This window comes from Corapipo altera, unplaced genomic scaffold (assembly GCF_003945725.1).
Source record: "Corapipo altera isolate COAL_440 unplaced genomic scaffold, ASM394572v1 180, whole genome shotgun sequence".
Lineage (NCBI taxonomy): Eukaryota > Metazoa > Chordata > Aves > Passeriformes > Pipridae > Corapipo > Corapipo altera.
The window spans coordinates 4,510,118-4,568,600 of NW_020884915.1; the positions used below are offsets into that span (position 1 = coordinate 4,510,118).

The following is a 58,483-nucleotide window of genomic DNA, read 5'->3' on the forward strand; positions in this document are numbered from 1 at the left end:
GGAGCTGCAGGGCCCAGCCATCCCAGCCCATCCCAGCCCATCCCTGCCTTGCCCCAGGGCTCGGGCATTTGCAGCCAAGGCCCCGCAGTGGGCACGAAGCCGCCCCTGAGCCCACAGCCAGCCCCCCCTGCCCAGGACTCACTCCACATCCGAAAAGCGGAGCTCCACTCTGCGGGCCGGGTCCCACAGCCGAATGCGCCACACGCAGCGGACGTTGTTGGGGTAGGAGTTGGGGTAGCCCGGGCTCTCGATGGAGCCCCACAGACCCTGCAGTAAGCCACCACAGGAGCCTGTCCCTGTGGAGAGGAGCACAGACCTCTTGGCATCCCATCACCTGGAGCCCTCAGAGAAAGGCCCCACCAAGGAGGCTCTGCCACAGCCCCACACAGACCCTCCCTCCTGGGCACGTGCCACCAACCCAAAGCATCATCCTGGTGTCCCCCCAACCAGAGCATGGCTTGTGCTCGGTCTGTGCAGTAACCCCAATCTCTGGGGTTGGCCATCCAACAGGACACCTGGGGCAGGAGATAAGCAGACCCCTTAACACCTCTGGACTTAAATGTTGTCAATGACACTGGGGGAGATGGAGCTGGAACTATGGGGTGCTGCAGGGAGAACTCAGCAGGTGAGTGAGCAGCATTTTGCCTAAGAGTAAAACCCTGCTGGCAGTCAGCCTTGTCGGAAAGCCAGGCTCCTTCCAGTGCTGCCCAGAGAGGGGACAAGAGCTCATGGCACAAAGTGAAGCACAGGAGGCTCCATCTGAATATAAGGAAACACTTTTTCACTGGGAGGGTGACTGAGCACAGGCACAGGTTGCCCACAGAGGTGGTGGACTCTCCATGTTGGATACAGTCAAAAGACTCCTGGACACACTCATAGGCAGCAAGCTTGGGGGGACCTGGCTTTAGCCAGGTGGACTGGATCAGATGACCTCTGAAAATTCTTTCCAACATTAATCCTCCTGTGATTTATGTGATCCATAACCCCAGGGGTCTGACTACTCCGGCCCCCAGTCCTCTGAACCTACCTGAGGTCCATGTCCCTGTGGTCACCCATCTGGGATTACCTTGTTCTGCAGGGAGAGAGCAGCAGGTGAACACAGCATTTTGCCTAAAAGGAACAGTTCGTCTGGGAGTGACCCCACCCCACTTTTTCACTGGGAGGGTGACTAAACACAGGCACAGGTTGCCCACAGAGGTGGTGGACTCTCCATTCTAGGAGATAGCCAAAAGCCATCTGATCATGGCCTTGAGCAATCAGCTCCAGGCAACCCTGCTTTAGCCAGGGCTTAGGACCGCATTACTCCAGAAATCCCTTCCAACCTCAACCATCCTGTAATTCTGTGATCCATAACTGAAGGCAGAATCTAGTCAGACCCCATAACCCCTCTGGACATACCTGTGGTCCATAGCATGGGGAGCATCTCGCTGGAGATAGCTCTCACTGCAGGGAGAGAGCAGCAAGTGAGAGTGTAGTGCTTTGCCTAAGAGGATCACCCCTCTGGGAGACCCCCCTATCCAAGGGGAACCTTGGGAGAAGGAAACCCGAAAGCCACAGTGGGCACTGTAATGAGGCAGGACTGAGCAGATGCAGTGTCATCTGCCCCAGCACTTGCTCAAGGGCATCCCCACTGTGGCACCATTAAGACTAGTGCAAAATCTCTCCCCCTGAAGAAGTGGCTGCTCAGTCACAAAGGATCCCAAGCAATCCCACGTCATCCTGAGCATCAGGGATGTTACCCTGGGTCTGTAAGTGCAGCCCACATTTGGGTCTTCAGCTCTGATGAATACAGAGCGTCCCAGAGGCAGAACACCCCACAGAAAAGTAGTACATAAATAGAAATCTCTAGTTACCTGCTGGTGGAGGCACTGTTAGTCCTGAGTCTGCAAAGAGAGAAAACCAGAGGGTGTGAAGCACTCAGATTCCTCATCTCCTCTCAGAGTACATACTATAATCTCATGGAGAGCTATGAAGGGATCCATGCGGAGGATGGCCTGGCTAAAAACCATCACCCTCCTCAGTCTGCACAGGAGCAGTCTGCAAAATCCCAGACATCATGAGCACAATCTGCAAGTGCAGAAGAGTACTCCCTCTGAAACATGGGCCCCTGCATTAGGGATGTGGACCTATGACCCTCTGCTGCCCTGCAGAGCACAGAGCAAGGGTTGGACAGGCTTCATCTAGCCTCACATAAACACCACGTAGGTTTTCTTCAGGAAACTGCCCCCAAAACACAAAAACCCACCTGAGCATATCACAGAAGCATCTCCATGATGACAGACATAGTACTGGTAGCTGTAGGGGCACTGCAACAAATTGTCTTCATACCCGGCACAATTCACCTCCGTGATCAAGTACGGGTATGAGTCGCTCGAAGGGAAATTGTGCATCACTCCAAGGGGTGATCCACAGTCGAGCTGCCTGCACACAACCTCAGCATCTTCCATGTTCCAAAGGTAGCCACACACCTTCTCCCAGCTTCCAAGGAACTGGATTTCCACGTTGCCTGCGCAGCGGTTTGGCCCACCGCTCAGCCTCAGCCTCGGCCATGGTTCTTGGAGAGACACAAACCCCTGTGTCAGGCCAGCAGTGCTCTGGGCTCAGGCAGTGGTATTGGACAGGAGAGCACAGGCTCCCACGTCCTCTCTAGGCACCCATCTGCACCCACAGCACAGCTCAGGGCTGGCAGCCCCTGCTTGTCTCCCATGCTGAGGGACAGACAGGCTGGGCCAGCAGCAGGTCCCACCCCTGTGCCCAGGGCCACCAGAAGGGCCTTGGCAGACACACTCACCATAAGCTATGACTGGAGCCATGGAGAAGAATAAGCAGGGAAAAAAACAAAAAGAGAGCAAATGAATTAGGACAAATTTTCTGGAAGTTGTCAGCACTCTCTACCCTTTCCCCAGTGAGTCAAGTCCCCATAGAAGGGCACAAGTGACAGATCTTTTTATTTCTAGCAAGGAGGCTGGTTGCTGGAGGGCAGAGCCATCCCTGAGTTCCTGGCTCCCGGATAATTTACTTCTTGCATACATCCCTGGCCCCACCCTAGGGCAAGCATGAACTTTTTCATCATAATAATTTGTTCCCAAGAATAAATACTATGATAAAAACATAAAGCTATCACTATCATGTGAAGTAATAATCTGGTAAATTCTACTTACAGCTCATGGGGTCAAGTGTTGTCGGGGGATGTAGTGCTTCTTCTAGAGAAGGAAAAAACATAGATGATACCATATGTGAAGGCCAAAAAGACAAATATGATACTAAACTTCCTCAAACCCTGTTTCAGTCTCCAGGAATTAGTGGCCAACAAATTTTAGATCTAGGAGATTTCTTTTTATTTTAGTAAATCACAGAAGTTTTTCCTTCCATTAACCATCAAATCTCTTTGAGAACTCACCAAAAACCTGCAACTGGCCCAGAAAGTGCCAAATGCCCTTGAAGTCAGAGCAGTTTTCTCAGGGTACCCAGCCCCCTGAGTTGGAAGACAGGGATAGGGAACAGAATGAAGCCCCCAAAATCCAAGAGGAAATTGTCAGGGACACCCACAAATCTTTGGGTCGGATGGGATCCACCCAAGGGAGATGGAGGGGCTCAGCTTAGAGAAGAGAAGGCTCAGGAGGGGGACCTTATTTCTCTCTATAACTTCCTGGAAGGAGATAGCCAGGTGGAGGTCAGTCCCTTCTCTGAAGTAACAAGTGATAGGACAAGAGGAAATAGCCTAAAGTTGAGCCAGGGGAGGTTTAGATTGGAGATCAGGGAAAATGTAATCATGGAAAAGGTTGTCAAGCTCTGGAACAGGCTGCCCAGGGCAGCAGTGGGGTCACTGTCCCTGAAGGGATTTAAAAGACATGTAAAAGATGTATAGGTGTAAATGTGTGGGCCATGGCTTAGTGGTGGGCTTGGCAGTGCTGGGTTAATGGCTGGACTCTGATCCAAGAGGTGTTTTCAAACTTAAACAATTCTCTGATTCTCTCTGCTGGTTTCACCTGATCTGATCAGAAGCTGATGGCTCTGCTACTGGCATGAGAATAGGCTGTGAACAACTGCCTCTCCCTCCCTTTCTCCAAACCAAAGAAGGACAAAAATCCTAACAGAAATGAAGGTGACACAAAATATCCGGGGAGATGGTCAGAGCGAGGCCAGTGACAAGGGAGGCTGCACATCCAAAAGCTCCCTGTCACGGGTTCTGCTCACGTTCCCACTACATCTAAACTTCTCTCATTCCCTTCCGCTTCCAACACCACTGATTTCATCAATACCGTGCTCCTGACTGCCGCTGGAGTCAGTAACTAGGTCAAAGAAGGGTTTTCCCTGCTAAGGCTCCTGTACAGCTGATGGAAAGCCTCCAGGTGGCACTAGGAGATCGAGGGTGTCCCGTAGGGCAGGGCTCTGGCACCCGGGGAAAGGTGATCTCCTTCCTAGTGCTTCTGTGATCAGATGACAGCACCAAACATATCAAAATTTATAAACATAATCCAAATTAATAAGGGCATTTCATGTGAGTCCTGTTTTGTCTCTGTAAAGGTCATTGGAAAATGGTCTACAAACCTGCCTTCAGTCAAAATTTGTCTGTGCAAACTGTGGATAACTTTGCTGTGGGCTTTCAAATACTCAGAAACTGCTGCATTTATATAGACTCTGTTTTTAACATGGCATTGTGATCCCAAGGTTTTAGCCCAAGGACTGACTTAATGAAGCTTTTCATTGCATTGATGGCTCTCATTCTTTCTCTGAGAAGAGGGACACACATTCACTTATATGCTGCATTTTAAGTGCATGTGTGTACTACCATATAGATTCTGTATGGATGCATTCAGACATGGGAGCCCAGCCTGAAGGATACTGAGACCCTGACTAAGCTGATGGGTTGGCTACATTGGCTACAACTAAACTAGAAGAGTTCTCAGATGCAAGCATCAGCCTGGAGAAAATATTTAGCAATGCCAATTCTATAAAAAATGTGTATTTTTATATAATTTTAAAATTACCTGTTGTTAGAGGCCTTTCTGGTTCAGCATCTCCTGTTGTCCATGCTGCAGACAGTGTCAACACAAGCAACAACAAAAAATTGAAGAACATTACATGAATTAAATAATAAGGATGGGAAGTTTGCACGCACAGGATCCCCTGGTGGCATTGGTAAAGGGATGAGAGATGTTTTTCAAGGGAGTGGGTTAGTGGTGATAAAAATCCCTCTCTAGGGACAACCTGATACATGGGAATATGACCTCACTAATATCATATATCATAAAACTTATTGTCTCTCAAACTCGCAGTTTATTTATTTAAAGTGATTTCTGGATGCAGAAGATCCTAATAGGGACATGTGTAATGTTTTCAGTTATTAGGGTACTTTGCAATGCATCCCACCGCACTGCTCCTCATGCATGCAAGGCTTTAAACCTGAATTAATTAGATGGTAATGAAAGGATTAAACAGTAACTCAGTATTTTCCAGCTGAACATCAACATCCCAGCTTAGTTTTCAGCATTACTAATTGCACCTCAAATATTTTTGGAGGGAGTAAATAACAAGGGCATTAAAAACCTGAGGAAATAGCCCTGAATGGTTATTTCTTTCCACCATATATGTGGGAGCACAAAAAGGGAAAGCAGATTTTTGCTTTTGGTTCATTAGCCCAAGCCAAGTTCATTCCAGAATTTTACACCTGGAAGAGGAAGGGATGGAAAGACAGTAGCTGTGCCAACACCTTTGATCTTTTTCCATCCTACCCTCCTGCATAAAGAATGCAACAGCAGCTACTAAAAAGAAACGCCTTGTCTCTCCCAACACCATGCTGGCACTCTGCTCAGCCGGGGAAGCCTCACCTGAAAAATGGGAAAATGTTTTTTGAACACAGAAGGACTATTTTACCCTGTTGGAAACATCCTCCCTACCATCAGACCCCCCAATGCCTCTGCAAGCAAATCAAATTACACTTGTAGGAGGAGTTAGCCTGTGGGAAATTAGAATAAAAAAAATAATTACAGTAATTCCTATTGTAGTCTAGTAACTACAATAATGATATCATAGGGACATGTACCATACTTTTTTTATCTGGGGCTCTCTGTTGTTAAACACCAATGTGTTGGTCATACCAATGTATCTAATCAAATACAAATTCCATGGTTCAAAGTGTACCTCTTTAAAATAAACATATCTTTAGTCCAGAAAATACTTATTAGTCTTTAAATCCATTACCCCAGTATAAAGAATTGGAAATTTATGTCATTGGCTTTACCGTATATTCATTTAATTTTATTTTACTGGGCTCTTTACAAAAATGGTGAGAAAAAAATTAAAGTCATTAAGCAGTTTCAGTAAAATTTATTTGCTCAGCTCATAGCTTTGACCTGCTCACGGTTTTCAAAAGAACTAATCTGTGCTGGTAAATCCTCTTTTACCCTTAAATCTCAGCATTATCCTGAGGTGAAACATAGCCACAGAGGTGATCAGAATTGAGACTTGTTACCTGCATCCAGCTGAATTTGAAGACTTATCATCACCATCCAAGACAAGATCATGGTGGCAGCCATCTCCTTGGAGCTCCTGGTACAGGAGGGCACCAGAATTTATAGGCAGGGACTACACTAAAGGGTGTAGCTCAGCAGCCCAATCTCTCGCTTCAGTAGGTCAACACCACATTCTCCACTGCTCTCACTTCCTTAACTTCCATGTTTGATTTGTTAATCAGGATTTATAGCTTCCTGGTTCTGCAAGAAGACACCACCTGACATCTGATTCAGGGGCAGCAGAGATCAAAAGTGGTTACAGTAGCTGGTGTTTTTCCCTCCCATCCCTCTTTGGCTGTGAAGTTCAGTTGTGGTCAGTTATGTAACACGTCCCTTTCTTGCTCTTAGGTTTGAGCTCAATCTGAGCCAAAGCTGCTTTTTAAGATGGTGTAGAAGAGCTTTCCTTTTTGGGACTGCACATGTGGAAGGGTAAGACTGTGGTGGGAAATAATCGAGGGGCTTATGGAGACCCTTCGTACTGGCCTGGGCTCTGGTACAGCCACCCTCTGCTTCAAGGGCATCAGACAGAGACAACCATCATGTTTCCAGTCCCTTAACGTTGTTGTGAAGGTGCAGTTTCAGGGACTGAGTCAAATCATTAAGGTTGGACGAAGCCTCCAAGATCACTGAGTCCAACTGTCAACACCTATACCATATCACTCAAGTGCCGTGCCAACCTGACTTTTGAACACTTCCAGGGATGGTGATTCCACCAGTTCTCTGGGCATCCTCTTCCAATGCTTGACAACTCTTTTGTGAAGGAAGTTTTCCTAGTATCCAACCTGAACCTCCCCTGGTGCAATCTCAGACCGTTCCCTCTCGTCCTTTTATCACACCTAACTTGCCATCATGAATTTCTCAAATATTAGTTACTTACCAACTTTCTAGGGGTAGAAGAATTTGGAACTAGAATGCTGAGTTGTCTTGAATTCCCCCAGACTTCATTTATGTATATTTCTGTCCTAACAGATGTCACAAAAACATGCAGTAAAAGTGAGTATCCTCATCTTTTTCTGACCTCCTCCTGTTCATCCTTCAGTGTGCTCTGAAGGATCATCACCAGGGCAGCAAGACTCAGTATGTTTAAGCTCTACAAGCTGTCTACAGCAAATCTGAAACTCCCAAAGTAGCATTTTGACTTTTGTTTCAAATTCAAGCCAAAATTCAGTGGTTATACACTGATCATTGTTAAATGGTACAACCTTTCCCAGAGAACAAGGAGTGTAAGTCCGGGGATAAAGGCAAGCATAGCAAATAAAGGAAAAATCATCCCAAATTCTCTCTTTCTGAAGCCCTTAATAGCATTGACACAGACATCCCACTGGGATTTACCAAATATTTAAGGTAACAGTTAAATAATGGCATCCAAAGGAACTCTACAGTGGATTTTTGCAAAGAGAAATTATCATGGTTGGGTTTTAGTGGATCCAAGTGCCCATCAAAGAACCTACATTTGCACAGAACTGCTAAATTTGGCAGTGCTTTAACAATATAGAAAACCACAGAATCACAGAAATATTTAGCCTGGAAGGGACCTCCAGAGGCTGTCTGGTCCAACCCCTGGTTCAAAGTAGGATTATCTTCAATCAGTCAATCAATCAACCTTCAAAGTGTCTCAGGGCCTTAGTTATTTCTGTCATGCAGAATTCTGCATTTTCTTTTATAGAAAAAGTGTGCAAAAACTTCTAGACAATAAAAATTTGACATGATGGATGTTCCTATTCTTATTTTTGGATGGGTTTGGATTTATTACTGATTGGCAAACATAATACTTTTCAGAAACCCAGAAACAGGATTCTTGTGCTTCATGAAACATGGAACACAACTGTCTTGGACAGCCAGCACCCAAACTCAAGCTCACACAGCAGAGGAGACCCAAAAGAAGATCAAAAGGAGAAAGGAAGCATGAACTCCATTGTGAGAAGGGAGAAAAAAAACAAAAGGGTTAGTTTGTTAGACATGCAAGCAGTTCATTGACTTTGTAAACATGGGTAGACTTTTCTCATGGTTTTGCAAGGCAGGTGGAGGAAGTGGTCACTCAGAGGGACTGAAGGAAGTAAGGGATGTGGCTTGGTAAACAAATTGGGGCAGCTGTTGCAATCCTCGAGAGATGAAAGAAAAGCAAAACCAGATTAAAACCACTGAAAACTCAACAAAACCTGTTAATATTTGAATGTAAAAAGAGAAGACGTGAGGCAACTCCAAACAGAAAGGCTGAGGCAAGCTCAGGATGGTTGGTCCACACATACCCCAATGGCAAGGATCACTGCATGGCCATCCTGCTCCAGGACTGGCATTCTCTGCATGGAGCCCAGCATTCCAGTTCCTCTGACCCTGGATAAAAAGAAAGTGTGGTGGATTAACCTTGGCTGGCTGCAAGACACCCACCTGGACCCTCTCTCATTCCTCCTCCTCAACAGGGCACAGGAGGAGAAAATAAGGTGAAAAAATGGGTTGAGATAAGGACAGGGAAATCACTGTCACACAGAAAACAGAATCAACTGACAGAAATATAATTTCATTGCCAATTAAAATAGAATTTGATAGTAAGAAGCTCTGACAACTTAAATAACACCTCCCCCACTGTTTACCCAGGCTCAGCTGCACTTCTTCATTCCACTCCTGTACCTCCCCACTCCCTGAGTGGCACAGGGGGACTAAGAGGAATGGGGCACTGTGGTCAGACCACAGCAGTTTGTCACTGATGCTCTGTCCTCCTCACTCTTTTCCTTTGGTCCATTATGGGTCCTTCCCACAGGCTGCAGTCCTTCAGGATAATCCAAAATGAGCTCTCGATGGCCACAGTTCCTTTAGAAAGTGTCCTCTTGCTCCACCACAGATCCCTCCATGGACTGTGGGGCCACCTCTGGTCTGGCACATGGAACACCTCCTCCTCCTCCATCATCTCTAACCTTGTGTTCGCAGGGCTGTTCCTCACATCTTTTCACCCCTGAATCTTCCTTCCCCGAGTGGCATTTTGTACATTCTTCAAATATATTTTCCCAGAGGCACCACCCTGAGGTGGGACTGTTGCAGGGCTGGCTGGAACACACCAAAGCACCAGAGATGCTGGGTCAGTGATCAAGACACCAGTTGGCACACGTTGAAATGACCCCTTCCATTTAATGCACTGCTCCATTTACAGTGGGCACTTCATGGTCCCTGATACTGCAGGAGAAAACTGAAGAGCCAATGGCAAAATAATACAGTGCTATTGACCTGTTTTTTGCACAAAAAGATGTTTCTTCCCACCAGGGAGGATGGCTGATGGAGTGAGGGATTTTGTTGACTCTTGGCTCGTTTCACCAAAGCTGGAACTGGATGAAGACGTGTGCAAACGTCTTTTAGTTTGGCTCCATCACTGCTTTAAAAGTCAACTGTGCAATGAAATGCTTGTCCTTTGGGTGGGAGAAAGGATGCAAGGTGTTCACATTTTTTTACTAATTAACATCCAGTTCCCACTAATGCCTTTAAATTTAACTGATACCATAATTTCTAGCACAGCATCAATGATGTTTCCCTGTCATAGGACACATCAAGGGCCAGAAAGCAGGTACCAATCACTCACCCCAAGCTGAGACAGCCTCCATGGTACACCCCTTCACTGGTCCCCAACCTCTCTCCCCATTTTTCAGTTTCCTTGCACCTCTGTCCAAAGCTTTGTTTGCACAAGTGTTACCAAAGCAAATTGTAAGGTAGGAATGGTTTCATTGCTTAAGGAAATCAAGATTTATGATTAAACTATGTTTGCTTGGATCAGTGAAGATTAAATGATTTAGTTAGGCACTGGAAACAGCCATGCTACCTGTCCAGGGGAATACCAGCTTCCCTCCTCATACAAGTCTCCTGTCATCCCTCTGCTGCACTTTCTTCCAGTAATGGCCATTTGTCTCTGGCCATTAAGTTACAAATGTGTTCCTCAAGCACAGTGGTGCACCTGACAGCATGTGAACAAGAGAAAACAGTGTCAAACTGACCTTTCCTGTAGAAGACTTGCTGGCACTCCTCAGTCCCTGGCCTCTCTGACTGCTCTGCCCTTCCTCGAAAGATTCCTCCACATTCTTGACAGATTCCCTCAGCACCACTGCAAGCTCTTCTTCAGTCCACCCACTGTCTCCCTTGTTCTGCAGCTGTGGCTGTGTTCACTATGGATACCTGAGAGCCCATGCACTGCCGGAACAGAACCAAAGATGTTACTTGATTACAATGTCCCAACAACAGAGAAGCTGTGGGCAACCACATAGGCACTGCAGTCCCCACCACATGGCTACAGGGGTGTCTTCTCTTTTTATTCCTCTTATACACCCTCTTTCTCTTGACTTGCAGTTTCTTTCCCAGTCCTCTCCTATCTGTTCTATTGCTGGCTCCCTCTTCTCCAGCAGGCATGACATTCAGATCCACACTGGCAGGTCTCCATGCAGGAGAGCAGAGAGTGTTTGTCCAAGGCCTGTGCCTGGTGTGTTACGGGTGAGAGCATCCAGGTAAGCAGGTGGGGGCAGCTCTTCGTGAGAGCCAAGAGCTCTACAAGGAAATAGTCTCATTGATCTTATGATACTTAGGATCTATGACATTCCTGAACAGTAACCATACTCCAGCCAGAAAAATGGGGAGAATAAAGGCTCAACACAAATTCAGGTTGAATTCAGCAAACAGTTTCATTTGAGCAAAATGCTAAACTGCGAAAAATGTTTGTGCTGTACGTGTCATAACAAAATGTTTCAAATATAGTTGTTGGACATTCTTTAAAGCTTGAAGAACCTGAGAACCTAACAAGACAGTTCCTTTGGGGTAAGATTGCAGCTGAAAAATTAGTTATTCACCACCTCTGCTATTATTGAAAGGCTTTTGCGTGCCTGGAAGAGACATCGTACTGTTGAGGAAAAGAGGGAACTTGGATTATCTAGGAAAGGTGCTAGGCAGATGGTGATGAAAGACTTGGAACTTGTGCCTAGTCTCATTTTGTACTGCTCCTCATCTGCTTGGTTGCACCTCCTCTGCTTCCAGCTCCTCTCCTTCTCCCAGACCACCACTGACTCCAACCCACCCCAACTAATGAACACCAACCTCTTTGAATGCAACAAGATTTGCTTACCAAATGTCAGTAAGAGGTAACAGAAATCAAGCACTTTTACCTTACAGTGAGGGGACGTTGTACAGAACAGGAACTGTTTGATTTCCATTTACTTTTTGATAGCAAACACTGCAATACTTTACACAGCATATCAGAGCACAAGATCTGCCTTTATATGAACATACACTCATCACTCCTTAAATCAACACACTTTATCAACCTGCAGTTGGTAAAGACAGACAAAACAGATGAAGGGTCAATGGCAAAACCTCAATGGCAAAGGAAAGACAAATGAAAATTATAATCTCCAAGAATGAACTTGTCATTATGAAGTCTCAATACTCAATTTACATAAACAGTTACTGAAACAGAGATAATAATGAAACCTAGAGCAAGGACTAGGATTGAGGCTTCCACACTTTTAAACAACTTTTAGTCACCGCTAAAAAGCTGTTCCTTACCCTGCAATCCTTTGTGCCTGGCACCATGCAGGTAGAAGCACAGAGAATGCTCCTACCCTGGCCAACTGGTAATCAAGTGTTTAAGTTGGTTTTCTGGGATCACAGATTAATTTGACTGCTTCTCACCTTGGGTATTTCTTTGCTGAACAGACTATCTCTTAAGCCACCTTAAGATGGGAACCACTCATGCTCAGAAAGAAAATAGCTTCAGGTTTCCTATCTGTAAATGCCCTCCTCCAGGCAGTCACTGATATCACTCACCGTTTCAGGCAATCTTTAGGCAACTAAATGTCTGAGTCACAAAAAAAGTATAAATACCTCCCAGGTACTGATCCTCCAAGGCAACTGATGTCAGCAAGAGATGGGGAAGGGCAGTTCAGCTTCCATCCATCCCACATCTCCCTTGAATCTTGCCTTGTGTTTGTTGAACAAACCTGATCTGTTACCCTCCAAGTCAGGGAGGCCCTGCAGAGAGACCTTGCCAGACTGAGGACTGGGCCATCACCAACCACATGAAGTCCAATAAGGGCAAGTGCTGGATTCTGCCCCTGGGATGGGGCAACCCAAGATGTACAGACAGACTGGGAATGAGAGGCTGGAAAGCAGTGCCAGGAAAGGGCCCTGGGGGTGCTGGTGGGTGGCCAGTTGGCCCTGAGTCAGCAGTGCCCTGGCAGCCAGGAGGGACATCCCTGTCCTGGGGGCATCAGGGACAGGATCGCTGGCCGGGCCAGGGAGGGGATTGTCCTGCTCTGCTCTGCCCTGGGGCAGCCTCACCTCAATATTGGGGCAGTTTGGGGTGTCACAATGTCAGGAAGGTATTGAGCCATTAGAGAGTGTCCAAAGGAGGGTAATGAAGATGGGGAAGGTCCTTGATTTGAAGCCGTGTGGGGACACTGAAAGCACTTGGTCTGTTCAGCTGGAGAAGACTGAGGGGAGACCTCTTTACAGTTACAACTTCCTTGGGAGGGGCAGAGGGACAGACACTGATCTCTGCTCTGGGGGGACCAAGGACAGCATCCAGGGAATAGCTGGAGGTGTGCCAGGGGCAGGGTTAGGTTGGATCTCAGGAAAAGGTTCTTCCTCCAGAGGGTGGTTGGGCACTGACCAGACTCCCCAGGGCAGTGGGCACAGCACCAAGGCTGCCAGAGCTCCAGGAGTGTTTGGATGATCCTCTGGGGCACAGGGTGTTACTCTTGGGGATGGTCCTGTGCAGGGCTGAGGGTTGGACTTGATGATCCTTGTGGGTGCCTTCCAACTCTCAGCATATTCTGTGATTCTGTGAAACAGCAGAAGTTGAAAAAGGCAAGCAATGGCTTGCAGAAAGAGAGTGGGTCCAAAACATTTTATTTTTTTGCTGAAGCCAGAAAGGAAAACAATTAGCAGAATGATCTATTAAACCACAACCCATAACATTTCATTGAAAAGTAAAAATGCTGCCATAAACTTCAGGATAACCAGAAGTATTTGATTGATATCACAGCTTGAAAATTTACATTTTCTTGTTACTAAGGTATCTAGACCCAAAGTTGGTGCTAATGTTCACAACCTGTCATGAATGGCTTCACCCCCAAAAATGACAGAACATATTGTCTTGTCATTACATAAATTTCAACACTGCTATCAAACAAATATTGACAATCTTCCCACGTAGTTTCTCTCCCATCATATAAAGAAACAGTTCTATGTATTATTAACACATACTTTTGCCTATGCAGTTTGGCCAACTTCCTAAACAATCCATCCCACCTAGTTTTGAATTTAAGACAACAGTTTCATTAATTCAGCTGGGCTGATCACTGCTAGTTATAAATTTAGCAGTTGTGCCTCCTTTTCCCAATATGACCTGCAATCACAAACACTTCTGCCATCCTGACAAAATAAATAAGATCACAACCAGACAAAAAAAAAGTCTTAAGCCAAGGGCATTTGTATTAAAATGGAGAGAGTGTATCCATAAAGTCATTTAAAAGACAAAAAGGAAAACACAAAAATGTCCTTCACGAGGGGAGCAGCTGTTTGACCAGCATGGACACATGACTTGGTTCTGCAGTTGTATTTGGAGGCAAAACTGTCTTCCAGCACCAAATGCCAGAAATTCAGGCAATTAAGGCTGTGCCCTTGAAGTCTCCCACTCACAAGTGTTTGAGGCTTACCAAAGTGCTTACTGAAGCCATGACTGACCTGAGTGCATGTCCCTGCTCTGAGGGACCAGGACCAGCCCCAGCCCCAGCCCCAGCCCTCCTCACTCCTGCACTGGCCTCCTGCTGGAGGTTTGGGATCAGATCAAGGCACTGTTCTCTGCCTTAGGTTTCTGTGCCACTTCCCATTCCTTGCTCTTCAGAGTCACTGCCCAGTGCCTGGAGATAATTTTCTATGGCCATTGTTTTAAATAAAACAATTATATTTCTTTGCTGAAGCAGACTCTCCTGGAAGCAAAATTTCCCTGCTGTGGCTGAGGGTTGGCAAGGGTCTGATTCAGAAACAGAAAATGCCCTAAAGCAGATCCCAACCAGAGTGCAAGACTGTGAGAATTGCAACCCCCATTTTATGAAAAACTTACAGGCAGCTAATCACAATAATGAGGTGCCAGGCAAAACTTAGAGGCAAAATCCTCTCAGAAAACCGTGTTTCTTACCAACACTCAGCCCTGCCTGACACCTTGAACAGGACTTTGAGTCCCAGGGGAGATGAAGGGTGGTGCCACCCCCCTCACTTCACCAGCCATCTGCAACTGCTCCACCTTCAATGACAGCTGAAATCACACAGCACCTCCTCCAAGTTCCTGTTCAAAATCTCTCACAGAATGGCTCAAACAACAAACAAACAAACAAAACCCCATTTAGCTGAGGATAAATAAAATAAAAGCAAATAAATTGCAAGAAAGTAATAAGCCGTGTGTCATAGCTTCAGTATATCATTATCCTTTACGTAGCTGTGTATGTGTAAATGTCACACTTACACAGTTGTAAACGTTTCTCTGTTAATATCTGTAAAATATTCATCTCCTGCTAACCACACTGGTGAAATGCAGCATTCTTCTGCCAACTCCTCTTCAAAAGGAAGGTTTCATTTCAGGATCCCAAACTCCAAGTCAAATGTTGATTGAGATGTGAGGAATGGTACTCATTCTCCCATTAATTACAGGTGTGTTTTATTACAGGTTTGTTTTGCAGCAGAGAATGACAGCTAGAGCTCCTTTTATGTTGTATTTGCCTGTTTCTGGTTGATTTACAGGTTAATGGGTTGTGGGTTTTTTTCCTTCAACTGCAAAGTTTCACAGGACTTTAAGCCAGTCACAGAATCCTGAAACTTTCTAGTTTTCCAAATCAGACAGTCAACTCTCCTTCCTTGCCAGACACATGAACTTACCCAAGATACAGACAAAATCTTCTTTCCTTGCCAGATCTGCCCAGTTCTTGGAAGACTGGAATAAACTTTTATGAGAGCAGCTTTCAGCTCTTCTTTCTGAGCAGGCACTGAGTACAGACTTCCAGGGACGTCCACTTTTCCCCCTGCAGCCCCCTCCTCCTGCGAGGGGTCACCCCCTGAGCACTCCGGGCACAGCACCAGCAGAAGGTGCTCCATGGCCACAGTGCAAAGTCCAGACACAGCTTTCACGAAGGATGCTGCCGAGTTTTTAGCTTCATTCGCCCTCTCGTGGACTTACCTGACCACAAGTTCCTAGAAACAGGTTACCCAGAGTAGTTGTGGATGCTCCATCCCTGGGAGTGTTCAAGGTGAGGCTGGATGGGGCTTGGAGCAACCTGGGCTAGTGGAAGGTCCTGCCCACGGCAGGGAATGGAACTAGGTGGTCTGTAAAATCCCTTCCAACCCAAACAATTCTGATTCTATTCTAAAACACCTGTTTTTCTTGAGGAATTGCAGCTATGGGATCAGCCATCCTCCCTCAGCTGTCAGGGGCTTTGGGAAAGGGGAGTGAGCAGGCAGACACAGCAAACCCCACAGCTACTGCATGGGCACAGCCCAAATCACAGCTTTCTCAATCAATAACACCCCACAAATGTATTTTCCTCTGCAGAGTGGTGATGTACACCATTAGCTCCATTTCAGAGGGGAAAGGAAAATTACACTGCTGTAACACAGTCCATCTCCTTCAGATATTCATGTGGCAAACTTTCTAAAAATCACTGTGGTCTGTGCAGAAACACCAAACAGAGAAGAAATGAACAGGAAAAATATTTACTTTTCCTCTCCAGCATGTTATGCAGTGTTTCCAAGCTGCTAAAGTTAATTCTTTACCACATTTATTAAATTTGACTCCCATGCTTTAGCTCTGACTCATTTTCACTCTAATCAGTTCCTAATTATTACCCACTTCCTCAGAAAGATTATGGGGACAGATGCTGCAGTACCATGACTACTAAACAAAACCCTGTAAACTGGAGGAAATATTTCCAGCAGATGTAGGCAGATTAATCTGATGAGCTGCTCTGGTAGTTTCTTTCCTCACTTTCTCCGTCCAGTTAATCAATTTACATATGCACTGGTTTTAACAGTGACTTTGTGCAATAAACAACCTTTAAAAAAACAAGTTAGTGCTTATTTACAGGGTAACAGTGCAAACAGGCTAAACTGGCTGAAATCCTGGGACAAGAGTGTCCAGGATTGACTTCCCAGCCAGCATCTTGCACAAGAGAATGGGGCTTGGGGTTGAGGGGAACAAAATAGATGGAGTGTGTGTCAGACATCACAGCACAGCTGGACACACGGTGCAGGACGCACAGACACACAACACACATATTCCCACAGCATAAAATCAGCAAAGCTTTCTGCTACACATCTTCAGTAACAGCCTTCACATTATGAGTGGTGCTACCAATGCCTTCACCCCCAGATAACTTCATCAGGTGCTGATCCAGTTTTGGGGTTGGGATGGGAGGCTGCCGAGCCGAGGTTTGCATCCTAAAGCTGAGGGCACAGCAGGATGAGGCAGCCCTTTACTCATCACTTCTCTGCCTGGTTCCCTCCTGTCTCGTGGGGACATTTTGCTGTCTCGTTTCTGCCTCTTGGTGTGGAGGAAGCCTGAAAACTCACTGACATTTAACTTGAAAGTCTGATTTAAAGTCAGCCTGGGGTGTGATTTTGGTTTCCTTTTGCTGACACTCACCAGCAGCACTCATGGAGAGGGAGCTAAAGCAGAGGGAGAGGGAAACTGAGTAAAGGATGCCAAGTCACATCCATGTTTTCTGGGTGGAAGAAGAAACAGTGGGAAACAATACAGGCATTTAGGAACAGTGGGAATAATCTCAAATATAATTCAGTCAAGGAGAACCCCAGAAGCTCAAATGAACATTTCTTTTCTCTCACTCTGAGGATGAAGAGGACTCTCACAGTGACCCACCACCGCATGCAATGAATACTCAGTGGGCTCATCATTCACTGCCCTGGATTGGTGACTTCTTGATCAACTCTGTTTCTCTGGGATATTTGCAGCTGCAGTTTTAATCTCTTCTGCACTACTTTTCTGATATACAGTAAAAACCTGTATATAATTTAATCATGCCCTATCAGATGTCTCTTTCACCATAATTTGGAAAGACGAAGTTTAAAAAACATCCTCAGCTTCCTAAACACGAACACAAAATAGTTATGGGGAAGGGGGGGGGGGGGGGGGAAAAAAAAAAAAAAAAAAAATCCCCTGGTATTGAAATTACAGGATCTTACTGCTTGGCATCTAAGCCACAGGAACCAGACAATTGTTAGTCATGACCGTTTCTTTCACAGCTCAAGACATTTCCCTTATGGAATAAGTGAACCAGTGTTTCAAAACTACCTCCGAGCGCAGCCACACGTAGCCATCTATCAGCATCACACACACAGCAACTCCAGTTTCCATTTCAGACATTCCAAAATGCTGAAAATCAAGTCAGAATGTCCAATTTCCCTGATTTAGCGGCCAACACTTGCTAAGATTTCCAGGAAACTGGTATTTATACAAACTGTGCCAAAGCTATTCTGTACAAAGTAATTTCAATTGGAATTTGAAAAGAACTCTGTCCTGAAGCAACAAAAGAATAAAATCCATTCCAGATCTACAACCCAATAACACATCAAAAATATATGGTAATTAACTCTATTAAAGGAAAACTTTGCTTCTATGACTCTGCTAATCAGTAATTTTACTTTAAATACTTAAAAATCACTTAGAGAATATTTGGATTGTAAGAAACCATCTGAGTAGCTCCATGGTTGGATACTAGAAAGTAAATCCTAAACATTTTTCAGGATATTCATGTGGTTATGGATATCCGCTGCACAGAAATTAAATAATTAATAATAAATAAACAAATAAAGAAAGAAGTAAATCAGAAAACCACTTTCAAATATGTGATAGAAAATGACTGGCTGCAATAAGAGACCATCTCACATCCCACTAGGTGGAGCTCCGGGCTAGAAATCTGGTAAATAATTTCACTAATCCCTGTCACCCAGGAAAACGATTTACAGAAGTTCATTTGCCTCTTTCCTAATGCCCACACACACAAAAAAATTAATGGCTTTGCATACTAAGAGACCACAACTACAAGCAATCCGATCAAAGAGAATCAATCAGCTCTGTAAATTGTGCAACCACTTGTTTTGAAATTAAAAGGCAGATGAAAAATAACTTCTGTTTTAAACACAATTTCCTGGCTTTGAGCCTTTAGCTTGATTGTTGCTAGCTGGGTTACGTGGAGCACTAGAGAAGGTAGGTGATTTTCAAACTCTTTTTAGCTGATGGCTGTATGTCACCACACTGTGTGCTACACAGGGCGTGGATAGACTACAAAACATAATATCACTTCAGCAGGAAGCTGAAACATTAATCAGCATCTGAAACATTAATCAGCATCAGCAAGGTGAAGTTGCAGCTCAAATATACTACCAAGCACTTCTTCAAGGTCATTCTACTGTGCACCTTTCAGGACAGAAAGGATTGCAGACTGTCAGGCACCATCATGTCTTGGCAGATTTTCAGACACGTGTGATTTACCACAGTGATGGCACAAGTAGATTGGTAATGAGGTGCTCCATCATGCCAAGTGTCAATACTGTACTGAGAGGTACACTGTAATTAATTAATGCTATATACTGTGTGAATTTATCCTGATCTAGGGGAGTAAGGGCAGGCACTGGCAGCTGGGGATATAGAAGCTCCTCAAATTGGGATAAACTGAAACAGAATTGAATTACAGCTGGAAGGAGAAGGAGCACTGTCAGGGATCCAGGTCTAGAGGATTTATTGCTGTGATTGGATGGAATACAGCTCTTTCTTTAAAAAACATAAACTGCCAGCTACCCAATTAAACAGTTTTACTAAGAAGCAGTTTCCAAAAGAAGAACTTGTTTAGGAATGACAGTCACCAAAACTAGTCTATAGCCCTTGGGTTTATTCTCTGAGATACATATTTCAACAGGGGAAAGAAAAGGCTTCTTAGCCTATTGTTTACCCAGTGAGTACTTACAGTGTAATTAAATGAGGTTGGTTGTTCTCCTTCACAGTAAGACAATCCCATTCACCACCCCAAGGCTCAAGGGCATTCCTAAACTTTTGTCTAAAGATTAGTGTCTGTATAAGGGGAATGCCCAGTATCTCAGAGTCAAAACCAGGTCCTATCGTGCACACACCAGCACTCCAGACTGTGAATAAAACAGCTTGTTTCAAAGAGCTTGAGCTCAGATCTACACTGGTTACAGACATCCTCATATCTGAACTACAGTGGTGTGGGATCTGTGATCCACAATATGGCAATTTCTACAGTGGGCAAGCAGATTCCAGGCGCTGCTGAAGCTGTAATTGAAACAATAAGGAAAATGCATTAACATCTGGAAGACACAGGCAATATGACAAATTTAACCCAGCCTTGCTTAGAAGAGCAGATGCACAAAGGCACAAATACAAGCACATACCAAAAAATAAGTCATTTGGTTTATGATGATTAAAAGGAGACCACCAGGACATCCTTCCAGGCAGATGTACCATTCAAAGAAAAACACTCCACAAGGGGAAGCAAAATGAGTCACTCACAAGAAGTACTGTTGAATTCTTTTAATAACACTAGGAAAATATCATAGTATTAAAGTCCTGCACGGGATCCTCGAAAGGTTATTTTGGTTGGGATTTCTTTGTGTTTATAAACCAAACTTTGTTTCCCAATTGTGTTTCCTTTTAAGCTGACTACTCCTTTACAATGGCATTTCCAGTTAAAACACAGCTAACCTATAAATACCTGAATGCCACAACACACATTGTGTGCGTGGGTTTTGTTTAAGTCTTAGCGGAAATAACAGTAAATCTACTCAACACAGGGAAGCAAACGTCGATTTGTTAAGCAGGGAATGTAATAGCCAGTAAAGAATACATTGCATACATAATACAGAAGGAAAAAAATTATCATCTGGAGTATGTGAAATTACACTGATTTTGCACCTTAAACCTATTAGAAGTTACTCTGTTGGCCAATACTAATCCACTGAACAAGCAGAATGTTGGTCAGAAGTCTAACGTGTCCTGTACCAGCACAGAGGGAATACAAGCAGTCCATTGCTGTTAAAAGAAAACATGAAATCCAGCTCATGTTTCTGGTTAGGGGTCGATTTCTTCGGGAACTACTGTTAACATAACATCTTCGTTGCCCCTGCGTACGACCATGTGCAACGTACTGTCCTTTTTAATAATGTCACTGACATCACTGGCTGAGCTTATCGACTGTCCATTGATGCTTATAATCACATCATTGTCCTTCAGGCCACCACTGAAAACACAAAGCAGCAATGTGTTATTACAATTGCCTTTATAATTGTCTTTACGATATTGTTTAAAAAAAAAAATTAAAAAAAAAATTGCTGGGTTTTTTCCCATTTCCCACCCAACAGCAGGCATGTGAAAAGCAATCAGAATTTATGAAGCAGTGAAGATTACAACACAATTCAGAAACCTCAGAATCTGATGGATGTACAAGTTTGATGAATCCCATATTTCACTGTCTTCAAAGGAATTCCCTATTGTAAAAAAGCAGTAATTCTGCAACAAGGATCTTAGAAGCTGATTTGGTGGAAAAGATAGAGGCACACTTTCCTTCTAAAACAATTGCAACAAGGCACCTCCTTTTAGAGGGGAAATTTCCCAAGCTTTTACTCCTGAATACACAGCAAAACAACCTGAGTAGCACCATGTGTTAACACAAGAGGAATTTCAGTCCCAGATCCACGCTGTCCTCCACACAGAGCTTACTGGCAGCCACTACACCTCATCTTAGTGTTTGAAACCTGAGCAGAATAACACACACAGCTCAGTCACCAAAACGTGTCCTTCCTTTCACCTGCCTGCCCGTAGTCCCCAGAGTCCCTTCTGCTGACCTCAAAAGTTGAACCTTCCTGACTCAAAGGAGGACAGGGCAGAAGCAGAGCCGGCACCACAAGGCTCCCCTGCCCAGGGCTGTGTGTCTCTCCCTGAGCTGGCTGAGGCTGCTGTCAGGACCAAGAAACGGGTGGTGAGGGATGCCACAGACCACAACATCTTGCCCAGTCTTGCACAACGGTCTGGCTCCAAGTTATGGAAACATTAACCAAGACAGATCAGACATGATTCAACCCTTCAGCATAATCCTGCACAAAACCACAGAGCAGTCATCAGCCTCTTCCAGCCACAGAAGGCGCCTCAAATGAGTGTCTCCTGCAAGCAGGATGCCTTGGTCAATGTTTGTAACAAATCTGGTCGCCTACCAAAGGCATGGCTCAAAACATTTTCTTGGAGGAAACCACTCCAGAGTATCTTGATCTCTCACACAGCCTCTCCACATGACTTTTACCCAGGACAGGTCACTGCAGAACTGCTCCCAGGCCCTAGCACACATCTACACAACATGTACTGGAGAGTTCAGCAGAACGTGGAAGCCCATTGACAAGGGAACTGGGAGCGGGGGAAGACAGAGCCAACGTGGGCTGCATTTTATTTGCCAGGTCACTCTTTGGATGAAGCATCCTGATTTGGGTTTGCCTTCACATTATAAGTTTACATTGCCTCACATTTCTCCCTCTTCAAAGTCCTTCTCCTGCTCTCTGCAATTAATTACACTCCTACAATGACTTTTCTGCACTTTCAGACTGGATCTGGATGCCAAGGCACCAAGTCCAGTCCCACGCTGGAGCAGCTACATCATTCCTACACTAGCTGCAGTTTAATTTCACAAGAATCACCTACAAAACAGTTCAGAGAGCACTCTAGAGAGCTAACACTGGTTATCTTACAATGGCATCCAAACTGCAATGAAAAGACATCATCCAACCATCCTTCTTAGTCTTCCTAAGAGGTAGTGATGTCTGCCCCAAGCAGCTTTCTGCCTACGTGCCTTTCGTGCCACATGAGCCTCTTTGTTCCCGCAAAGACTTACCCTTCTCCTAAGTCATCACTAGTTTCAGAAAATGAATAAGGCTTCCCATTTCCTGCCCTGGGTTGCTGAACAGTTCCATATCAAGCAAACCCTGAAAGGGAAGTGTCTCCAGCAAGAGCCAGCCAGAGCAGTGCCAGTCACCACAGACCAGCTGCCCTGCTTCAGCCAGACACCTCGTGGAGCTTGGTACCAACCACCTGGTCTGTTTCTAAGCAAATATTGAGTAATATAAAGAAAAAGATCAGTTGTCCAAACCCAAAGCTCTTCCCAGTAACGTGACTCCTGACAAAGCCCTCACGTGGAAGAGTGTCTCCTGTCAAGAGAGGATTTTACCCCCGAGGCATGATGGAGGAGCTGGTGGGTTTGGCCAACGCTGAGGTGCTTGAGCTGAGCCAGACACGTCTCCCCAAGGTGAACTCAAAACTCCTCCCCTGCTCTCCTGCCAGGATGACCAGCAGGGCTGCAGGGAGTATTCACAAGCAAAAGTCTTTATTCAGCACTGGCACTGGTGCAGGAGATGCCTTGGAAGCAACTGCTGAGAAAAATGAAAGAGGAGTTTTCACACTGCCTGAATCCTTGCCCTTTCGGCCGGGAACGCTGACAGGCTTCCCTGCAATACCCTGATACACTCACAGTATTGCCCATCAGGGACCAGACTAAAACCACAAACCCACTTCCAGCAGACAACTTAATAGCTATCAGATGGTCGTAGCTTTGTTAATTTAGCATAATGAAGAAAGCCAGTTAAGCAGGGAGCAGTCTCCATCGTTACCCCCTTAAATCAGTGGCAGTGGTTTTGAGGAAAAAAGTGCTTCAACCTACGCTTCAGCTGGTGTTTCTGGAATTACTTCAATAACATAGGCCCCAGAGACAACATCAGGGAAGTCTTTATGGCGATCCTTCAGCTCTCTAGCTTTGCTGGAAAATGAAGAAACAGCAACAAAAATATTTTGTCAAGATGGGGAAAATAAAAAAGTCAGGCATTTTTACTGAAGTCAATATCTACTAAATGTAGAGCCGAAGTGCTTTACATGTGTTGATGAGTCACTTCACCATTTATTTTAACCCTTAGGGTGTGTATTTCAAGAGTTATTACACTTTTTGCATGCACATATCTTTTTAATGCCTATTTCTGGTAATGGCAATCACTTTAAGAGATACAGAGGATCAGAGTTAAAACATTTCAAAACTCAGTCATTATTTTAGAACCAGCAGAACGTAGAATAACAGAATGCCTGGGTTGGAAGGGGCTTTAAAGTTCATCTCGTTCCTGCCATGGGCAGGGACACCTTCCACTAGCCCAGGTTGCTCCAAGCCCTGTCCAACCTGGCCTTGGACACTTTCAGAGAAGGGGCAGCCACAGCTTTTCAGGGCAACCTGAAAGTTGAGGCCTCACCACCCTCACAGTAAAGATTTTTTTACTAATATCTAATCTAAACCTATTCTCTTTCAGTTTGAATACATTCCCCCTTCTCCTGTCACTCCAGGCCCTTGTAAAAAGTCCTTCTCCCTCTTTCTTGCAGGCTCCCTTCAGGCCCTGGAAGGCTGCAATAAGGTCACTTTGAAGCCTTCTCTTTCCCAGGCTGAACAATCCAAATCCTCTCTGCCTTTCCTCACAGCAGAGCTGCTCCATCCCTCTAATCATCTTTGTGGCCTCCTCTGGACTCATTCCAACAAGTCAGTGTCCTTCCTGTGCTGGAGACCCCAGAGCTGGATGCAGAACCCCAGGTGGAGTCTCACCAGAGTGCAGTAGAGGGGCAGAATCCCCTCTCTGAACACCTGAAAAAACCCCCAACCCTTCGTGTTTCAGTGCTTTGTTCTACCTGTGGATCCTGCAAAAGGGAAACCTTCTGTTTGTTTTTACAGGACATGGAATCACCTGCTCACGAGTCTTTTACAGTCTGAGCATGAATAAGCAAGTCCACACAAAAGCTTCATTTTACATTAAGTGAAATGTTTAATGGAAAATAATTTTATAGGAACGGGAAAACGCACGTAGCTGCTGCAATTCTTGAAAACATACAACAACAGGGATAGAACCCCAGGACAAATTCACAGTTGCTAGCTATTCTCTTCTGAAGCATTAAGGAGAAGAAAAAGCCAGGAGTTGTTTAAGAACTAGCTCACATAAGAGCCTAGGAGAGTTCGACCACGTAGCAGACGCAGAGGAGAAGAAGGTGGCAAGAACTGGCTGTGAGTTGTCACCAGCACGTACAGAGCCACATGCTGCTGGCTCAGACCTCCAAGTCGTGTCTGCAGATCATGGGCTTGATCCAAATGCATGCAGAGACCACACTTCAGAAAGGTGAGGAGCCACCACTGTCACTTACCTGGGAGTTAGAGACATCATTCGTATGCCGATGTATTTCTTTTTGGTTATAGCTTTTCCTGCAAAAAAAGGAAAGCAGGTCTTGGATAAATTGCTCTCACCAAAGGAGCCTCAAAGGCTGTTGACTTTCTGGTTTAGTACTGTTTTCATAGAATCACAGAATGGTTTGTGTTGGTAGCGACATTAAAGGTCATCTAGTTCCAACCCTCTGCCATGGGAAGTGATGCCACCCACTAGACCAGGTTATTTTCATGTTTTCCTCTTTCAAAGCAGTGAAGTGCAGTACCTTTAGCTTGTCTGTCATGGGACTCAGTTAGGAACTTTTTAATTTTATCTGATGGGATAGCAAATGAGATGCCTGCTGTAACTTTCAATGTGTTAATTCCAATGACTTCACCATCCTAGAGAAACAAGAAATCATTATTAGCAATGTAAAACACCTCAAAGAGAAATGGATCATTTCTTCAAAGCAACCACAAAGACAAATTCACACAACACACTGTGTAGCTGGTTTTCAATTTACCAAATGCTTTCTTTAAGTCTAATTTTTTGAGTCTGCAGACAAAACATTCTTCGATAATTCTGGAAAGCTGATGTGGATATTCATCTTGCCACAAGCAGAATAGAGATAATAACTGGGCAATTCTTCTGCTTGCACCAGATGAGCAGCACGTTCTGCAGCCAATCTGAACCTGCTGACTTCAGCAGACACCTCACAAAGCATGGTACTGACTGCTTCTGAGCCAATATTGCATAATAATACATAAAGAAAATGACAGTTCACCAGAAACAAAAGCTTTTCTTGGTAATGTGACTCCAAGAGTTTCAGATGAAACATCTCTGCTGTCACTTGATGCCTGGAACACTTCTGAAATCTCAGCAGCTTCCTTCCCTGATTCATCCCAGATAAAAACTGTCCAACTATAGAATTTTTTTAAGTGGAGCTTGCTGGGACTGAAACTGTGCTGCGAACTGGGTGCAAAAGAATTGCTAAATCTCCTCCAAGGCAGCAACTGAGTAGCCCTTAATTCCAATTTTTGCCATGCCTCCTGAGGACCACTGTCTCCCCCCTGCTCAAGCCCACATACCCACAAAAGACCTGAGAGCTCTCACACAGCAACTGGGTTTTGCAACCTGCTTCAGTTGTTCCCTCTTTGCTTCCTCTCCAGTTGCTGCAAGGGCAGATCTGACTACGTGCTACAATATCAGCAAATAACCCTCATATCCTGACAAAATTTTTCAACCTCCCTGGCGTGATTCAAAATAAAGGGGAAGACACATTTCAGAACCATTAAGCTGAGTTTCAGTGTGCAAATTGTGCAAAAAGAAAAAGAATTTCCAATGCTGCATGGTGGACAGACAGGGCAAATGCCTCACTTTAAAATGGGCTTTTTACTTCTTGCGAGGCATGAGCAGAAAAACATTACACTTGCTTGAAACTATGCAAACTGTAAACATCCTAAATATATTGAAATCCTTTTGCCAACAAAAACACGGACAAGTGATTTGCAAGAACCATGTGAATTTTGTGTAGTCAGCCAGATATTGAAAGCTTTTAATCACATATCTGGTGAGGGGGCTTGTTTGTTGGTTGGGCCATTTTGTTCTGTTTTTAAACTAAAAAGCAATAAGCTTGACACTGAGTAAACTTGGAGAAACTCTTACCAGGTTTACTAGGGGTCCTCCGGAGTTCCCATACTGAAAATAAACATAAGTCAAGAACATATTTTAATGTTTAGCTCTTAATTTACGGCAAGCAAAACATAAAAGAAATTTTTGAAATATTTCTGCAGTGCAGTAGAACAGTCCTAACAGCCAAACCCACTAACTACACCTAAGTCACCCATTTTAGCTGAGCTTTGCAAATGCTTCGTTTTTTCTTCTCTTGCCAGAAAAAGTTAGGATAGACAGGGTTTTCCTTTTGTTTTAATAGTGCCACACTAGCAACTTAGAAGATTTTAGGACAGCTCTGGGAGCTGTTAGAGAAGATTTCTTACAAGGCCAAGACCTGAAGCACAAAAACTATTGTTTTGCCTTAATGCAGAAACAAACTTGAATCCTTAAACTGAGCTTGGCTTCTTTTTCAGAAAACAAGATGGATTTCGAAAAGACATTTATTTGCCAGAGAATATTGCCTCCTCCCTTGTAATCTGCAAGAGTTTTGAAGTGAAGGCAGATATTGTACTTGGTGAGGTTCCTTGGGGGATTTTCAAACAACAATCAAGTGCTGCTGCGGCACAGATGTCCATATTTACGAGGATAAAAGCGAAGCTCAGGGCTCTTAAGAGCTGTATCATGGGTGAAAATTTCAAGGCAGCTATTCAAGAAATCTGAGAGCTTCAGGGGCTGAGGCTCAGGGCAGGACATACGTTGATGATGGCATCTGTCTGGATATAGTCCATGTCGGAGTTGCGGAGCCCCAGCTCCTTCCCCCCGCGCTGGGTGGTGCTGACAATGCCCGTGGTCACCGTGTTCTGAAGGGAAAATGGGCTTCCAATGGCCACCACGAATTCTCCCGGCCTCAAGTCTGCAGACTGACCGAGCAGAAGAACTGGCAATTTACCCTACAAATAAAAACAAAGCAAACAAACAAACAGATTAGGATGTGTAAGACACTGCTGCACTGGCAGACAAACCCTACAGAAACATGAATACACTCATAGCGTAGAGGAAAAAAGAGAGGCTTTTATCCCTCAGGGATTTTGCTTGTTCTGTTTTCTTTGAGTGTTTTGTGGGGGTTGGTACAGAAACATCCCAATGGGCTCTTTACAACGGAGAAAACTTTTTCCACAACAGGTACACGTTAAATCAAAAACAATTAAAAGACCAGAGGAATATTTGTGTTCTGCTCTACACAGCAAACAGCTGATGATACCAAGATGAGTTGTTCCCAACACTTCTCAAAATAATTAGCCAACAGCTGCTGAGGTAAAAATGATATTGTTTGAGAGTGAACACTAAAGAGTCATGAAAGCAACAGCCAAAGAGTATCAAGCATGCATACGTACAGTTAAAAGCATTTTAGGTTCTCACAAGACACCAGCTAATGTTTCACCTCACTAAGTATCTCTTCTAAATAATCATATTGCCTCCTACAAACCCTGATGTCTTCCTCTGAAGATGCTAGAATTTAAAGACTTTATGTGATTTTTCTGTTATGACAGTAGAGGATACCATTATAGTTTCCTTTCAATATCTTATCTCTGAACATATTAAATATCATGTTGTTGAAGATACTCTCATTAACAACAGAAGTCTGATGGGCTTCATCTTTTGCTGGCAAAGCTAGCTTTAACCCAGCTTTCCTCCAGGCTTGACCCACTTCAAAATTCTAAATTTTGGCAAAAAAGGGAAAATATTACAAGTTTAAACTGGAAATCCAGAGACAGCTCTTTAGGGGCCTTTTGTTACCAGCAGTGTGAAAGCCTATATCAATAACTCACCCTTAGGGACAAATATCCACTAATTTAAACTAACCTAAATGCCCATCACTTTGTATTTTTCACCTACAGTCTTCTTTCAAATGCCTTAGGAGACAGACAACGTAGAAAGTAGAACATAATGGCATCACTTATCACTATATGCTGCTGCAAATACAGAAGTCATGGTTTTAATGTTTGACAAGACTGGTCTCGTGTATCCTTTATCCAGCTTTGTTACAATTCCACCAGTGAAATTTCACTCAGATGAGGAGATTGTTTCAATAAAAACTCATTGCCAAATCCCACACGGGGTAGGATGCTCTGTGGAAACTTATCTTTCAGTCTCCAGACAGCAAGAAAATAATTAAACCAACTGCTTGTTAAACAGAATCAGTTGGAAGAGCAACAGAACAGGCAACACAGAAAGGAGAAAAACATCCCCATTTCTAATTATCTTTCAGATGAAAGTTTTTGCAACAAGCAATGCACTATTAAATATTAATTATAATATAACAGCCCCTATCAGTGCCATAGATGGACCCAAACATGGCTGTGGGTTAATCCTGGGAAGGATTCAAGGGCTCTACCCAGTTTCCCCATCGTGTTTGCAGCGTGGCAGACAAGCAGCAACATCCCAAGGCAACACTGCCAAGCAGTTCCTGGTCCCGGCCCACAGCCCTGACTCCGAGGGATCTCTCCAGCACGATTAGCTGTGCTGGGAAGCACGCAGCATATGCAACACAAACAGCCCCATATGGGTATTGTTTGGACACAGGGAGCACCCTGGCTCTTCTTTCTCTCACCAGATGCTCTCGAGCTTACGTAGCACGTGTTTTCAAGATGTCGTTGGTCAAGAAGAGCATCTTTTTTTTTTTTTTTTGGCACTGCTTTTCCTTATTTAAAAAAAAAAAAGAAACTAAAAAAACAACACAAGACAAAAAAGTGGCTTTTGTTTGTATCCCAGTGCTCTGAAAAGGGATACTTTGTAGAGAAAGAGGACATTTATCAGCAAATGAAACATAGACAAGCAAAAGAAAACAGGATGCTTCTTATTTTTCACTAGCAGAAAGAGTGGTTGTATACAAAGTTAAGGATTTATACAACGTTCCTGAGTTGCAACAACAGTCACAAAGCCAAAACTGCATTTGGCAGCAGAAAGAAAATACAGGAACCATCTCTGACTAATACAATTACTTCTAATTGTGCTGAGTTTTCAAGCCTATACTAGCTAGGCTTCAGTTCAAACTCTAACACTCTATGGATTGGCTGTGGGTCATCCATGTGATTCAAATGCCTTCTGGAAAGTTTGGCTAACCTCTCCTTTGCTAGAAACATAAATCAATTGAAAAAAATGGCCTTGCTCTGCACATATTACGAAACACAGCTTTGGAAAACCTGTCCTCTACTCCTTGTGGTTCCGTGGTGTGGTGCAGAGCACACCAACAGCACTGCATGAGCACACTCATCAGCGTCTCTGCAAGAAAGTGCCATGCAGAATTGGTTATGCTGAATATATGTGCTGTAAAGGCTTTAAATTCACGGGTGTCACTCTCTTAAGTAGCTTAGAAATACCACTGCCACATTCAGAATTGAATTTTCCGTTATCAAAAAAAAAAAATCAACCAAACCAAACCAAACCAACCAACCAACCAAACAAAAAAACCCCAAGCATTTATTTGAATTGTAGATGTGGGTTTGAAGTGAAATCAGTATAAAAACTATCAAAATCCCTGGGTATCAAGTGATGGAGTGGGAAAAGCATCCTTCTGCAGTCCCCACCAGGAGCACTGGAAATGCCAGGCAAGCACTTGTGGCAGTGTTGTAACCACAACCTTAGCAGAAGACCCTGCTTGTGCACTCACACCCTTCCACTGGCAAGCTCATCCCTAGGATGTTAAGGAATCCTTGTAAACCAGGTTTAAGTGCCTGAGTCTGGGGATTTTAATAACTACACTTAATAAACAGGCATTCTTCAATTTTTACACAACGTCTGATGGTCGTCAGGGTGACATAATTCACTACAGCTCATGATTTTCCTGGTTAACAGTAGATTTGCCATGGCAGTTAATTAAAACCCCAGGCAAACGAGCGTGCCTTGCAGCACAACCAGCAGGGAGCCAGGAACACCCAGCACCCAAACCCAGCTCTCCCAGTGACTCACTGCAAGACCTTGGGCAACATGTAACGTCTTTTCTACCCCTCCACTTTTCATCTGATGGAGCCCTGGGGCTCTGCTGGGCTCCGTGTTTGCTCAATAAAACAAATCTGCAAGAAGCCATTCTGCAGGCACACAGAAATAGGACTAAACATGCAAAACCCTAAGTGGCACATGACTCACTGTTTACAGCCAGCCGGAGAAGGAGCCATTAATTAGGGTTAATATTTTAAGCCTTTCACATCCCAGAGGGCTTCAGACGTTTTTATATATGGATTTGACTCAAACCCTGGATAAACATAACTCCCACGGGATGGAGAGAGGCACACCACCACAAGAAACAGCTCCATCCAACAATAAGGTGCAGCTACTGTGGCTTGAGAGAACAGGGCAAGTAGAGATCAGCATCAGGAGCTAGAGAGAATCATAGAACCAGAGTCATTTAGGTTGGAAAAGACCTCTAAGATAACGAATTGAACAATTCCCCCAGCCCTGCCAAGGCCACCACTGAACCATGTCCCCAGGTGCCACATCCACTCAACTTTTAAATCCTTCCAGGAGTGGTGATTGCACCCCTGCCCTGGGCAGCTGTGCCAGGGCTCAATAACTCTTTCCATGAAGAATTTTTCCTAATATTCAATCTAAACCTCCTCCAGCACAACTTGAGGCTGTTTCCTCTTGTCCCTTGTTCCTTGGGAGCAGAGCCCTGGCTCCCCCCTCCCGTCAGGGAGTTGCAGAGCCTCCTTTCCTCCAGGCTGAACACCCCTAGCTCCCTCAGCTGCTCCTGGTGCTCCAGACCCTTTCCCAGCAACATTCCCTTCTCTGGACATGCTCCAGCCCCTCAATGCCTTCTCTGGGGAGCCCAAAACTGACCCCAGGGTTCAAGGTCCCTCACCAGTGCTGAGTACAGATGTTCACCTGATGTGAACAGTAAGTGGAGCCTGGACAAATCAGCTCTGAAACTGAAAGAAGAAGCAGCACAAAACCACCACCAGGCACAGCCACTGCCACAGAGAAATGCAAAACCAAGAGACAGACAGACACCCACAACCAGCGGGCGTTTTGGTTTGAGCTTTTTCATCCATGAAATAAGCAAATTTGTCTCTGTGCTGGCACAGAAAGCAAGTAAATCCCTCCTCTGTTCTGTAATCCCATTCGTTTGTGGATGGAAGATCAGGAATTTGCAGGAAGCAGTTTGCAGTTCAACAAACGGATGAAGAGGAGACAAGTGCTCTGGGTTCATTTTGTGTTAAATAGCGGCAGATTTCCTTCATGCTTTTTATTTTTAGGTGGGAAAGGAGCAGATGCTGGTTTGGTACACTAATTCTGCTGTGAGTAACTCTGGGAATTGCATTTCTGTTCTGGTTAATGAAACTATTTAACTTTCAGAATACATCATGACAAAATAAAAACACAGGCCACGAACATGTAAAAATGTACAGTATCATCTAAAATCTAGAAACTGCTTGACAAAATGCCAAAGAAAACGAAAAACCCAAGCTGAGCACATTACAAGCCTCCAAAAGTATTTCATCTATAGTTAGAAAAGCAAAACTGAGTCTCCTTATCTAAATACAGAGCATGGGAAGCTTGCAGAAGAAAAAAAAAAAGAAGAAAAGGATGAAGTGTTGTTTTGATATGTCACCAGGTTTTCAATTGCCTGGCAAGAGATTGCTGTTCTTGCTTTAAAAATATAATAAAAATAAAATTACAATTAAAACCACCACTAAAATAAAATAAAAATACATTAAAAATATGCTGGTGGTGGCAGAACCACCTCGGGTGAGCATTTTGCTGCATGGGGGAGCTGGACCAGTGCATTGTCCCCACAGCAAGGGCTACTAGAAGCTTAAGATGGCAGAAAACCACTGCTGTCTATATTGATGAATAAACAGGAGTTAACATCCAAGCTTTTTACAAGCTATTTCATTTCTAGGGTCTTCTGGAAGCAATATGTGGGTTTCCTCAGGCTCTCAAGAGGAAGCCACGTAATATCCAGCGACAGATTTCAAAGTCAAACAGCATTTTAGAAAAGCCACTCACATCTGGTGTCCAAGCAGCTTGTTTTTACAAAATGTGGGCTCTTAAAATATTGATACACAAACAGGAAAGTTTGCTTTCCTGCTTCCTCCAGTTTGTACACACAGGGTGAAAAAAAGCAAATCCCCTCTGACCACAAAGACACACAGATACTCTTTGCCTCATAAACCACCGAAGGGATGAGGGCAGAAGGTGGTGTTGATTTAAAAGTGTCAAACTAAGTGCTCATTAATAAGATGCAGGAAAAACCTTAAGCTGAAATACTACCACAAATTAGAGATGGATCACAAACCCACTGCTGCTGTACCATGTAGATGCCAAATCCTGGCTAGGATAAAGAATCAGTAACTGGACACGCTGAGGAACAAAAACCTTCAGGACCTGGCACGTCTTCCATGGCATAGGTGTGATTTCAGAGCTGGTGACAAGTGTCTCATGGCTGGTTTTTAAGCACGTAGGAAGAGGAAACACCTCAAAATAAAGCCATTCACCATGCTCCTCCCTTCAGTACCCACTGCCAAACCAGAGGTACATCCACAAAGATCATTTTTGCAGGCAGAGCCCAATGTCTGGGGGTGAAAAAGGTCTCCAGGTAAAAGCCACCTGCACCTTCCACTACTTCTGGCTTCCAGTTTTCATTTGGGTGGGAGTACAGGGCTCTTTTATGATTCTGCCTCCCATTAACCCTGATGTTGTCTGTTAAACCACCCCAAAATTTTCTCTCCTCCTCCTGGTGTTTAGTTTTCAGCAGCTGTATCACACATTCTGATTTAACAAGACAGTTAATCATCATGAGTTGAATTCCACAATCCAGCTCTGCCAGCTCCAAAGCATCTGTTTGCTTTGGAGTGTTGTGCAATAGTTTTGATGGGTTTCACACTCACTGCAGAATCACACGTGCCATGCAGGACACATTATTTATTTCACCAGTCTCTGCATATGCTGCCAAAAATCCAAATTTTTCTAGGAAAGTTTTATAAACTTTGCATGTTCATATCCAAATTGTCTACAACTGCACTGTTTCTTTCTAGAACTGTGGTCTCCTCATTGCCTTTGGAAGGATAGTTAGATTGGATTCATGTTGACCACAGTGACTCCAACCTCACTTCCTACTTTCAACACTTCAGCAAACTGCTCTCTGTTACTACAGACACGAGAAACACAGTTGCTCTCTTTTTATAGACTGTAAAAACAAATACATTTCAGGATTGGAACAACTACTCCAAGGTTTCTGTTCCTCACTGACTGCAATGTGTTTTTCCACAGAGAGGAATTTAATCAGGGAAACAGTTTATTCTTACTGGTGCCCAGATTTTACCACCCTCTTTCATTTCCTATTGCACTCAGCAAAGCCAAATTAGCTCTAGTAATGTCTTTGGCCAGATGTTCACACCTTAAACAGAAACAGCATTCAGGCTGCTGCAAAATCTGAACAGCTTTAGGAATACCAGCTGACAGCCTAATCCCATACTTCAAGCCCAGCTCTGTTCCTAACCACAGAGACATTCCTCATCCTTCAGATCCTGCCTTAACATGCCACACAGAAAGAGAAGGAAAAAAAAACAAAACAAACTTCTGCAGCTTTGATGTCACCTTTGAATAATTTATTCAAAATTAAGAACTTCACTTCTTGCTTCAGAAAAATTTCCTAGGGGTGGTTTTCATGTCGTATTCAGATTTTTAAAGGGTCATTTGACTCCTTTAGCCATCAAATACATTTCAACTTCAACAAATTATTACCTCGGTGACTTTAAAAAGCCTTTTATGAATTTGAATGGTTGCAAGGCATTTCGGTACAAAAAGGAAAGCTCAAACACTGAACTTGAATGAGTACGTAAAAATGTCCCATAAAAGCTCAGTCTGAGAATCAATTTCTCAGCTGACTTCTTTTCCATTTTAACTTTTTTGTGAACACATAAAATTTTGCGTTTCTAATGCTGCCTAACTCACATCTGTCTTGGGAACAGAGGTGCCTCAGGCCTCACCTTGGGCTGGGATTTGCCAGTGCCACGTCTCTAGAACCAGCTAGAAATCTGGGCCTCCCATCCCACCAAAAAAACAAGTGATGCAAGAAGTTTTTCCCAAGTCTTCTCAAAATTATCCTGAGCTGCAACGGGAGAGGCCAGTGGGGCAACAACACAAAAGGTACTGGGTTGTACCACTGATAGAACACTTACCAAGGGTGTGTCAGACCCAAGTTTAATCCATATTATACCTGATTTAGAGCAGAGATGTGAAATTTGATATCCTGATACCCAGATGGATGTGCTGAGCTGATATTATGTGAGGGAGACAATGGGGGCTTGCTCACCTCCTTCTGCAGGAGCTCAGCCTCCAGGCACAGAGATGTTTCCCAAAGGTTCATTAAAGCCAACCCTTTTTCTCATAGAAAGTTGAATATTAGTGAGTCAATCCCTCCCTGTCCACCCCCAAAAATATAAATATAGCTGGTTTGGTTTAGCTCCAAAACAGAAAAACTTTCCTGCCTTAAAGAAGACAACTCATCTGGCTGCATTCTCTCTTTTCCAAGCTGCTTCCAGTCTTCCAGGTTCTCCCTTCCAACAAGAAGTTTCCCAGGGAATTCTGGAGCCATTTCCTTAGGATATCAAATAACATTCAATCCCGTGGCTGCTCTCTTCCCAAGTCCTCAAAATGACCCATCACATCAGTTCAGTGGTTCCTCTCTAACTCCCATGTCTCCTCTGCAGTTCACCTTCCTACTGCTCCAAGGGCTCTTCTCACCACCTTTCTCTGCTCTGCTTTCTCCACCATGTTTTACTTCCAATTTTAAAGCACTTTTCCAGCTGCCCTTCACTCCCTGATGTATCCCTACTCATCCTAATGCTGACAGTGCTCATCCTGGGGATCTTTCCCTTTGCTTTGTTACTGCTTTTGCTTACTTTACGATAAAAATGAGAAAACAAGTGATTGGTGTAAATTACCTCAGGAAAACAGAGGGAAAATCAACAAGGTAAAAAGCTTTATTGGTATTGTTAAGTTTTCCTGTCTGTTTACTGTTAAGAAGATTCTAAATAAGAATAAGAAAAAGCTTTTAAATTATAAAGGTGGCAAGGGAGCAGCAGGAGCACTTCTTATCTCGGGTCATCCAAGAGTTCTGCATTGGACATCTGATTTAGTCATGAACTCTGGCACAAACGCTTTTGGCCTCACTAGGGAATAGGTCTGAACTAAAACAACACTGCAAGACCTACACATTTTTGAGTCATGTGTTTCAAATGAAACGTTCTTGCCCTTTAAATTTGGAGGTCATTAACTGACAGGCCAAACAAGGGAAACCAATATGAGCAGCACCCCAAGCAATCACATGCATCTAATTGCATCTACATTACGCAGGATTTCAACACAATATTCCGCTTGCATTCCACGGCAGAACCTCATGACAGCTTTCCTGCTGTTAGAGGAGACAGAATAATGCTGACAGACATACATCTGATATGGAGGAGGACTATGGATGGAAGTTACATTCTCATTTGTTCAGAAAACCACTTGCAGTGTAAGAGCGTCTTTCCAAGCCAGCTCCAATTTCCATGTGCAAGATGCTTCCCGGGATATTTTCCATTTCATGATCTATATCTGTGTGGTGCAGCCTTTCAGAGGGAAAATGCATCCTCTAAAAGCAATCTGTGACTTCAGTATAGGCACTCGAGACAGACTAAAACATCCCTCTCCCAAGCACAAGAGAACACCTTAATTTCTTCTCTGAGGGAGAGTTTCATCAGATAATGTGTGTGCAAACCAGCCAGCAAACTATTTGCTGGTTTTTATTTTGAGGATACATACAAAAGTGCTGCTGACTTCTTGCTCTACACTGAGAGGTGACAAAATTAACCACTACCACCCACAAACTCAGCTGTTAAAAAGGCATATCCACCTTGCTCAAATATTCTCCATAAAACCCAGCCCAGCAAACTACCTGTTTTTCCTTCAAACACGAAAATCAGCAGCAGTTTTTGGAAAGGATGGTACTAAAATTAAAGGAATAAAACATGTCTTGCTTTTAACAACTCACCTGAGCATCTATTTTAATTAGTGCAATGTCTGATTTTTCATCAACATCTTTAATTTTAGCTTCATATGTCTCCCCATTCTTCAGCTCCACCTTCACCCGGTTTTTGTTGGTGACGACGTGGGCGTTTGTCACGATCAGTCCATCTTCTGAGACAATGAACCCTGAACCACTGGCAACAGGAACCTCCCTCTTCGAATAGGGAAGCCTAAAAGACAAGGAAAATCAAATATTTATCACTGAAAAAAAGCTGGAAGATCACTCCAAATACCACACAGCCAAAAGGAGCTTGGTGGGTTTTAACGTTTTAGGATATCTACTGCTACTTACTCTCATTAAGAAGATAAAGCACATGCATTAGCTTAACTATTTTTTTTGCCAGGACTCTTAAATTATCTTTAAATCTTAAGCATGACAGATATTTATTATCTCAAAAGCCTGTTTGCTATTACACAGCATCAATCAACATTTCTGGCATGCTGGCAGCTGTTTTCAAGATTGCCAAAAAAAAAAAAATAAAATCAAAACTGGGCATCTTGTTTACTTGCGAAACAATTCAATGTGAACCACAGCAGGAGCTATCTTCTCCACCACATCTGCAATAAAGTTGTATTTGTGCCTCAGGCTGTTAGGGTATTCTTGGCCTGAAATAGAAACAGAAAACATGTCATGAGTTCTTCAAGTGACCGGAGGAGGGTCATTGCAAAACACCTGAATTAAAAAAAGCTCCAAGTGGATATCTTTCCCTTCCTTAAAAGTCATCTGCAGCATGACCCTGGGACCCATATTTCCTTGCTGCCTCTTTGCACAGAGGCAGTGTGCTTTACCCTTAGGACAAAGGATCTGTGAAACCTCCCTGCCTGGATCACTGGGCCACGGGGCAGCAGAGCCGTGGCCGCAGTCACAGAGCTCGGTTCATCCCCCGTGGTGCCCAGGGACGAGGCACTGGAGGAGCACAGATTTTAGTCCAGGTCTGCACTGCCCTCCTTTCCCTTGTCAAAGGGATTTTGTACTCAGATGCCTCCATTGCTGCTCTCGCCTCTTTTCTGGATGGTCCATTTCGCTTGTATGGTCTTCTCAGATTAAACAAACAAGCTCTGTTCCTCTGCCAAAATACGCCTTCTTGGAGGTTTTGAAGTTTCATGCTGCTGCATTTGTAAAATGCTGAGGACACAGAGGTCCTGACCCCGGTGCAAACCCTCAGCAGCTGCTGGGAAAGTTTAACTTGGGTACAAGTTTTGGGCTTCCTTTCCCACCAGTGTCCCCACTCAGCCTGAACCACCAGCCTCAGCAGGGCACCTACACATGAGTGCACCTCACATATGCTCCACACAACCATACCCAAGGCATCCTTTCCACTAAGACCACCTGAGGTCCATCAGCTTCATGCGGAGTGGATCCCGTGTGCTTTGGAGTTACTGAGCCACCCCAGGACTATAAAATAGATATGAAAACACACAAGGACAATGGGACTGCAAAGCTCTGCATTCCTGGGAAGTGCTGTAACAAAAGCTCATGGTCACTGAGTATTCAAGAGGGGTCAGTGGGATTTTCAAAAGCAACTGGACACCAAACTCCCATTGTGGACAACAGAAAACCTGTCTGCACCATCAGACATCTAAAGGTCTCTGGGAAAAACTCACAATTCTGACACAGCTCCTCCTTCTCAAGCAGTTTGGGGGTAAAACTTTCCTTTTCAAAATTGTGAGCAACTAAACAATTGAGAAGACCCCAGGGAGTTATTTTCTGTTTCTTTAGAGGCAAGAAACCCCCTTTGTTTTCACTTTTTTATCTGATGCCTCCATCTCATGTTATACAGGCACAAGCCAAACCTCTAACTGACTTGCAGATGAGTATTAATGTGTTGTGCTGCTCCAATCCATCTTTGCCATTGGGCTTCTAAATCAGTCCAGAGATTAAGCAATAAGCAGCTTGTGGGTGCTGTAAGTGCCTTTGGTGGTGTAACAGGATGATTTATTTGCAGAATTGTAGGAGACAGGACTATCCTATAAAATCATCCCAACACCAAAACCCTGAGTGCCCTTCATTATAGGAAAAAACAGAGTGGAAAACTATGCAAATTTTCAAGTATATACTGGAGACGATAATGATTTGGGAACAAAACATCTCTGCTTTTAGTACTATCCAGACACTGGTTTGATTCAGGTGTGAACGTGTTCCAATGCCAGCCAGCACAAACTGCCCTCATGAGAGGGGTGGATGCTCAACCCAAACACTATCTGATCACTCAAGAACAGTTTTTTTTCCTATTTATACCCTGTGAAGCATCTCAAGAGCTTTTAAATGCAGTCAGTCATGAGCAACAGCCACAGCAGCAACCACATAATCCACTGTGCAGTTTGAGATCACTGTCTGGAGATGTTTATCTGCTTTATGAAGTAGGAACATCAATCAGGAAACTTGTGCTCTCACCTACTCTCTTCCTCAAGAGTATTCAGTGCTTTCTCTGATTTACACATAAACTGCCCTTGGACTTTACCCCAGAGAGGCATAAGGGCTTGCTGATAGACAAACATCAATTTACCAAAGGATTCATGTTGTCTATTAGAAACATTCAGTATCAAACAAGCCCCACCATGGTTATAAAGCTGACAACTACAATGGGGGTGTTTGGGTAAACTTCTAGAATGAGAACTGCAGTTTTGAATTATTCACTCAAAATAAATAGGTGCTTTGACAGATAATCAGATGGGATTAACAAGAATTTGGGATAAAACACCACAGGGCACTACTGCATCTATCAATATGCTTTTTTGATCACCGCTTATAAAGCGGTTTCATCTCAGCTACAATCCAGAGGTCACATCCTGCCCTTGGGAAAAAAGAGAGCTCCATGGATGAGGGAACTGCACAGGAAACACACAGCTTTTTTTTTTTTTTTTATGCCTTCAATCTTTTTAGCATTTAGCTATTCAAGAAGAGAAAGGTTGCCCAGGCTGTACATGGTGAGACTACAAATAATTCACCTCAGGGTTGCCTTCACTTGGAATCAGAGGCTACAAACGCCAGGATTTCAGAGACAGGAGTATTTTGTGCATAACCCACCTCCTCATGAAGTCCCAAAGCTAAACTGCAGAGCGGAAAAAAAAAGTTCAATATTTCATACTCTGAAAAAGTTAGATACTAAATACTGATTCATGGCACACTGACCCAAAAAGCTCACAGGAGCTCACCACGCCTGCCTATTGCTTATGTATTAGGAATTCCTGCATTGTGTAACACAATTTTGCAACAGCTCTTGAACCCCTGCCCATTTAAATGGAAAACATACCTTTTTAGAGCAAATAAACAACAGTCAAAGTACTATCAACAGTCAAAGTACTATGCAGCTGAATTCATCGATGAATGTTAACAAAAAAAAAAAAATCTTGTCAACTGGTCTTTACCATCAGGTGATGACATAAAATCTGAAGGCCGTAGTAAAAGCATTAGCATGTGGAAAATTTCTTCTATCACTGAGAAAAATGAGACCAAAATGGGCACATGTGCCTCCATACCATTTATCTATGAAGTAGATATTGATGCTCACCATAGCTAATTGCTCTTTGGGATTGCTGAGCCACACACGTGGGAGCTGAGAGGTGAACTTATCTTTCCTACAAGCAACCACCACTGTGTAAAATTCTACCTTAGATCTGAATCCCAGCACAAGCTATTACATGGAAGCCTAGAGTGCCACAAAAACACCAATATTACAAACCTAATATGAGCAGATGCTCCTTCCTCAACCACCACATGGTAGTTCCCAGTCATCACCAGCCACTGGAGAAGACAGAGGTGAAATTGGTAATTTCTCTGGAGATCCTTTCCTCTTCTCTCTAACACAGATGTTTTTCAGCTGTATAAAAATAGCTCAGGGTCTTAGTAGAAAGCAGCTTTAAGAGTGGAATGGGTATAACACAACATCCTCCAAAAGTTTCCAGGTTTAAAGAGCTGGAGACTCTGCAGAGGTTTAGTGGACTGTGCTTGACTATCAAGCAACAAAAAGGCAATAGTTTTAAGTTCCAATTGATGATATGGTTTTGACTATTTAGTTCCCACTACCTGGGTATTTTCATATTCTTATCTAAACCACAATGTCCATTCTGAATAACAGGTACCCCACAGGTGGGTGGCCAACTTAATTCCGTGCTTAAGTTGATCCAAAAAGTGCAGTTCTCTCAGCTAAAAACTGCTCCTTTGGTATAATCAAGGTTGAATTAATAAAGTTTCCCCAATTTTCTGGACTTTTGCTTTAAAGCACAACCTTCTGGAATTTTGTTATTAATATTTTCACTATTTTTTTGTTTCGTGTTTGTGGTTGGAGTTTTTTGTGGTTTGGTGGTGGGTTTCTTGGGGTTTGTTTTTCTTTGGTTGGTTGGTTGGATTTTTATTTTTAAATCATTGAGAGGTGAGCTTGAATAAAGCTCTAGTTCCTAAATACCTTCAGGTTCTGACATTCAGATCTTCACAGACTGCTCCTCTTTCTATTTATATGCTGTGATTATTGTGTTTTGTAACGTTTTTATTGAACTATTGCACAATGCCCTAAATGCCCACAAGCGTGGCTAAGAAACCTTTATTAATTAAATTATAAAGATGACTGCTGTGAATTCAGCTAATGATAAAAACCTGACTTAAAAAAATATAAATAGGTTACAGCACGAAAAATTCCCAAGGCAAATAATTCTTTCAGGACTTCAAAGGTGTGCTGGCTGTCAGACCTCAAATGAAAAGGCATATCTCTGCCAACTGACATTAAAAGGACTAATACCTGTAAACAGACTGCTAGGAGGGCAAGACAGAGTACCAAGCTATGAAAAAAAAAAAAAGCACACCCAGCTGTAAACAACTGAAATAATTCAGTTTCATAAAGAGGAGCCAAAAAGCATATTAAGATCTGGGTTCTGATTAGGTCATTACTCAAAGTGGCATGAATGCATTAACTCTCACGTGCTGCTTTGGGTGATATTTTGAGCCAAACTGAAAAGATGCTTTGGAGATTGAAATCTTGTTAAAGTAACCCCTCCCCTTCACTTGGGAGAACTGTCTGAAAGGATCTTCTCTCGATATAAGTCCTTCTCTCATGAGAGCAGGTCTTGAAACAGTTTTAGGCACATCTCAGTCAGAAATGGATCTTTTGCCCATGCAGTTTTCAGATGTTTTCCCCCTCTCAAACAAGGGGGTTCTGCTCTTGTCCACCAGCACAGTTTGCTCTCCATCCTCTGCTTCCCCACTGCATCCAAAGCAGTCAGCCCGCATTGAGGCATCCCCAACATTCTCAGGTCTCCTTCCCACTGCCTGAAGTTAGAACCAACACAATTATCCCATCCAATGGGGCTTTTTATCTTAGATACAGTGAGGGAAAAGAGAGGCATACCCCAGCAAACACCACAAAACTTCTGTCAGCCACCCTCACTTGGTCACCACACCAGATATCCTCATGCCCCAAGTGAAAAGCTCCACATTCAGCCTGCAATCAAACCTTTGATTCCTTTTAAAAACAGCCAGAAACTTCCATTCCCATTCAGATATTTAAAAAAAAAAAATAAAAAAATCACCAAAAAACTTCCCATGAAACAATAACCATCCAAAACAGCTGCAAATGGCAGTATTTGTAATTTTAGAACTGGTAAAGAGGATGCAAATTGCAGGGATGGTGGAGCACCACCTCCAGCTTCATCACTAAAGCTGTTTCATATTGGAAAAGTGAAATGCCCCTGTCCTTGCAGGGGCACCAAATTATGATGTCCTTTGGGTTTGCTTCTTGCTTGCACCTGAGCTGCACACACTGAGCCAGGAGGGCTCTGTCACCCCCACCCTGTCCATCAGATACAGCACCACCATCTCCACTGGTGAGGTCCCAGGGTCTGCCAACAGCAGGCTGGTGCCAGTGGAAGAAAATGGGGCCTGGACCCAGGGATCTGTGGCCATTCTGTCTTTTCCTGTTAACTCCATAATGATCAGAATTGTGCCTATGAAATCCTCACCCAGTACACACGGTACAGGCAGAACCATCACAACCTGCTGAAGTCGATAACTAAAGATATTAAACTACCCACAGTGCTGAAAATAGGTGACTATTTCCTCCAGCACTCGCCAGTTGGTCAACATTTTATTTAGACACAGGTACACAACGAGGGTCTGGGAGCACAGCTTGGGTTTGGGATTCTCTGCAGAACAAAACCAAAAGGGCTCCAGCACTCACAAAACCTCTGGGCTGCCAGAACCGGTGGCCACCAACACAAACCACAAACCACGTCGGGTTTTACTTGGAGAACTTCCACCCTCCCAAATAAAACTCCAGCCACTGGTGTTTGCACAAACCCCCATTCATATACAGGAAAACTAAAACCTCTGACACTACCATGGGAGACAAAAATCTCCAGCAAAGGTGCTCAGCTAACACTGAAAATGGGGGTATCAACAAGCCCTTGCTGGAGAGAGACAAGGAAAAAGGGTGGGAAGCTGCTGCCACACTTTTTTTTTTTCTAAATTACAGAAAACTGCAAGCCTAAATATGCCACTTCCTATTCGAGGGTAAATTGTGTAATACACCAAAATAGGATATTACGCAATGAAAACACTAAGAAAATAAGAAACAACATTCTACGTGTCATAGACAATTTGCTCAAGAGCAACTCTTAGGTCAGTGGAGGGAATTTTAAGAGGTCTAAACCACAGCACCTTGTTAATAAAGATGCTATGACATCAGTTATTTTTCCCCTTGTATAATCCATGGAGGAGCTAAAGACCCTTCACAGATTTCTGAGAGGAAATTTCTGAGAGGACTGTGACAACACTAAAAGTAAAAATATTTTCATAGCCTTAAATAATGGTAGAATAAAATGCTTGAAACCTCTCCAGACAGTGAACTGCACAAATCTGGTATTCACTTGAAATATTTCCTGCAGCAAGAACCACTGCAAGATAAAGTGAGGATTTAAAGTAAAATCACTTTTTGCTGTGGACACACACTTGCAAAGGGAAAATGAAGTCCATTTTCATCATCATAATATTTAGATGATCAATTCTTTCTTGGCAGCATTTAACAAGGACTTTGCATTTTCCGTGCCAATCCAAAAGCCTAAACCCATTCATTTTAATCACTGATTTTTAACAAGCCACAAAGACCTGCCAAGCTAAACAAAGCAGGGAATCTACACAGAGTTTGTGGAACAGAACAGCACTCAAATTAATGGTAGCACAGGACAGTTTTTAGACCAATGTGTGGCCGCTCACATAAAACATCTCACGTTTGAGCAACAAAATGAAGGCAAATAAGTTGCAGGTTTAAATTAATATTCTCAAAAACCAAAGCTGACTTTATGGGTTTGCAGGGAGATTTTAAGGTCCCTTCCAACCCAAACCACTCTGTGATCCCGTGATTCTAAGAATGATCAGGCTATATGGAGAGAATGACACAGAGCTCTTCTGTGTGTATAAAACAAGAAAACAACTACAGAAAGTATGTGAAGATAATTAAATTGAAAAAGCAAAGTCTTCAGAGAACTTTGGTCTGGCCTCTTTAGTCCACCTTCTTTCTTAGCATGAATCAGACCTCTTTGGAATCCAATTCCTTAGTAACTCAAGGTGTTCTTGTCACTGAAAATGGGTAATGGGCAACATCTTCCTGCAATGTGCCTACAGCTTTCTTCTAGCATAATTTCAGACTGATATTCAAATTTTTAGCCAAACGGAAACTTTTCCTACCACTTATCTACAAGGCTGAATAAGTGGTAAGTTTATCACGTGCAGAATATCCTTGTTGCAACTCAACTGCTGAATTGCTGGGTAGATCAGATGGTTTGAAGGTTCTGCAGAGGAGGAACACACCCTGTATGTGTGCATCTTGGTCTAAGTTGTGTTACTCAGCCTCCATGCAACTTGTGAAAAGCAATTTGAATCCTCAGTGACTTAGATTTATCTCTAAAATGGGCATAGTCCCTATTTTATCTGATGGGAACAGCCTTGGGCTTTAGCAACCCTTGCAGAACTTCACAGGGAGAAAATATGTATATAAAACCCCTCAGAAATGCAAGAAATTCTTTTATAAACCAAGTGCACTGGCTGCCCCTGCAAAATAAGCTCACAGTTATTACAGCAACGAGCAAAAGCAATAAGACTTCCAAGCTGATGAGGCTCGAAAGCAACTGGGTGTAAGCTGGGAGGGTAGGAACCCAGAGCGGAGCGACAGCTCCATCTAACACAACAGGAAACTGCGATCCCTTCTGTAAACACCGGCGGTGAGGTGGGAGGAAACCCAGCTTATGAATAAACAGCCGGGCCTGGAGCCCCGGGCTGGAGGAACGCGGCCCTGGGAGCAGGAACACGCCGTTCCCGGAGCAGCATTGCCATATTAATACAATGCTGAGCCCGGGCTCGTTGGAGATGACAAATTAATTGGGAGCCAGCAGCCCTCTGACAAAGGCACACGGCTCCCGGTGGCCGCGCCAGCATCAGGATGAGGAGGGGAGGCAGCCTGCAGGGAGATGCTCAGATGCACAAAATAAAGGTGAGGAGCAATTCAGGGCAAGGGCAAAGAGTGCTGAGCTCAAAAATGGCACTAACAGTAGTCCTGTCTGAGCTGGAAACATTAAGAAATGTAAGGCAGGTAGTTCTGGAAAAGAGTCTGCCTGATTTCCTGCAGACAGATGAACAAAACATTTCAGCCAACGGGTTAAAGAGGATGTATTCTCTGCTCTGCAGAAGGCTGAAAATACAACAGATGAGTCAGGAATAATTTCTCCTCTCCTTTATCCAGCCCTGTTCAGTCTGTGTCCCTTCCAAGTCGGGTCATCACCCTGCTTTACCTCCCAGCTCCACTCGCCACAGGCAGAGAACCAGCAAAACAACCTCAAAATGCTCATTAAGTAACAACGATGTGGTAATTCCTATATCTGACACGCAACCAACAGCTGTCCCGCCTTGAAAATGCCTCTTAAAATTATAAACCCATTAGGATCTCACTTTAAGTATGTGAGAAACTTTCACACTGCATCTTCAGAAGAAATCCCTGCCTAAGAGAGGCTTAGTTTCAACTTCCAGGAACCCTGGTATGAAGACACCAGGGAATAAAAACAAGTTCTTGTTATCATACTCCTTAAACATTTATTTCTCTGAGGAGAAACCTAAAAAAAGCTTCTTAAGAGGCTAAAAAAAGCTTCCTAAGATGCAGCTTCTCTGCAGCTGGGGAAGGCATTGATTTCACCACTTTGCTGTGGCAGGACTTTGAGTGACACAGAGTTGATACACAGAGAGATCAAATCTATAGAAAAGTTATCTATAGAAAAAGAAATATAGTAGAAAGTCTATAGAAAAACAAACAAACAAACCTGAAATACACACACCCCTCTCACTCTGGGGCATTGTGAGACAGCCACCACCACACAGCACCCAGCTTGAGGTACAGCTTCTCATAAAAGGTTTAAAGAGCAGGTTTCTCTTTCACTCTCCCAAATGCACAATGTTAACTGATATTTGGAGTTCCAGATATTGTATTCGCTGCTCCCCTATCAACATTAGTGATATTTTTATCCACGCACCTATTCTGCATTATTTTATGGATCATCTGAATATTTTTCATATTTGCAAGTCACTTCAGCTTGCTCACTTTTGGTGTCTGAATACAAAAGAAAAAAACAAGGGTTAGCCAGCCTTTACCTTCCATAGATAGAGGTCTACAGAGATACAGAAAGGGCAGACATGTCAAACAGTGTGTGTGCTGTCCTAGAAAAAGGAATGAATCATCCCTTTGCCACCACAAATGTTGAAGCAGAAGATTCCTGGGGGGTTGTGTTTATTTTGGGGGTGGGATGGTGGGAGGGGAGAGAGTTGTTTGGGTTTCTCTTCCTTCCTAGCGCTTGATCCACCCGCATCTTCCCCCTTCCAAAATTACTTTCTGCGGATGCACATCGACAGATCATTGATGCTGTTTGCAGAGCAAAGCCAAAACTGCAGTCTGTAAGTTTAAGAAAGAGTAATGGAAAAGAAAAGTAATGGAAAATGGAGCAGCAATGCTGGCAAGGGGCAGAAAAATGAGCAGGGACTCATAAAAGCTCGGTTTGCTCTCGGCTCTGCTACTGGCTGACCTTGAGCAAAGCTCTTTATCTTCCCCTGCCCTAGATTCACTATCTGTGAAATGGGGTAACAACATCAGCCTCTGGAAAAATATTGTGAGCTCCTCCTGATGTTATCTCCTGCCATATAAACTATTGCAAATTTTAGACCACTGGGTAACTTCTATGCATGACCCTTAGATTTAACATGCACTATTTAATCCGTCAGTTGTTTGTCAATAAATATATGTGCAAATCCAACTGCTACCAGAAACATGATGCAGTTTTTAATTTGAACCCCCTTAGCTCTGTCTCGCTGGTATTTACAGTAACAAGTCTGCAAAGTGGATGTAGGAACTATTCACTGCACATTCCTCTCTCTCATGCCTCACCAAAAAAAAGGCTTTACATGAGCAAAGGAAATGGAAAGACTGAGAAACCCTGATGGGAAAAAATGACAGACACAAGAGCAAGGTTTGGTGAACTAATATCACACACAGTTTAAATGCCATTGACAGGCCACTGCTGGCACTGAGAGGACCAGGGACCCCCCTGGTGCCAGCCTGCAGAGCTGCTGTGCAACAAAAGCAGAGGCAAATGCAGCTGCCCACGTTAGACACATGTATGCTTTTTTCCCCTCCAGAAACAAGCTCCTGGCAGAGCACTTGTTACAAACTGCACAACCCAGCTGACCTCCAACCTTGTGCTTCATCTTATTCAGTGCACCAAGGTACCCGATATTATCCCAGAAATTCAAGAGCTGCTCTGTCTGGCTGCCTAATTCAACTCCACCTGCTAAAATGTGGTAGCTGAGATCTTCTCAATTCACTAAACAAGCTTAAGATGTTACAACTCACCTGTTATCTACAGATATGAGGTCAACATCATCAGTTAGTATAAGATCAATGCGTAATTTTATAGCACTTTTATATGGGGGATTTGAGACTTATTAGTTATAGTCTTCTCTTTGAAGCAGGACAGCCAATTTGAGAATCACAATGACCTTCACTGGCAGGCAAAATAAAAGTCTTTCTTTTTTTCCTACATCCTGAACACAGCTTCCAAAATAATATTAGCTATTCACTTGGGCCCAGTTACAAGCACAGTGGGATTTACTGCCAAATCCAACCAGGGATCCTGGAGGCCCCAGCGGCTTATGAGAGTGAGGAACAATTTTATTTACAACAGAATTTAAATTCCACACTATCCCAGTTTCTATTTCTAACATTGCTTTCTTTCTGTCACTCCCAGCACAAGTAAATTCATATTTGAAAAATATTTTCCAGCTTCTCCTTTTTCTTGGACTGCAGAGTCTTTCCTTTAACTGCTCAGGTTATGCTGCCTCCATCACATCCAAACTCTGCTTGACAACACTCCTGCTGCTTACTCATGGCCTCAAGTATTCCTACCCAGTCCACAGGTACCTTTAAATTTCAAAGCCCAGAAGATGAAAGGATTGAATCTTTCCTGCTTCCAAATCTGTATTTACTGACTTGACTGTTTGAAGTCTGGAGACTGCAAAATTACTGGCTGCTCCCCGGGAAGGAAATCGAGATGTGGAGGGGGGAAAAGGTGAGTTTCTTCAGACAAACCACTTCTTACAGTTGCCTCCTCTCAGAGCTGAATACTTGGCTTTGGAAAAGCTTTTTTAATCCCACACTTGGGAATTGTTTCTCTTCTGGAAATATGTTGCTATTTATTTCCATTGCCTTCAGCTGCCTCTTCCCTCCCTCCCTCTCTCCCTCTCTCTCTCTCTCTCTCTCTCTCTCTCTCTCTCTCCCTGCCTCCCCTTCTCTTGTTGCTGCAAAGGAGACTTAGGCAAGTCAGAAGAGAATGACATTTAGACCACCCAAACACAGTAACTGAGGGAGACAGAGGAAATTCAACAGCACCAGAGCACTCATTTGTGCATCCAGACTCTAAAAACCTGGTCCTCCTGGGTCATTTTAACTAGACTTGACACGTGCCAAGTAACCTGCCAAGGTCTCCCAACATTTCTTCAGTGCACAAACCACCACTGGCCTGTTATTATCTTTCGGGAAACAGCTGAAAGCCTTGTTCATAACAACAGTATCAACTTTCCCTTGATAAATGTCTGGCTTAGCTCCCAACCTTCACGGGTTTCTCAGCCTGTCCTGATTATTCATTCCTGCGAGGCTCAGCACTGCCAGTCCATTAGCACTATCACTACCACAGGCACAGGAATTCAGGCAGGTCCATCTCTATCCCATCCTCTGCTGCACTGACCTCACTCTTATGCTGTTTTTGAAGGACTCAATTAATGACAAATGGTTTATTGACTGCAGAGGTCCTTTCCTCCTGCCAGATAATTACACAGAGTCACTTGGATGCAGCCTTGCCTGGCGCATTTCAAAACAAACTCAGACACTTTGCAAGAATCTGAGTGATGGATTTTTTTCCTTCCCCCTCCCCGTCTCTAGAACTGTAAAATAATGCAATGAAGAGAAATAGCAAAGGCTGTATCTGTTAGTGATAACACAGCTTTCTAGACTGAGAGTTACCCCTAAACTCACCTCTGCCTTGCCCCCAAGCAATGAAGCTGTGATGACCTGCTTAATCTAAACCACAAGAGCTCACATCAAGCTCATGATATGACATCACGGTGTGAGCACGCCTGGGACAGCAGTGTGAGCCACCTGTGACAGATGCCAGCGTGCTGAGGGCTGCTGACATTACTGGGATACCACATTAGACATAAGTTAGCCTAATAAAAGCATGAAAACACATAAAAACTGCTCAAAACCAGGCAGAGCACAGTTAGAAACTGAGAGCGACCACAAGGAACTTTCTTCTTCTTACTCTGGTTAAAGTTGAAAGGACAAATCCAGGTTAGTTTATATTTTACAGTGTGAAGACCATAACACGGAGAGAAGGGCACGCTGTCCTAAAACGCCTGCCAACACTTGTGGGAAAAGTGGGGAAGGGAAGAAAGTCTAGTTTCAGTTCTGTGTTGAACATTCTGAGTCTTCTTCCCTTGGTCAGCAGGAGGGATTTAAGGGCACCAAAAAACATATTTGCAGAAGAAAAAGAAAACATCCTCCCAGCACACTGAACCTCATCACACAGAATACTGAGGTCTCGTGGCACTGACCTCTCTCCCGGGTGTGGGATGCTCTTACACAGCCACGATTTCTGCTCAGAGGACCTTCACCTTCTTTCTGTGCCTTGGTACTTTCAGGGAAGGTTTCTTTTGTGAAAGCCCTGCCCAGGCTGGTGCAGAACAGGCTCCCTGGTGCTGCAGTCACAGCAGGACAGGAACCGCCGGTTATGCCGCTGCCCGTGGCCACAGCACAGCAGGACATTGCTGGGAAGGGTTCCCTGCCCCAGACAGGGACACAGCACTAATGAAAGGAGTCGATGGGCCACCACACTGTTACCCTGCTTGTCACCTACCTCACCTGGCCTTAACACAGGCAGGGTGTGTTCCACCCCACTCCCATCCCGTGCGCTCCCCTCACTAATTCAACCAAAGCATTTCCTGGCTAAAAGCCACAGCTGGGCTTTCCCTGCTCCCTTTGCTGCCCCTGGGGTTTCTCCAGCTACAACCTCGTTTGTCTTTTCTGCATATCTGGGTGGCAGAGAGAGCTGTGGGCTGATCCTGCACCCCAAAAAGCAGCACCTCACTGCAGGACACCTCCTCTGCATCCATCCTCTCTGCGGGGTGTAGGGACGAGGACAGAGTAAGCTCTGAGGCTTGTGGAATTTTTTTTGGGTTTTGAAGATTCACAATCCCCATTTTGCATAGGAAAACATCCCCCTGATGGACACAGATCCAGAACAACCTGCTCCTGCCTCTCTCTCATCCTCTCAAACGCAGCTGGTGTTTGAACAGATGCCCTGGAAAACACTGAAGGACAAAAAGAGCACTGGGATTAGACTGTAGCAGATGAAAATTGAAAAACACAAAAAGTTTTACTGTATTTTATGCAATATACACAATATTGCATTCGACCAGCTACTGAAGCTGTGTGAAACTTAAAAACAACAACAAAAAGTGCTTTACAAACACTTCCTCTACATCCCCATCCCCTCATTTCCCTGGGCCATTGCACTGTATTGCCTGAATTATTCATTTGGGTATGTTGCTATGAAAAAAATTACTGAAGATAACTCAATCCCTGGGTAGAAAAAGTACTCCTGAAAATGTACTGAAAGTAAAATTAATAATTAACAACTCTTAAGGAGCCAAATATTAGGCAATGGCTTTTCAAAACAGCAGTCCAAGCGCTTTACAGCCTTCTCTCCATTCCCGTTTATTTTAGGTTCTTTACATTTGAAAAAAGTTTTGCTGGCAGCAACTGTTTGCTCTGGCCTAGGGATAAACATGTGGTACTGGTTGGCTTCTCCAGCACTTTCCTTTTGTCCCTGGTGATACAGAAAATAAGCATCACTCCAACCAGAGGTGCAACAGGGCAAAATGATTGTCTGGCCACACTCACGATGGATCTGTGACAGCAGAGCTTTCCCAGACAAGGTCCCTATGCAGCCTGGGCATTTTCTGCACAACCCTCCAGAGGCATGTACTGATCTCAGCTCAAACACAGTCCCAGTTCTGCAAACCTTCAGCAGAAAAGACTGAGAAAACAATATTGGTTTCATGAATCGAGAATAAAAACCACAGGGCATTATCTTATATTGGAGGTCAGGAAACTGTGGCATGAAAGCTTTAATTGTCTCCAATGTCAGCAAACGCCAGCGACGACGTCTCATGGAGCACAACACAGCCCTGATTCTGAAGGGACAGGCAGGGGCACAAAAAATTGATTGTATAGATACCAAAGCTCCAAGTTTGATTTGTAACACAGGATCAGGATTTTGCCTAAGTTGAACATATACACCAGAAGATTCTTTTGCTGGAGAGGTAACAACTAAACGTAGCAAAAGATGTGTTTTTTAAAGAAAGAAGTGCAGAAATGGCACAACCTGTACGAAAAGAATGAATCCTCACTGAAACAGCACTGACTTCCTAAAAGATGACTACTTCAGAAATAAAGACTTAATTCATGCTAATTTTTAATATCACCACCTGAAGGTGCTTGAATGGCTTGGAAGGGATACACAGCCTTGGCTTACGAGGTTTAATCCAGCCTGTATTAGGGGCTGCATCTTGTGACGATCATCCCCTGTTTATCCCAGCACGGTTTTGCCTCTCTGTGTGTCACATCCTGCACTCACCATTCCTACAAGACCGAGCACTTCACTGGGCTGCTCAGTCCAGCCCCTCCAGCTGCTGAGCCACAGTTTCGTAACCCGGCAATGTCTTTTCGTACGGTTTACAAATATTTCGCATCCGTCCTGCACCTCTGAGTGCTCACGTTACATCCGATTTGACTACACCGACAACTAAGAATGCCGAAAGACAAACACCACTAGTTACATTGTTACTTATCGCAGGCACATCCATCCTCAAAAAACCCAAACAAAACCAAACAACAACAACAAAAAACCCCAAACAAAAAGCCCCAGAGTCAGCTTGTCACGTTGTTACAGGCCCCCCCTTTTCCAGCAAGTCTATTACTAATAATCAGAGCGCATCTGCTAAGCCGGGCCAAGGCAGGCAGCTGCCTGCTCTGCCCACCCATTTGCTCCATCACATCCGAACGGCTCCCGCATTCCTGGCTTTATTCCCCGCGGCATTTCCCTGTGACAAAGCGCGCTGGATGGGAGCGCGCCCGAGTTATTTCTCCAGACTTTGCTGGAGCCGCACAGCCGGGCTCGGGTCTGCAACCCCTGCCCACTTATGGGGTTTTGCAGCCGTCTCCCCCAGTTTCGAGCCCGGAGCCATCGCTCCTCGGAGGGGTGGAGGGAGAAGTTTAAGTCTGGTACAGGATTCTTTCCCCCTGGGCTCTTGGCAGCCGCGCACAAACACCGCATTCTTGCTCTAGTTTCTCGCTGAGCTGGAGCGCCGGACTTGAGCCGAGGCCAACCCTTGTCTCCGGCCCCTCTCCACGCTCCCTGCCCGGGACGGGCGGTCCCTCCTCCCGGCGAGGCGGCGGCAGCACCGCCCGGGGACGAGGGATGAAGATGATCGGGGCTGAACCTCAGCACCTGTCACCCCCCGGGACAACCCCCTCCCGTCCCGAACCTCATCGCCCGCTCTCCAGAGACAGCCCTCACCCCTTCCTTACCCCGCCCGCAGGCTCCGCGCTGGATGGCGATGATGGGCGGCTGTCCCTGGCGCTCGGCTCGGCGGCTGGCGGCCCGCAGCTGGCAGGGGCTGGCGTAGGTCACGGCATCGCTGCCGCACACGGGCTCGCTGCTGGAGCACTGGCAGCGCCCGGCGGCCGCCCGCTTGCGGACCGTGGCCGAGGCGGGGATGCCGGCGCCGGGCGGCACCACGCACTGCAGCCCCTCTCCGCAGGGCGGGCCGCCGCTCCCCGCGCCCCCGCACGGCTCGCCCTCCTCCGCCCCGCACACGCGGCAGCAGCCGCAGGAATCCAGCACGGGCCCGCCGGGGCAGGACGCGGGCAGCGCCGGGCACCGCGAGCGATCGCAGCGCTCGGGGCAGGCGGGCGACGGGGCGGCGAGGGCGGCGGGGAGCAGCAGCGGCAGCAGCAGGATCCAGCCCCGCAGCGGCATCGCGGCGGCGGGACGAGGGCAGGGGACGAGGGGCGGCGAGCGCGGTGAGCGCGGCGGGGGCCGGGCAGCGGCTTTAAGCGGCGGCGGGGAGGGGCGGAGCGGGGCCGAGGGACCGGCCCCCCGGGCAGGGACACCCCGCACGGCCCCCCCCGGGACCGCAGCACACCCCCGCCCCGCCGCTCTGTCTCTGGGGGTCAAACTTTCTGGGTCCGCCCCAGCTGCACCGAGCGGTTCGACTCGGTGGTGAAAGCGCCGAAATCGGCGATTAAGATCGGTGGAAAGGGTGATAACACTCTCCTGGAAACAAGAGGGGGGGGGGGGGTTGAACTCTCTTCCCCACCTCGGGAATTACGGGAAAGCAACCCAGAGCAAGCGCCGATAACGATTCTGTCTGATAAGAGGATGGGTGGGAGCGCAGAGCCGCCAGCCCGTCCCCTGGGAGAAAGAGCGAGATGATAACGCGTATTATATGGAAATGGATGTAAATATCAGGCACCCCCACGGGGAGCGGCCGATATTCCCGCACAAGGCGACCCCTGAAATTCCCGGCTCGGGAAGGACCCGGGAGGCGACGGCCGGTACCCGAGGGCAGCGGGGATGGGAGGAAGGATGCTCCCGAGCCGCTTCTGCTCTCCCCGAGATTCGCAGAGCCGCAGGGCGAGGTGGATACCAGCAATTAGCAGAAGGTTAATCAACCGAAAGGAAAAAAAAAAAAAAAGTCGTCCTCCACCATCCCACGAGCAGGTTGATTCAATTTATCCGGTAGCTGGGCAGCCGCCAGAACCTATGGACAGGGGGCTCTCTGCCATATGCTCTTGGAGCACAGACAAGGTGCTCTGAGAGGTGGTTTAAATACACTCAAGTGCATTCCGAGGGACGAGGCATCAAGGCCAAAGCGGGGAGGGAACGGTTTAACAGAGCTGGAAATCGAGCAAAGCCAATTTTTTTTTTTTTAATTACAAGCCGATTAAACTTTTGAACTGACTACCACTCTATAATTATTTAAGTGCACCTTTATCAGGCGCCGATAAACACGCACCTAATGAACTTAACAGCATTTCATCTTGCCTAATGGGTTGTAAACTGTTAGATGTGCTGTGACCAAGGAACTGAGGATGTCAGCAACTACATTAACACAGAATAATTCAGTCTTTTCTCCTAGGAAAAGTTTAACAACGAGTCACTTGAGCAGGCAGAAGCAGCATCCCAGGTGTCCGAATTCAAACCTAATCGTTCCTGGGAACATTATAAAAACTTATCAAACTGTCACCACAAGTGTGCAAAACTCACTTACTTAGTACCTGAAGGTGGGAAAACACATGTAATGTTCTCAATTAAAGCTCCAATACCAGCCCCTTTACATCTGTTGTTTTCCAGTAGCTTCCATGCTGTGCAAGAAAAGAGATTTCAGAATTGCCTGATTGAACAAGGGACCAAAGGAATAAAATGGAGCAATGGACAGCAAAACTGCCTTAGTGTTAAAATCATTACACTGTTAACAAGTCCAAGAAAAAGTCTGAAAACATTTAGACATTTAAATATTTTCAGTGTACATGTGTATATATAAGTATATATATTTACATGGATAGATATAATGGAAAAATGTTTCCAAATTTATCCATTTATCCAAGTCTGGGTTTGTGGTTTTTTCTTTTTTTTTTTTTTTTGGTTGGTTGGTTAGGTTTTTTGGTGGTTTTTTTGTTTGTTTGTTTGTTTTTTGTTGTTGTTGTTTTTGTTTTCTTTTTTGTTTGGTTTTTACCCCTTTTAAATAAAGACAATTCTTTAAGAAAAGATTAACAGCTTCTAGTAAAAAAAAAAAAAAGAAATACAGGTTCAGAAAAGATCTTAGAAGCTCCTATTTGGAAGCAGGACCAAAATATTCAGTGAATTATTATGGGGTTTTCACCCTCCCCTGCCCAGAGAGGCTTTGCCATGGTCAGATAACTTACTGCTTGAAGCCACTGGAGCCTTATTTCCATAGGCAGGAAAAGACGACACACAGTGGGAAAGCTCCAGGTTCTGTCAACGTTTTTTCTTAAATAAATGACACAGAAAAGGGATGCACGTTGATAGTTAAACACTACAAAGGAAACAAAATATATCCCAAGGTCTTAGTGAAAACCTTGATCAGTTCACTTACAAACAAGTGGACCAGTATTAAGGAACTTCTCCTGTTACGTTTTTCTGTTTCTCAAACCAGGTAAGAATGTCAATCTTCTTTCCAGCATTAAAAATATAATATTTTATAATATTAGTTTTATAGTTTTCACGTGGTTACACGAAAACCTGAAAATTAACATCTCACTTTCCAGAATAACTGAGGTAAATCTCTGTGGAGGTTAATAAATTAGCTTACTGGAAAGTGTATTTTTTTGTTATCCATCTAATCTGTACAGAAGCTCAAGAGGCTTTATAAACCCAGAAATTATCATTTCTCCCCCATCATAACCTTTTCACACAGAAGGGCTCTCGAAGCCAGCAGATATTTACCACTACTCAAAGAGGCCAAAAGTAGTCTGAAAAAACACTTTCACTTGAGGGACTTGGCAGCAAAATACTTCATCTCCCACTTTTCACATGGAACTGGATGACAGGAGGCTCCACCTAGAGATCACACACTAGAAATTCTTCTGGAGGAACGAAAGTTTCGATGCTGCTGTCAGGGATCCAGGGATGCTGTGACATCCAGCTCAGCCCTGCAAGGTGACTCTGCACATCTGGGCACACGTGGAAAGGCTGGGAAGCAAATAAAAGATAAAAAAAAGAGGAGACTTGGCTGGAGAGGAAGGGGTTAAGGTGACAGCCTGGGTCCAAAGGGTTCTGGCCAGAAATGAGGCTGGTGGAGGTTTGAGAAGGCCAAAATGCCTCCAGTTGGAGCAAATTCCAAAAGCCTGGACTTTGCAGAGCTTTTATAGGTTTATTATGTCTGCGTTACCATTTTGCTTCATTCCTTAATGGCTTTCTCCCAGATTTTCTGGGGGAAAAATGTAACATCCCTACTCCCACCTCCCAAAAACCCAGGACTTCTCCACTTAGTTTAACATAGTAAGAGAAGCCTTAACAAAGATTTACTCCAAAAACCCCTTTTTAAGAACATATGCTGGATTCATTGCTACATACAGAAAAAATGCTGTTGCTTTGAAAGGGAATGGTTGCAAACCAGGGAATTTAAAGCTCCATGTTCTTTTCCAGATGTGATCTAGCCCCGGTGCTTGACAAGCATAGCTGTTGGCATAATTTACAAAATAAATGAATGATCAGGTTGTCTTTTGTAATGCCTCACCTGAAACCAGGTCACCTGCCCCAAGAAACACTTGCTAATCTGAACAAACTCTGTGTTTGTGTTCAGGTGGTGTTTTCTTACTGTCAGAGGGCAAACCCACAAGCAGGACTGCAAATATCACACTACAGACTGCAAAACAAGCGTTCAAACTTCGTAATTTACAGAAAACAAACTCGCTGCTATGAAAACTTGCAGCAGACACCTACCTGTTGAGAACAGACTGACTCAGACTGATCCCAGTGTGCCCGGGTATCCTTCAGGAGACTGGAGGTGATGGGAATGCAGTGCAACAGAGTGGTTTAAATTCTTAACAGATGTGTTCACTGCGCACATCGATATGCAAAATTAAACTCGTTTTAAATGCAAATCCATAATTACAGTGTGAAAAGTACCACTTTGAAGAGCAGGATTCGACTTCTACTACATCATTAGGTAGTGCCTTTACAAATGAGTACCAGTTTCTTTTCCTCGGAGGTTGCACAGAAAATCTGACCTGTCCAATCTGATAGGCAGACAGTGTGTGGGACACGATTCACTTACAGAGCAGCACTCAGGTTTAACTCTTCCAGAGAGCTGCCTTCAGTATTTCACTGGAAGATCTCAGAAGTACTTCAGCAGCTTACTGGCTTGGAGCATCCAACAGTTAAAGAGGCAGTTCTCCAAAACACAGATGAATATTAAGACATTAAGTGAAGCTGATAAAAGGTAAAACTGTACATAGCACAGAGGGCTTCAATTTTCTAATTTGAGCTTTTAGACTAAATTTCCCTATGCAAATTTCCCCTTAATTTTTTTCTTCTCTCTCACATCTATTTCATAGGGAACCGTTAAAAGAACAGTGATGTTTCTATCCCATACCTTCAGAGTGCATATTTTAGGAGTGCTCAATAATTATTTTTCCAGAAAAAATTATTTTTTCCAGAAAAATTATTTTTCAATAATTTTAAAACAGACTTACTATGAATAAAAAATTTGCTTTTGAATATCAGTATTTTCTACTAATACAGCCATTTTTATGACAGGAGATACTCTCTGATGCCATGTGCACTATTAAATCCTGAGCCTATTTATGCAATTGCAAAACCTCAGAAGTCAAAAAGTAAGATGATTAAAATGGCAGCTGTTAGCAAAGAAGGATGGTTTAAACTGGTGCCCTCCTTCAACCTGCAGCCCCAATTCCACTGTTCTACCTCCAAAATTCCCATCTTTGTGTACTTTGTCTACTGAAAGCAGCAGATGCTTCTTTCCAGTCCCACAGCTGAGGGGACTGTGCTCTGATGAGACATTTTAAAGGTCTTTCTGGCCACAGAATCACAGAATGATTTGGGTTGGAAGGGACCTTAAAGCCCATCCAATCCCACCCCCCTGCCATGGGCAGGGAAACTTTCCACTAGCCCAGGTTGCTCCAAGCCCTGTCAAACCTGGCCTTGGACACTTCCAGGGATGGGGCAGCCACAGCTTCTCTGGGCAACCTGTGCCAGGGCCTCCCCACCCTCACAGGGAACAATTTCTTCTTTATGTCTAATCTTCTGTCTTCAATCAATTTGCTGCTACTGCTGTTCAAAGCTTACAGGGAGCAAGAATTAGAAAAAACACACAAGACACCCTAACAACAAAGGTGGAGCAGTCCAGTGACTCAGCAACTGGAGTTCCAAGATCAATCTCTATATATGAAATGTACTTTAAAAGCAAATGCCTGACTTGGATAATTTTTAAAGCTGGAGCATGACCCCTAGGTGGTGCTGACATCCTGTTATTCCATGAGGGTAAGGCATATGCCACTTTATTATATATCTTGGACCATTACACCCCTTGGCAGCCACCTTCAGGAATGTGGACTGCAGAGTTAGCAGTTACAATTTCTGTAAGTGCCTTATTTTAACACAGTGGGTTTAAATCTGTAACCACACAGAATGATTTGATTCCCTCTTCAGCAAAGGGGCACAGAGTTCAGTCAGATGTGGCAGTCAAAGAGGAATGTAGATAACTGTGCACGTTTCTCAGAGAGAACCTTTCTCATGCAATAGTATAAAGCCAGAAAAATGCATGTTACATTTTGTTCCCCTGGGGGGAGGGGGTGGTTTTCCCCTTTCAGATGGAGCCTGAGTGTTTCTAAATATTAACTTCA

At 44.3% G+C, this 58,483-nt stretch overlaps 2 protein-coding genes and 1 long non-coding RNA gene across 3 annotated transcripts in view; all 3 read right to left on the reverse strand.

Annotated features, from left to right (window-relative positions):
• The window catches only part of LOC113952805 (deleted in malignant brain tumors 1 protein-like), a 7,946-nt gene extending 5,288 nt beyond the window's left edge, over positions 1–2,658 (reverse strand). The window contains exons 1-4 of the mRNA XM_027655265.1: positions 2,246–2,658; positions 1,854–1,883; positions 1,399–1,443; positions 143–296 (exon numbers count right to left, since the gene is read on the reverse strand). Coding sequence (XP_027511066.1) covers positions 143–296; positions 1,399–1,443; positions 1,854–1,883; positions 2,246–2,447 — 431 coding nt within the window. The 5' untranslated portion in view covers positions 2,448–2,658. The remainder of the gene's footprint in view (positions 1–142; positions 297–1,398; positions 1,444–1,853; positions 1,884–2,245) is intronic.
• Positions 2,659–3,169: 511 nt separating this feature from the next.
• LOC113952807 lies at positions 3,170–6,540 on the reverse strand. The gene is made up of 3 exons (XR_003529658.1): positions 6,476–6,540; positions 4,992–5,036; positions 3,170–3,203 (listed from the first exon to the last, which is right to left on the reverse strand). It is a non-coding gene; the product is annotated as an uncharacterized LOC113952807 (long non-coding RNA).
• A 13,542-nt stretch (positions 6,541–20,082) lies between these two features.
• On the reverse strand, positions 20,083–53,101 carry HTRA1 (HtrA serine peptidase 1). Its single transcript, XM_027655142.1, has 9 exons — positions 52,622–53,101; positions 36,959–37,058; positions 36,418–36,622; positions 27,140–27,334; positions 26,436–26,468; positions 25,057–25,171; positions 24,772–24,829; positions 23,264–23,359; positions 20,083–20,803 (listed from the first exon to the last, which is right to left on the reverse strand). The coding sequence occupies exons 1-9, from the start codon at positions 53,070–53,072 to the stop codon at positions 20,635–20,637; spliced, it is 1,422 nt and encodes a 473-aa protein (XP_027510943.1). The 5' UTR covers positions 53,073–53,101; the 3' UTR covers positions 20,083–20,634.
• Between the last annotated feature and the right edge of the window lie 5,382 nt (positions 53,102–58,483).

Coding starts and splice junctions, on each gene's coding strand:
- HTRA1 (XM_027655142.1), bottom strand. CDS start 53,072: ATGCCGCTGCGGGGCTGGATCCTGCTGCTGCCGCTGCTGCTCCCCGCC. Junction 37,059..52,621: donor GCGCGGAGCCTGCGGGCGGG/GTAAGGAAGGGG, acceptor TTTCTATTTCAG/GCCAAGAATACCCTAACAGC. Junction 27,335..36,417: donor TAATTAAAATAGATGCTCAG/GTGAGTTGTTAA, acceptor TTTTATTTGTAG/GGTAAATTGCCAGTTCTTCT.